At 45.9% G+C, this 72,089-nt stretch overlaps 2 protein-coding genes and 1 long non-coding RNA gene across 3 annotated transcripts; 1 reads left to right on the forward strand and 2 right to left on the reverse strand.

Moving 5' to 3' along the window:
* Positions 1 to 1,342: 1,342 nt before the first annotated feature.
* Positions 1,343 to 6,195, reverse strand: LOC139054631 (uncharacterized). The gene is made up of 3 exons (XR_011511375.1): positions 6,110 to 6,195; positions 4,383 to 4,456; positions 1,343 to 1,357 (listed from the first exon to the last, which is right to left on the reverse strand). It is a non-coding gene; the product is annotated as an uncharacterized lncRNA (long non-coding RNA).
* Positions 6,196 to 7,666: 1,471 nt separating this feature from the next.
* On the reverse strand, positions 7,667 to 16,585 carry LOC139054633 (uncharacterized). Its single transcript, XM_070531957.1, has 6 exons — positions 16,567 to 16,585; positions 16,259 to 16,453; positions 14,549 to 14,642; positions 13,468 to 13,629; positions 12,050 to 12,117; positions 7,667 to 7,718 (listed from the first exon to the last, which is right to left on the reverse strand). Exons 1-5 carry the CDS (start codon positions 16,578 to 16,580, stop codon positions 12,109 to 12,111), a joined length of 474 nt encoding a protein of 157 aa, XP_070388058.1. The 5' UTR covers positions 16,581 to 16,585; the 3' UTR covers positions 7,667 to 7,718; positions 12,050 to 12,108.
* Positions 16,586 to 56,396: 39,811 nt separating this feature from the next.
* Positions 56,397 to 57,389, forward strand: LOC139050276 (E3 SUMO-protein ligase ZBED1-like). The gene has a single exon (XM_070526668.1). The coding sequence runs from the start codon at positions 56,397 to 56,399 to the stop codon at positions 57,387 to 57,389; it is 993 nt and encodes a 330-aa protein (XP_070382769.1).
* Positions 57,390 to 72,089: the final 14,700 nt, after the last annotated feature.

The following is a 72,089-nucleotide window of genomic DNA, read 5'->3' on the forward strand; positions in this document are numbered from 1 at the left end:
CCATTTGACCAAACATTCTTGAAGCCTGTTCATACTGAATCAAATTCGAATGGTGCATAACATAGGAGCCAGTACGTTAAAATTCGCTCACAGTATATCTGCTACTGTTGCTTTTGTGTATCAAGCTCAGCACCTTTACAACATAAAACACATGAGCTGTGCACTACTAGTCACTTTGATGCGCTGGCCACTGTATCTTAAACAAATGCACATTGCAGAAAAAAGCCGGCACACATTTTTAAAATAAACTGTGGCAAACAGCACAAAAAGAACTAGGAAAACAATTGTGTGCAAGGCAACAATATTACAAAACACAAGCAATAACTTAAGCTTGACGACCACATTATGATTGAAGTATTACAGTATTGAGGCAGTTTAACGTCCACTGTCTTTTTGCAAACCCTACTTGCCGAGAAGGCCCCGGTTTTCACTTCGCAGCTGAACCACTTCATATGCAGCAACAGCTGGCTGGTGAATTTAAAGTGAGGCACGGCATAAACATGACCACTTCAGGAGAAGATGCCATTGGCAACACAGAGGATGCAGAAACATGGCGAAATGGTCAGCTGAGGCACATCTTGATGGACTGCGCACCCAACAATATCTTTAACACGAATGAGTCTGCGCTCTTCAAGCTGCTACTAGACAGAATGCCTGCATTCAATGACGAGACATGCACTGGCGGTAAGCATGCCAATGACAGGATTTCAGTTGCATTCGAAGTGAATCATTTCTTGTGATTGGGAAGTCAGCCATGCCAAGATATTTGAAAAGCACCCAACTGCCGTCTAGACTTGTCTACTGCAGCAATACAAAAGCATGGACTGCAAAGCTTTTTGAGGCGTACATGCGCCTCACTGACCACTATGTTGCAGCGAAGAACAGAATTGCAGTTATCCTAAATGCATCGGCGCACACCACACTAGATAACTTTGCAGCTGCGAAGTTAGCATTTCTGCTTCCTAACACATCAGATTGCCCAGCCCTTGGACCAAAGCATCATTTGGGCTGTGAAACTACACAAGAATCGGCTGCAAAGAAGTTTATTAGGCCATGAGTGTGGCCACTGGTTAGTAGCCTATGGCTCTTCCAGGGAGTCTGCATGGCCTCTGAAAAAATTGATTAGTTGAAGAGCTTTGACGCGCGGCTTTGTGTGCGTTAAGTTCAGAAATGCATGTTCTATGAATGTTAACATTTTGTGCGCCTTTCGTGGGTATTCCACATGAAACACCCAAAAGGATGCAAAGAGGCAGGCTACTCCCAAAAGCAGCGAGGAGACTTGAAACACTAGTTGCTTGTCGATGTGCAGTGCAAATCCTTCATCCTGCACCAGACAAGGGGTCAGCGGGGCTTCTTCCTAAGGTTAAAAAAAGGAATGCTATTGTGTAATGTCTTTTAGAGTCAATAACGCTGAACCAACTACAAAAAAAAACATTTTCGCTTTAGACCCACACGCGAGTAGTGGGTGTTTAAGAGAAAGCCGGACATGTACAGTGACTATTGTTATCCTGATAAAAAAGGCTTTCTTTCGTTTGATTTTACTGCCCAAGTGCTGAGGACAAAATTAGTTTTCAAGAAACATTTGGCTTCACAAAGAAAATATAAGCACCTAATGAGTTAAAGTACTTGTTGCAGATCTTTCTGAATTCACATTTTGGTTGGCTCCCGAAGCAAAGGATGGTGGGTACTGCCCTAAGAATACTTAGCAATAGACTACAGGTCAAAAGCCTCGATTCCGTTTTGTGCCGTAAAGGAACCTGCTACAAGCACATACAGACCGCATGTGTCGCAATGGTGGAACCATTTATTCAGCCACATTTCTCAATTTCCAATTCCATAACTAAAATAATGCAACTTGTTTTTTAAGGTTGCTTTAGTAAAGCCAATAAACTTATTTTAGGAAAGTCAGACTGCTTTTTTGAAGAGTATTTTATCATAAAGGTCATTTACTGATCTGGCCAAACTTGAGCACCTCTCGTGGGACATTTAGTGCTGTTGAGGGAAGAGATACTTGCTCGAAATTCAAACTTTCATGGCAACAGGTTGGCAAAATTTTGAAACCGCGCACTACATAAATTCAAATAAGAATAAAGAAAAATCTCTAATATGCAACACTTCGTTCTTGCTTTTGATATTGTAGCAGTGATACTCTGCGGTAATCAGTTGCAATTGAGGCAACTGACATGTAGTCTGTCGCTAAATATTCTTAGAGCTATAGCTACAATACTTTTCTATTAGTACTTAACCAAATGTGGATTCGTAAAAATTTGCACAAGGCAGTTCTGGCTCACCAGGCAGTTCTATACTTTTGCATAGAAAACAATGGTCTCATTGTACATGACACTCAGACAACTGATTACAACTTTTTCATTAAGATTAAGATAGCCACCTCCATGCCCCCGACAAACATGCGGTACTTGAAGGGGCACTAGAGGCAAATACTAAGTAAATGTAGATTGTCAAAATATAATTCCAGAAACCTCACTGCACTTGTTTCGTGCCAAGAAAAGATAAAATCATGTTTGAAGGGTTCGGATGCCTTTGGCGCAATTCATATAACCAGCCCGCAAGTGGCGACTTTGCATACGCAGTCACCGCCCTTTACTGCCATCGGTGAGTAAAACTGTGCCCAACAGACATCACGGTTTTCTGCAGAAAGCGCAAGCACGCAGCCAAGAAGAAACAGAGCAAAGAGAGAGTGTTGGATTCGCTGCTGCAGCTGCTGTTGGTCAAGTGGTGTGGATGTGGCTTTTTCTGCTACTCGCAGTACGCCAGTTTCTTGAGCCAGCAAAACCAGCTCAGCACTACACGATAACTACTGGAATGTGAAAATACAGGCGATAGAGTGGAGAAAATGAAACCCTTCAACCACCCGCGTGGTTGTCAGGGCTTCCTTTTTCTAAATATGAAATAGAACAGGACATCTTTTTCATCTTACCTTGCAATACAATTATCTATTACAAGTGGTTGATAACTAGTGACAGTTATAATGAGTGCCGTTGTCATCAGGCTAGTACTTGAATGTCCTGGGGGAGTCTGATCGTCTCTTGCCCTTACGTAAATTTCTCGATTACTAAAGCTTCGTTCAAGATAATAGTGAGGCCTTAAATGTTCTTGAGCTCTAATTTATCATTTCAGCTTGACTTAATATTTGCCTTTAGTGTCCTTTAAAAGCATGATGCCTATTGGCAAAAGTATCCTGTGGCAGTTAGAGGAAATAAACAAAAGCATTAGGTTTTGGGCGAGTTGGTTGTACATGGTTCTTATTAGCGTTTTGCACGCACAAAGACGGGACGTCAAACAAAAAAGGGACACACAATATGCGCAAACTCAACTGGCTTTTATTGTGACAGCAACATATATAAACGCTTCCACAATCAGAAAAAAAATGAGATGGCAAGAAAACAAACAAAACCAGGTTTGCTGCAAAACTGCATAGCCACATGTGCCGGCGAAACCAAACGTTGTCACTGTCATACATTTTCACCGCCCAGAAACCTCACTTCCTTATCCCTTAATGCTATAGATGGGGCACTAACACAACTCTGATCATGCCAAAGAATTTCTCTGGCTTCAACTATCTCCCTGGTTAAGCAATTTATGTGAGAAAATAATATTGTGCATCTGTTAAAGATAGGATAACACCCATTGCATAACTTGCAGTGTTCTGCCATGTGGCCTTCAATGCCTTCCTTTACCTTGCGGTGATGTTCTGCTAGCCTCTCGTTTATGCATCGGCTGGTTTGACCGATATAACGCCCGATATAACACCGCACGAGTTCGTTGCATGCAAAGAAAGTGTAGTATGTTGGGTTCCCTTGACGTGCGGCAAGTGTTATATCGGTCAAACCAGCCGATACGTAAACGAGGCTAGCAGAACATCACCGCAAGGTAAAGCAAGGCATCGAAGGCCACATGGCAGAACACTGCAAGTCATGAAATGGGTGTTATCCTATCTTTAAGAGATGCATGATATTATTTTCTCACATATATCGCTTATATCATATATATCACATATATTGCTTCTGGGCGGTGAAAAGGTATGACAGTGATGTTTGGTTTCACTAGTGGCTATGCAGTTTTGCACATAGTTTTGCTTGTTTTCTTGCCATCCCGTTTTTTTCTTTCCGATTGTGGAAGCGTATATATATGTCGCTGTCACAATAAAAACCAGCTGAAGTTTGCGCATATTGTCCCTTCTTCGTTCGACGTCCCGTCCTTGCGTGCAAGTCTAATAAGAAATAAACAATCTGCTTTTAATTCCTGTGTACTCATTTTAATAGCCAAATGTAGCACACTGAAACACAAAGTGAACAGAAAGCCAATCAGAATGATAAATGCAACAGAAGCATCTTGATAGTCAGAATGCTACAGGCACTCACCTGCGTAATGATGCTATCTATGGGCTCCTTGCAGCGCTTTGCTACAAACTGCAGAACTGCCAGAACAGCATCCTCTGTTAAAAAAGAAATCAGATATTGTAGAATGCTTAGGAAACCTTTCACACCAAACAGCTTACAGCTTTTATATAGTGCCTCAGAGCCCTGCATGGGTAATTCATCTACTGTGATAAACACTTGAGGTACACATAACTAGTGAAATAACTTGTGCTTTAATCTTCCAATGGATGATTACCACCAGTAGCAATGACTGTGGGTCTAGTTTCGTCTGCTTGCTGCTCAATGAAACGGGAAGAAATGGTATGTGCTGAAAACTCGCGCGCTTGCTCCACCCTTAGAATTATGGCATATTTTAACATTTCTTTTAGATGCTTTCCCTCATGTTTCATGGTTTCGTAACATACTGCCAAATATTCCACATATCGAAACATACATACATCCTATTTTTTAACTGTAGAGAAAACTATGGTTACAACACTTCAGAATAAGATCACAAAGAATTCAGAACATCACATTAGACAACCACTAAACCACTCATCTCAAAAATGTTGAAGTGGCAGCAGTGTTCACAATGAACATACAACCAGAATTTTTTCAAAGGTTACGTATTAGCAAAGTTACAGGCCTTTGCTACCCTCCTCACTGCACTCTGTTCTCTCTGCATATTCCCACCAACTCCATGCAGGGCAGCGAAAAGTAAGGGTTGTGACAACACCCTGCGTGCATTACAGCATGCAAAGGAGGGAGGAGAAAATCCGGGAGAAGAGCACAAGGTTTTTTTAAACATTTTTGGGTTCTTCGCAGAGCATAGCATTGCTACATTCACAAAGATGGTCATTACAGAATGACTTATGCGATGTGCATGTTTATACAATGTGCAAAAAAAAGCCAGAGGTGACTTAAGAGCCCTTTAACTAGCTCATTTAGGTTAACTCAGCTCTTCGTTGGAGAACTGAGAAAGCACATAATAATTGCCCATTACTGGCTTAGGTAAGCCGCACAAATATAGTTGAGTAAGGTATACAAAAAACAACTTGCTTTATAACTCTTGACAAGTACAAGTAAAAAGAAATTCAAGGTTTCAATTCAACCAGCATTGCCGACTTTCTGATACCTGATACCAACCCCACCACCACCGCAGTTGCCATCACCCCACAAAAAACAATTCCTGAACTCCCTTTAAGGGCAACACCGGCGATTTTTCTATGTCCACTGATTTTAATGAAATTTGGAATATGTGTTCTCTTTTGCCCTCTGAGTATCTGTACCAAACTATACGGCTGAAGATGAATTTTAAAGATTGGCTGCATTCTTGACTCGCGACTTTCTACTGGCCACTGTGTTTGTGACATCAGAGACAATACCGTCACTGTGGCTGGAATCCTCACTTAAATTGCCACTGCCTAGTTTGGAAACTCTGTAAGAGCTCCCTGTGTCAGGAGAAATGATCCGCTTGGCTTCTTTGGCGTTAGCACCACATGTACTGCATGTTTACATTATGGTGGTGTAGGATCTATTGTCACACGAAGCAGCTACCTATTTCGGTATCTCATTTATTGGTTATTTAAAATTAGTGGTGGACTTCTAAGCAAACTAAATCACCCTACGGGTGACAGAACTGCCAATGCCATTTGAATATGACAATGTTACAATATGGTTGAAAAAATGCGAGTTGCCCTTTAAGAGCGTCATCATAGAAACATATTTACCGGATCCCACTTCGGAAAATGCCACAATCTCTTCTGGCTCTCCAAAGCTCAGAATAGTGTAACCAAGCTGCTTGCAGCCATTCTCCATTGCCTGCATCACGTTTTTTTGGAAAAGTAGGTCAAACTCCACGAGAAGCTGGAAAGAAAAGAAAGAATGTTCAAGAATTCTTTGATCTACTAGCAAACTAATGCAATAGCGAGAACCAATTGTACAAGGACAGCCAAGGCAGCAGATGTCAAACACCTCTTAGAGCAGGCATCACATAGTAGTACATAAGCTTAGGAGCAAGCAACCAGCCAATAAACCTTCGTACGGCATCAGCATACTGTCGAATTTAAAATTGCTTGTTAGTTACTACATAAGAAAACAGTCAACAAACCAAGAAAGCCAGGTAAATTATGGTTGATTCAAACGTAGAAGCGATAAGAAAAAGGGAACTGAAAGTGGACAAATAAACAAGTAGCAAATCGTCTTTTAGTCCACTTTTTTTTGTAACTGCCTTATGAGTGGTATGTTTAAATAAGAAATAATTATTCACGCATAGTTCATCTATATTCATTGAGTGTTTTCTTTTCTAGCAGTAACTCACAATCAAGCACCTTGGGTCACTTCATTCTTCTCACTCATTGCATAGAAGAGTTCTCGACAGGCAGAATTAATGCCAAAGAAGGGCTTATCACCACATTATGTGCGCGGTGAACCAAAAAAAGTAAATGGTAGAATAGTCACTACTGTAGTCTTGAAGAAACGCACACATAACTTGGCTCCCTACTGTACCTGTTGTCCTTCGCTCCTTTCATTTGCCTTTTTGTTATACTTCCACATTTCAATCAAGCAATTAGTTTCCACTATGCTTTCTCTGCCTTCCCTGTTTTCTTCTTACACAACCAACAGCAATAAAGGCACCTTTCAATTAAGTCAACCGGTGATTTGTAAGACATCTAAAACATTGCCTCTCCATATAAATTATGCCCATTGGGCGAATGGCAGTACCTTGAAGCTGTATGAACATGTATAAATCATTGGTATGTGACTGTACCACATCTTTGAAGACAAATGTGACTGGTGGAACACTGTATTAAAATTTTTTTAACCTTGTTTATAGTACTATGCTGATGCATATATTCTACACACTTCATATGCTGAGCATCTTATGGTTGTGCTCTTGTGATTACTTTATCATTACAAAAGAGTTTGCTAAGCTTACTCATCCCAAAATACAACTCAGTTTTGTTATCCTATGTTATTTTGTCACTGCAATACACACACTTGTTTGCTTTGTCCTGAAAGAAAAATGCCAGAATTACTGACTGAAACACTTAAGCCGCTGCCTTAACCTAAAGCTAAGAACCCAGTAAAACAAAAACAAAAAAGATTACAAAAGCTCTTGCTAAAGCATACCGATGCCTCAGTTGCCAGAAAGGGGAACAGCAACAGAGCATCTGACAGCGTAAGGCTGCGAAGTTGATCGTGCCTCTCTCTTGCTGTTGCAAGCAGCCTCGGCCTTACTGCCTCTTCATCTTGGCAGCCAGCATTGTATTGTAGCCATTCATTGTGCAGCCTCAATGACTCGGCAGTTTCCCCATATGCTACAAGATGACTGCAATCCTGAAACACAAAGAAAATCAAGCCCTTTTTACAAGTTGTGAATGCGAAAGCACTAATGTCCAACTGAACGCCACTGAGTAGTCCTTCGAATTTGAACTATTGATGGGCAAGCGAGCGTGTTTATATGGTGTTTTCATTTGGCTTTACCGAGATGCAGTAACTGAAATGATGCAGCAAAACCACAAGAATGGAGAGGTAAATATTTCTGAAGAGCACGCCTGCAGCATTACCGAGAGGGTGGCAGGTCTTCTTGTGAAACTTAATAAGAGGTACAAAATGAAGATTGTACAGGTCTACGCCCCTACATCCAGTCATGATGACCAGGAAGTCGAAAGCTTCTATGAAGACGTGGAATCGGCGATGGGTAGAGTGAAAACTAAATACACTATACTAATGGGCGACTTTAATGCTAAGGTAGGCAAGAAGCAGGCTGGTGACAAGGCAGTGGGGGAATATGGCATAGGCACTAGGAATAGCAGGGGAGAGTTATTAGTAGAGTTTGCGAAACAGAATAATATGAGGATAATGAACACCTTCTTCCGCAAGCGGGATAGCCGAAAGTGGACGTGGAGGAGCCCGAACGGCGAGACTAGAAATGAAATAGACTTCATACTCTGCGCTAACCCTGGCATCATACAAGATGTGGACGTGCTCGGCAAGGTGCGCTGCAGTGACCACAGGATGGTAAGAACTCGAATTAGCCTAGACCTGAGGAGGGAACGAAAGAAACTGCTACATAACAAGCCGATTAATGAGTTAGCAGTAAAGAAACTGGTACATAACAAGCCGATTAATGAGTTAGCGGTAAGAGGGAAAATAGAGGAATTCCAGATCAAGCTACAGAACAGGTATTCGGCTTTAACTCAGGAAGAGGACCTTAGTGTTGAAGCAATGAACGACAATCTTGTGGGCATCGTTAAAGAGTGTGCAATGGAAGTCGGTGGTAACTCCGTTAGGCAGGATACCAGCAAACTATCGCAGGAGACGAAAGATCTGATCAAGAAACGCCAATGTATGAAAGCATCTAACCCTACAGCTAGAATAGAACTGGCAGAACTTTCGAAGTTAATCAACAAGCGTAAGACAGCTGACATAAGGAAGTATAATATAGATAGAATTGAACATGCTCTCAGGAATGGAGGAAGCCTAAAAACAGTGAAGAAGAAACTAGGAATTGGCAAGAATCAGATGTATGCGTTAAGAGACAAAGCCGGCAATATCATCACTAATATGGATGAAATAGTTCAAGTGGCTGAGAAGTTCTATAGAGATTTATACAGTACCAGTGGCACACACGACGATAATGGAAGAGACAATAGTCTAGACGAATTCAAAATCCCAAAGGTAACGCCGGAAGAAGTAAAGAAAGCCTTGGGAGATATGCAAAGGGGGAAGGCAGCTGGGGAGGATCAGGTAACAGCATATTTGTTGAAGGATGGTGGACATATTGTTCTAGAGAAACTGGCCACCCTGTATACGCAATGCCTCATGACCTCGAGCGTACCAGAATCTTGGAAGAACGCTAACATGATCCTAATCCATAAGAAAGGGGATGCCAAAGACTTGAAAAATTATAGATTGATCAGCTTACTGTCAGTTGCCTACAAACTATTTACTAAAGTAATCGCAAATAGAATCAGGGACACCTTAGACTTCTGTCAAGCAAACGACCAGGCAGGATTCCGTAAAGGCTACTCAACAATAGACCATATTCACACTATCAATCAGGTGATAGAGAAATGTGCAGAATATAACCGACCCTTATATACAGCTTTCATTGATTACGAGAAAGCGTTTGATTCTGTCGAAACCTCAGCAGTCATGTAGGGATTACGGAACCAGGGTGTAGACGAGCCATATGTAAACATACTGAAAGATATCTATAGCGGCTCCACAGCCACCATAGTCCTCCATAAAGAAAGCAACAAAATCCCAATAAAGAAAGGCGTCAGGCAGGGAGATACAATCTCTCCAATGCTATTCACAGCGTGTTTCCAGGAGGTATTCAGAGACCTGGATAGGGAAGAATTGGGATAAAATTTAATGGAGAATACCTTAGTAATTTGCGATTCGCTGATGATATTGCCTTGCTTAGTAACTCAGGGGACCAATTGAACTGCCTGCTCACTGACCCTGAGAGGCAAAGCAGAAGAGTGGGTCTAAAAGTTAATCTGCAGAAAACTAAAGTAATGTTTAACAGTCTCGGAAGAGAACAGCAATTTACAATAGGCAGCGAGGCACTGGAAGTCGTAAGGGAATACATCTGCTTAAGGCAGGTAGTGACGGCGGATCCGGATCATGAGACAGAAATAATCAGAAGAATAAGAATGGGCTGGGGTGCATTTGGCAGGCATTCTCAGATCATGAACAGCAGGTTGCCATTATCCCTCATGAGAAAAGTATATAATAGCTGTGTCTTACCAGTACACACCTATGGGGCAGAAACCTGGAGGCTTACGAAAAGGGTTCTACTCAAATTGAGGACGACGCAACGAGCTATGGAAAGAAGAATGATAGGTGTAACGTTAAGGGATAAGAAAAGAGCAGATTGGGTGAGGGAACAAACGCGAGTTAATGACATCTTAGTTGAAATCAAGAAAAAGAAATGGGCATGGGCAGGACATGTAATGAGGAGGGAAGATAACCGATGGTCATTAAGGGTTACGGACTGGATCCCAAGGGACGGGAAGCGTAGCAGGGGGCGGCAGAAAGTTAGGTGGGCGGATGAGATTAAGAAGTTTGCAGGGACAGCATGGCCACAATTAGTACATGACCGGGGTTGTTGGAGAAGTATGGGAGAGGCCTTTGCCCTGCAGTGGGCGTAACCAGGCTGATGATGATATACGTGTAATCTTGGCTTGCTTAACCCTTGTAATGGCCCCTTCCCCTTTCTTTCTGACTGCTCCTCCATCCCTTTGGGTCTTTTTCATGTATGTTACAGCAGACATTGCATGCTACAGCTTACTTTGTCGTCACTTTCTCCCAATTCAGAACTTTGAAAAAGTTCCCTAATTCCAATACCTGTCAAAGTGCAGATTCCACACTGGCTTGGCATGGCTTCCCTCAGCTCATGTCAATTTTTTTTCTTTGCATATAGGTTCAGCAAACAATTCATGCCACATAGCTGGTTCTTCGTTGTCCCTTTATCTGATTATTCAACAGTTTATATGTTGATTCTTTAGCCTGTCAATGTGCAAATGGACCTGCTATATTCACTCACCCTGGCTTCCCTGCCGAGACACAGCACCAGAACACAGGCCACAGGCACGTGCCCCACCTACTGTCAGAAGTTTAACTTACAAATTTTGTGTGTTTAAATTAACTCTCTACAGATGGAACAGTGGGTATGCTGTTTTGAATACAAGCTAAGCAATCAATAATGGTGCATATGCTGCATTTATCAGTGCCCCGCAGCCTCTGCTTTAGTGTCGTACTGCGATATGGCATAAGTGTTTTAAACCCAAGCCCGAGTGATGTGTATGCCAATGGTAAATCTGATGAAAATTCTATTTAGGTTTAATTATTGCTTCCATATGTTACATGGACTAAGAAGCAACGTGCAGCAATACAGAAGGAACCCGAATGCTTTTCAATAGATGCAGCTAATAGTTGCTAATCTTTCACTCAAAAGTCAAAGAACAGCATCTGACTAGAGATGCATGAAATCTGTTTTGGTCATCATGTGAACCAAACTTACACTAAAACAAATGGCTCATTTGTTCCATGAGAAATAGGTCATGGAACAAATGGAAGCCATCATAAGACCTGACATACAACTTTTTAAGAGATGCCAATGGTCACCATAGCATATACATTATTCATGGCTTTCTTTTGCACACAGAACAGGATAACGCACTATGCTTTTGCATATAACATAACTGATCGCAGTAGATAACCTTGGGGAAATGTGAATGACAATGAACATGATTGATTTTTTTTTAATTTGCATGCACAAACTCACTTTCGAAGTTTCCGTTTTTTCAAATTTTGCCACTAACATAGAGAATAACTGCATGTAAGACAAAATACACTTGGCTGCCTGTTTAGCATGTAGCAAAGTATGCACAGGCTGAATTCGTAAAGAAGCTTACTGTTATGAGACATACTGAAGGATAACCAAAAATGTCCTTTCTTGCCCCTCTCGTTGAAAAGCTAGGTTCACCCTTTCTTGTTCATGCTATAGGCTTGTGCAAACAACTAAATTTATTTTATTTCATTGAACAACGTTCTGCAAATAAAGTATAAATTATGAAATCATAAATATATTTTTTTCCCTCTCTAAGTTGGAACATTACGCGATTTGTAAGCTGCGTTTTCTTTGTGTCAGTTACAATTTTCAGGATTCCCGTGTGAAAGGTCTTTCAGTTCGGTCAGCAAAAGGGGTCACTTGCTAAACCACCTGCAACATAAAGATGTTGCACTATTACTGCTTAGATCTTTGCAATTGCACTTCCTTTACTTTGGTATCATTGTGTAGAGGAGAGAAGCCATTACTCTATCATGCATGTGTTCCGTGCAAGCCCCCTCCCTCATTTCCCTGTGACCTCCGGTTTTATACACTGCCTGGAAATACTGGCTGCATGATACTACAGTCACCGACTGATTTCTCGGACTTGCAGTCCAAAAATTCGGACACGCTCGATTATTCGGTCTGCTTCGCGGCACGGCCATTCTCCCCATAGACCATAATCTATAATTACTATACAACTGCCGAAAGTTCGAACACCTTGCAACCTCTCGTCTGATTTTTCGGACACTCCTTGAGCCAAGTCGATTGAGAGCACCATGCACAGACTCTGACCAGTGCATGGTTCGACTTGCTGAATGCCATATTTGTTTTGAACGGAGCTTCCTTGCTGCCCCATGAAGTGGCTACTGCAAATCCCCGCTCATCATCATCGTTTCTGCCTGCTTCTATAGAGTGGCTACAGCAGTTCCGGTCTCAGCTTAGTAAGCCATGTCAAGATAATTTAGCAGCTGATTTGTTTCTTCTTTGTGCACGACGGTGAGAATAGGTTACGTTTTTCGTTTGTCCAACTGGTGTCAGCATGGTGGTGTTTGCTTTGTATGCTGTGTAGAAGTGATGATCCAACGCGGCATAGGGAAACATCACATTAAGTGTCTAATGGTGCCGACAGTGCCCGCGCAGACTGCGCTGGGGAATGCCGGCAAGCGGGTGCCGGGAGGCCTAGGACTTGTCGCCTTCAGATGTGCTCCCTACTGACACCGAAAATCTCCTGCCCAGACCTGCGCAATAGTTGCATTGCGATTCTGGACACCGTCTCATTTGGCAGTTTCACAGGTGCTAACACTGCTGTAGTGACGTGTGCAGAGCTCGACGACGGCAAGATCATTCGTCAGGTTTCTGCTACACCACCGGACGACTCCGAGTACAAGCAGTGACTGTGCTTTCAGCTGCCTATAGTGAATGTACGACCCTCTCAGAGATTTAAGCATATTTGATTGCGTGTACATGGAACAGCGTGCAATGGCACATTCACAATTTCTTCAAGCCTACTGCCAAGCCTGAATAAGTGCGTGGAAATGAAACTTCTTTTTTCCTTAATGTGCTTTTTCGGACATTTCCGCAGTCCCCGTGAGGTCCGAATAAACGGTCGGCGACTGTATACTGTCCTAGGTCTGTCACTTTCAGTTTTTCAAGCAATTTACAGCTCCACAAAATGGCAGTGCACTTGCTCGACCATAGTACTGTTGGAAAATGTCGGAAAGCTTTTCAGCTGCAACTCACAAAAAGGCGGCATAACTTCTTGTTTGTAGCTTCACCAGAAGCCACCTGCTGTTTCCGCTTGACCAGGAAGTGCCTTTTTTTTGCCAACATTTCTTCGGAGCAATTCTCTGCCTTCTTACGCATGTTCTTGAATTTGTTTCTTAATGCCATGACCCACGAGTCCTGTGAAGAATTGGAAACATATCACTACTGTTAAAAGTACTTAGAAGTTTATTGGTATTGCCTGTATACACATAGAAGTATGACCATAATTGCAGTTTGTTTTATGCATCGAACATAATTGCTTATTAACAGAAGGTCCGGCCATAAAGTTTGCAACATCCACGCCATAAACTTGGAATAGGCATAACAACATAAAAGTTAGCGTACGTCTAGTTCCGGCGGAATATATGTATATATATATAATGCTGCAGAACACCCCTAGGGCATCAAAACAATGATGGCAGCATGCATCATAAAGCTGGTAGAAGCCCCAACAGTGATCCACTTCTTGCATTTAAACGGACCTAATGCCATGAAAACATGCTAACCTGGCTGCAGTGTACAATAACAATGCTGCAGCCAATTACGTGAAATGGTGCAAGCAATTTCAATGCAGTCAAACAGGCCACAACGGCAAAAAATGAAGTGGCCAACTGTTGCTACTTGATGAATCATAAGTTGATGCCGTATCGCTTGCTGATAGGCAGATAGCTGCTGAACAAATGGTGCAACAGTTTAATTTGATGCTGGGCTCAGAATAAACTCCCAGATGAGTCCCGTCACTTATTTCTTTTCCTTCATGACCATACTCCATGACAAACTATGAACACTGTTTGTAAAAGCTTATCTGTAGCAAAGGAGAAGTTTTGGATGAACTGAAATATGCACGTCATTATTAGCACAAAGTAAAACACCAGAAAACATAAAGTTTATCCCTTTGATCATCTCTACACGACCACGAGAATCAACAGCCATAATATAACATGGCAGCTCAGAAGTGCAGATACATGGTGCAGTCGAATTGTCCATATGAGGTAGAAATGATATTTCTTTCTTAGAAATGTAAATATGGCAACAGTATGGGATGTATGAAACTTACCAGGCCATTTCCGCTGCCAACTCTGTCAGCAAGGTGTGGGTATGCACTGACAAGCCTCTCAGCAGCTACGCGGTACAACTGTCTAGAAGGGTACCTGTACATCAGGTGAAATAATCATACAATTAATAAATGAGCAATTTTGTATTCTTTTTCCCAAGAAAAACCAGCGCAAAATATTTGCCAGTTTTAATTAAATGCTAATCTTAAGTATAATAAATGCAAAATACACATGGAAGTGATCTCAAAGACTAAAAACATTTTTCGTCTTTGTACTTCTGTCTACACACGAGTTTTGGGGAGCTGCGTCTGCTGTGCACTGTGGGAGATCACACCAGAGCTATGCAGCAGCATGGCATAGATACTACAGCCACCACAGGGTGCTGCAATGTGTCCTCTCACCAGTGCAATGCTCTGACAACTGTGTTCTGATTAGCCTCTGTGAATGACATAGCTTAAGCACAAGTGCCCATCTCGCATTGAGAGTGCGTCATGCACGGCTGAACCAAAAGTAGCATCACAAAAAATATTTTTAAATTCCCAAATTTTGCGCGAGGCCTTGTTAGCCCCCTGTGTAGCTTCTGGCATGCTAGTGGACATGAAAGGAGAGAGAAAACTGCATCAGTGCAACAATACCTCTAACTCTACTTATGCTTGAAGTACACAACAAATTTTGAGGCACAAGATTTGCTAGGCAACATACTTTACAGCAGTGGGCAGGACATGTAATGAGGGAAGATAACCGATGGTCATTAAGGGTTACGGACTGGATTCCAAGGGAAGGGAAGCGTAGCAGGGGGCAGCAGAAAATGAGGTGGGCGGATGAGATTAAGAAGTTTGCAGGCACAACATGGCCACAATTAGTACATGACCGGGGTAGTTGGAGAAGTATGGGTGAGGCCTTTGCCCTGCAGTGGGCGTAACCAGGCTGATGATACTTTACAGTGACATCATTCTACAATTAGTTAGAAAAGTGTTTTAGGGCCCCTTGAGCACCAATTCGGAATTTTTTCCACTCTGAAATCTGCACTTGATGCTGCAATTAGTAGTTACAAGCACTTTAAAAAACTGAGTGCCAATTGGTGTTGACACATTCTGGACCAGGTGAAGTGGGTGCCATCGCAGCATTGTCATGTTGCTACATCAGTGCCCCCCTCCTCTTTGTGGCCTGCTGGTTGCCAGTGTCCACTCAGGATGTAGCAGGGGTCATAGGGTGATGTTATCTCGTAAAGGAGGGCAGTTACCTCAAGGAGGGCAAGCAAGCTAGAACATTTCCCAGACTTAAGACCGAATACTGGGCTCATCATAACAGAAGCAAGGTTTGGGTACGGGCTAGCTGGTATTCCATGGTATCAATCGTCACTTACAGCGCATACATAGACGAGGGACAAAAACGAGGGACAGGGCTTGTCTACGTCATCCTTTTTGTCCCTCGTCTATGTATGCGCTGCACGTGACAATTGATATCATCATAACAGTGTTAAATGGTGCACTAATACTTTTAGATAGATTCTGCTTGCTTTGGAAGCATTTCTGTGTCCTGGCACTACAGCAAGCAGAAAAAGTTATCACACAGGTAGTGTATTCTGTGCAACTATATCACGACCAACATCTTATGGCAACGCTGAACACTTATGATGAAAGGTTGAGTCATTGAGTAGTCAAAATACCGAATTAAAGCTGAAAGCAATAGAAGCATAATGGAGCGCTCACCAAGCTATCTTGAAGCAAGCTGCAAACAGTTTGTTGATAATGGCACGTCGCACTGCACAATTAATTGGGACCTTTCTACGAAGCACTTCCTCGTAATGGTCAAAAGAGGGTAGTACAAAATCTAAGTAGTCCTTCTCCTTCTCCAACGGCACAGACTGTACATGCTGCACCTCCTCTGCACATTCTGTAACAGCACTGCAAGGCAATATACAGATTGCTTTATATAGCTAAGTAACCAAAAAAATAGTAATAAGAAACACTAACATCCCAAAATGTGTGGTTTTTCCCTTTCGGTACTAATAATTTACCTAGACTGAGTCATTTCCGTGTTGCTTCCATCTCGAACAGCAAACGCAGGGCCTGCACGCTGCGAGATGCACATATATTTAACTTTTCAAACGGAAAACATGAGGCAGTGCAATGTAGCTTAATGAATGAATTGTCAAGACAGTAAAGTAACTGTTTTAACTGTGCACACCCCCACCACTTCCAAGTCAAGGTCTTCATAGTGGGCGTTCTTACACATATACCCATTAAACATACTTCCACTTCGAACCTATATTTACAGCTCAAGTGAGCTATTTATAGAACAAGGCTGAGCTTATATAGCAAGGACATGTAGAATATTGCGAGCTACGCACATAGTCAATATAGGGAAACGCATTAGGCAAGTCTGGAGGCACTGTGACTGCTCTTGTTTGTTCACGCTACATGTAAGTATTCATAAGGTGAATGCTCTGTTAATACTGCAGTTAAAACAGAATACTACAATTTTCTGATAACCTATTATTTCTCATTACTATATTATACTATATTATTTCAATTAACATGCCTTAATTGCAAACCATTGAAACTGCTATGATGTATAATTTCCTTTCCATTCTTGGACTTTTCATGCGGTTTGCTAACACTATTTATTTTTATTTTAACAATCTTTTTCACTGGACGCCTGCACATCGGTGTAACAGCCAGATAACAGTCCTGAAATTTCTGTAATTTTTTTCAATATCCTTATACTGTAATCATGCTATGAAGCCTGGATTACTTCAGTAAAAGTAAATTCATGTTACACATTCATGCAACCAGTCGCAAGTATGCATGGCTTAAGACACGAAACTGTCTGCAAGTGAAAGGATCGTAAGCAGATATGCTGGTTCCATTTAAAAGAAACTATGCAGATCCCACGTACAGTGGGAATCGAAGTCATGCGATGCATTTTGTAGGTAGCTGGCTATAGCGTCAACCCTGCGGTGGTGTGCCTCCACCAGCTCTTTGACTCTCTCAATTACTTGACGCTCATTGTGGAGTTCAGACAAGCTGGGGGTCAGAAAGAACGTGGGCTTGCCTCGTTGCTCAATCATGGCAAACACATCCCCTTTTCTCTGCACCAAGTAGTACCTCTGTGGTACACGATCCTAGAGCTGCTCAAGTAAACTTCTAAAGAGCGCAATGTACAAGTTCATGCGTTTGCGGACGAAGCTTCAGTTTTCCAAGAGCTTCTTTGTGTGCAGGAGCTGATAGCGTGCATGAGGGGGAAAACTTGCTATCAATTTGCTGTTCGTGCAAAGGCAGCCACCATCCGCTGTTCTGCAGCCGACATACCAGTATCTTGCGCAGGTCGTCTGGTTCAGCACAGGTAGTAAATGAGAATCAGATGCGAGAGTCGGATAATGCAGCTCGACTGACAGTAATGTTGTGACCACACGGCAGCGAGACCGTGAGCACATAGTCAGCAGCTCAAGTTGGTTGACACCACCAGCCCCACCGAAATAGAAGCTAGATAGGTAGATAGACACGCTCAATGCTGCCAAAGTTCGCAAAGAATGCTTCACATTGAAAAAAAAAGAATGATGTACGACAGAAACCCTATGTAGTGAAACCCACTCATCATTCTGCATTACCAATTTACGAGGCAGGTTAACGGCATCGCTCTTACTCTTCAGTGTTTCTAGCATGGGGGCAATGTGTTTTAGGGTTGCTCAGAAAAAAAAAATTGCTTATTAAATTTTCCTGCACCTTCGGAAGCAACTGCTGGAGGTATAAATACTTCTGAGGACGAGTTTATTGTTGCATCATAAAAATCTCTGTCCTTAAAAATCACCTGTCAGTCCTTTGAAAAATTAATTGTGCCTAAACAGCTTTCTGTTTTGCAAAACTGCAATGTAGAAAGCCTGGCATTTTTCAATGCCTGATACAGCTTTAAGGTGTCCAGGCAGCAAGCGAGGCAGAAAGCTGAGTGAAGAGGGCACAGGATTCTTTGAAGTATTTCTTTGGCTATTTGCGAAACATAGCTATTAGAAGAGAACTGCAAATTGAGACAAATACACAGAGAAAGGCAAGACAAGTGCCATGTTTTGCATGTCCTCTGTGTATGCGCACCACTTTGCACCCTTCATCTAATGGATACAAAATGCTGGCAAACAAGACATTGTCATCTACTAAAAAATGTGATTTTCTATACAACCTCAACATGTTTATTTTTTAACATTCTTACATGTACCTTACAAACAACTGCTGATATGTGTGCAAGCTTTATCAGTTTTAGTGTGCTGCAATCCCTGCTGCCTCTTACTAGTGCACTCTAGCCTTCTTTAATGGTTCTCCATCCTAGGTTGCTGGCTGCTCTCCTGAAAGTTATGTACCAACTATCAAACCATTAAACAATTATGACCCTTTTCACTTGATGCCAACTACGTCAACCTGTAACCGTACTCACATTCATTTCAGGGGCTATCCTCCGTGCCAATCTTATTTTGGCCTTGTTTTGGATGTTGCTGTGCATATCCAAGTCAACGTAATCTTCAAGCTCCTCGTCGTACATCTGGACCTGGCAGATAAATTTAACATTATAATGAAGAAACGAGCCTTCCGAGGTGAATGGTCCATGTTCACAAACAGTCTAATATGATCAAGGGGGAATGTATACAATGCCGCAGCGAAAATTCAAGAGCTCCAAAATTAGACACATGTGCAAGATCAAATGTGGGACAAAGTTATCTGTATAAAGTTTGTGCTGTTAACTTGTGCTAGAAATCATGCAACCAAAGCCCACCCAACAGCACAATAATTTGGATAATGCTGGAGTTGAAATTCAAGTAAAGAATGCTCTGTTTACACACTCGTAAACACATTCCTATATTGCTGCAAGCTTATGAAAGAGCAAAATGAAAATACGTAATGCGAAAGTATGCTAGTGTAAAAACTATCCTAAGCCGCAACAAGACTTCGCGCGCCTGAGTAATAAGTTACTAAGCGTAATTACGCACATAACTGCGCAGGTTACTCCTTATAGTTGTCATTCAAAATAAGAGGAATATTGTAAGAAACGCCGCAAGTTAGAAAAGCTCAAGGAATGAAGGAGAATAAAATGAAGTCCGCATAAATCAGGTGTTCCGCTTTACACTACAAAAAGCTTAACTTTGAAAGATAATTTCGCTTTGGCAGCACATACTGTCTTCCATTGAGTATATCAGATATACCGTGGTGCTTTGAAATAGTCAGCCCTAGAAATAATTCAACTGGGACACAACGACCCGCAAAGCGCGCCAACAGTTTGCCAGTAAGCGCGAACCGCGCTTGTGAGTAGCGCGCCTTCACGACGAACTTCTCCGTCAGTTTGGAGCCGCAAGTAATTCAACAAAAAGCCTCTTAAAGCTACAATTTCGAGTTGGATTATATAGCAAACGGGTCAGGAATTAACGTTTCGCGGGCCACACTGGAAAAGCGCGCCAACACAGTTATGCCAACATTGCAGCAATTTTAACAGAACCGGCGTCTAGCAATACACAAAAGTTAAATTAAGATTACTTCCATGATCTGTCAGCGCAACGAACTATACAGGCAAAGTTCTTGCGGTGATAGATCAGGAACATATTCCAACTCGCCCAGTTCCCGCTACTTGTATAGTACATTAAAATTACTTACCAGAGTGGTGTCATTGATGTCGGTCAGAGAGCGTAAAGCAAACAGCAATTCGGCGTAGGCGCCGTTTGGCAGCGAAATCTTCTTTCTTTGGCCATCCTCCAGGATAACGAGGCAAACTGTGCCTGCCATAACTGTACGACCGCACTGAAAAGTGCGCGAGGAAGTGGCGGGCACCAGCGCGAACCGAAAAAGGCGCCTAAAGTTCCTATATATAACGCAAAAAATATCAAGGGACTTGGCATATAGGCGCCAAACCGCGAAATGACGCTACCACAGCGCCGCCTGCGAGAAGTATCGCAATCCGAAACTGGTGTTTTGGTTTCGATTGTCGTTTTTATAATTTCGAGTGTCGTCTGCCTTTGAACTTATGGGTCAAGTTATTTGTTGAAATTGTCGATGATGGCCTCTTTCCGCAATTCTTCCCTTTGTTAGTTCGGGCCAAACTCTGATTCCGCATGTTTAAATGCATGTAAAACGCAGAAATGCTTTTCTGCGATAACCACCGGGTCGATCTTAATGAAATTTGTTAAATTTGAGAGAAAAAAGTTAGAAAATAGTGACTATTGGAAGCAAAATTGTAATGTAGGGCCTGATATTTATTTGTTTTTATTTTCAAAAATTGGTCAACTTGAAAATTTTACAAATGTAATTATTCACTTAAGCAATTAATGATCCCGCCAAGTAATCAACGAACCGGTCATTTGATTCGTTAATTATTATTTAATTCGTTGATTAGTGTCAATGATTGGTTAATTAAGTAATTAATTAAACTTAACTTTGTTAACCGGGCGGCCAGTTGAGCTGACGTTAATTCTTGCTGCGTTCAGTTCAGACAAAAAAGCACGACGTACATGATGTAGAATCTATTGGTACAGCAGCGTATCGAAATTTCCGTTGTTACAGCACGCAGTAACGATCGACGGCATCGTATATCGATGTGATTCTGTGCTGCGTGATTGCCGAGTTCTCGCACGTAAATGTGAGGGATGGAGGGTAAGTTAGATGCAGTGGTTCATAAACATTTCATTGGTTTCTTGTGGGGCTCTCTGCACGGGCAGTGCAGCACCTGTCGGTCGGCATATTAGAAAGAGGGGGGGGGGGTCGTCTTGATCTTTTTTTTTATACTACAAATAACATTCTTGTTTGTCATTCTCTTTATCCGACTCTTGGCGTTGAAATGACTCCAAGATAGTGTTTTTTTTATATGTATATCAACTTCCACATCTGCAAATGGCATCCGACTATTAAAAAGCAAGAATTGCTCGAACGAATTGGAAATTTCCATTCGGAACTAATTAGATATTTTCAATTCTGCTTTAGGAAGGCCATTGGAAAAATCCAACAAGAACAATTGGACCATTTTTTTTTAACACAGTCGAACCCAATTGGCCTCTGAATTGGACTCTTTGGGACCATCATGGAAATAAAGTTGGAAAAGAAATGAAACCCAGATTGGCCCTCACATCAACATAATACCGATATACTCGAAACTCATTTCGAGAAGCATGCTCATGCATGAACACACACTGTGACAATTCTCTTCGCTGACAACCAATATTCACCATTTCACTATATGAGAGAGATGTGAGGTGCTATATATGTAAGCAATAATTAATTGACAAAGTGATGCCAGTGGTTCATGAGAAATAGGTAAAATTTCAAGAGAGATATTTATCTTGATAGAAAGCTGAATTGTTCTATCCAATGATCACACCAAAATACAAAGATCTTCTACTTGAAAACTAACATTATAATTCTGCTAATATTAGTATAAACTACTTTGCTGTTTCACAATATTACACATCAATTGTGTCCACTTGGGACCAATTGTCATACCATGCAACCTCCAGTGATGTCTAACTGGAACCAACTGAACTTTTCATGATGCTCAATTTGAACTAATTGGACTTTGCATGAAGCCAAATTGGAGCTTGGCCCTCCTATGATGTCTAATTGGAACCAGTTGGATCCCATTCAAAAATCCAACAGGCCTCAACAACAGGCCTTCTTTATTGGGATTGCTGCAGCTGCTGCCTGTTCATTTTATGGCTTTTGTAGTTACGTAAGAGGGGAAGTTACGCTTATTCAGTAATCTTGTGTTGCAGCCAGTACATCACGCATGGACACATATGCTTGCAACTGGTGCCACCAGAGGACCCACTCCTTGTCATCTCTTTTTCGTCATTTCTGCACCTGGCATGGCACGGAGGACAACTGGAAGTGTGACTTGGAAGGCTGTGAAAAAACTTATAGGCTTTATAGCTCCTTCCGTAAACATGTCAGCCGTCACCACAATCATCTGTTCCTCCAGACAACCACAGCTGATGCATCCTTGGCACCCCGCGCTGACAACCTCGAAGAAACACTACAAACTTATCCCACCCAGCCTGTTGGGCAAGCAGCTGAACAGGCGTGCTTGGATGTTGATATTTTTAACACCAGTGGTCAGCGTGTTGATGTTGGCACTCCTGACAGCAGTGTTCAGTGTCCTATGGTTCTGTCTTCGTTGTTACTAAAGTGGAAAGAAGGCAGGCAGTTACCCGAGAGTACCTTGAATGAAGTTACGAATGATATGATAAACTTCATTTCAGAATTTAGAGCAGACTTCAATGCAACCACTATTACAAAACTTGAGCAGCTCAGAACAAAAACAGGCCGAGAAAACTGGTGGAAAACTTCACATACGTTTGTTCCTCCACAAACAGTATACCTTGAAGATCAAGGTACTTCTGACAGCTATGAATACATTCCAATTTTGGAAACATTAAAGGCTGTCTCAAGTGCCCATGACATTTTCCAAACAAATCGCAAACCTTCTTCAACTCTTCTACAGGATGTGTCTGATGGCATGTACTTCAAGGAGCACTGCTTGTTCAAGAATGCCAGCAATCAGAAACTTTTTGCTCTACAGCTGTACTTTGATGAATTTGAAGTCTGCAATCCCATTGGAAGCAAGCGTGGAAAACACAAAGTCTTGGCTGGATATCTAACAATTCTAAACTTGCCACCCCGATTTCGCTCGAAAGTTGACAGCAAGCACCTTGTTCTTCTTGTGAAAAATTTCACTGTAGCCAGATTCACATTGCACAGAATTGTCCAACCATTACTTGAGGACATACAGCAGCTAGAATCCTAAGGAGTTGCGATTGATGGAGAACTCGTTAAAGGCTCTCTTCTTTATGTCTGTGGAGATAACTTGTCTAGCCATCAAATTGGCGGTTTCCGAGAATGCTTTTCATCGGGGCCAATCTGCCGTTTCTGCTTGGCAAAGAAATAGGACATCAGTGAGAAATGGAATGAAGAAGAGTTTATCATTCGAACACAGAAAATGCATACTCAACATATTAATCTGTTGAAGACTGATTCAAGCCTCAGCAATGTTTATGGCATCAGTGGTGAAAGCTGTCTAAGTTCACTTCAGTCATTTGATGTGACGAAAGGCCTTCCGCCTGATGTTATGCATGACCTGTTCGAAGGAGTCATTCCGTTTGCCATGAAACACATCTTGCGCCACATTATGTCATGCCGTGTGTTCACTCTTGATCAGCTAAATGAGAGGCTTAGCTCATTTCCCTTGCAAGGAGGGGAGAAAAAATCACGACTACCTCCTCTGTCCTATCACTCAGTGTTTGGCACATCAGCCATAAAAGGTTCTGCTGCTGAAAAGCTTTGTTTTTTTCGTTTCTTTTCACTGCTTGTGGGCGATGTAGTTGCAAAGGGAAATGCTGCATATGATGTGTACCTTGCATTGCGTGCAATTGTTGACATTGTACTTGCACCACAACTGTGCTGTGGTGCAGCTGCGCAATTGCAAGTCCTCATTGATGATTTTTACATTGCATTTAGAGAAACCTTTCCAAATGTAAAAATCATTCCGAAAATGCACTATATGATCCATTACCCCAGGCTTATTCTTTTGTATGGTCCTCTGTGCAAGTTGTCCTGTATGCGTTTTGAGGCAAAACATCAATTTTTCAAAACAGTTGCAAGGAAAACTCGTAACTTTAAGAACATTTGTGGAACCCTGAGCCGCCGACATCAGATGCAGTTCATGTACTCATTAACCCAACCACTAGAATCTGTGGCTACTACAGGTAGTGCAAGAATGGACATAAACTCACTACCAGACCTTTTGAAGGACAGACTGCATGAGCTTGACATGCATATGGCAGATGTGAACAGTTTGACTTCTGTCAAAGTGTGTGAAAGAAAAATCAATGTGGGTTGTATACTGCCACTCTTTGTACCAGATGATGACCTTCCACACTTTGCCCAGGTTGTGTTGATTGTGTCCTGTGACCAGAAATATTTTCTTTTCAGTTCAATTTTTGAAACAAAGTATTTTGACGACCACATGCATGCTTTTGTCGTGGAAAACACGGCTCACAATGTCATAGTTGAAGACACTGCACATGTGTTTTTAGACCCACTGTACCTTTACAAGGTGAGGAACACAAACTATGTCAACCCTCGCTATGCTTTCTTCACTAGTGCAGACTGACGACTTCTAACAAGAGAATAAAATAGGCAGCTCAGGTCTTGTAACCAAGTACCAGTGACAAACGAACATACAGAGCGGTGTTGCAAGTGGCTTGAACTAGCGAAGAACACTCCTCTTTGCCACATGTTCTTTTAATTCCAAATATTTTGTTGGGCCAACCAGCTTGGATTCAGATGTCACCTAATTTGGTTTGTAGTAAATCACACAACGCATAAACAAATGCAATTAGTTCAATTCAAGCAGAATGACGAAGTATACTTATTACAAAGATGACTACGCATATTGGACGACCTTAAATCAGTTTAGTTATGCTATATTTTTCAAGCGGACAATATGAAAACAACAAAGTTAGTGTCAACTATACCCAGCCAGACTTCAAAGAGATGTGATAGGGGTAAGTGCCCTGAAAGTGCGCATTACAGATGAAGTTCACATTGAGAATATACATATAAGCTTTACACAGCTGTGAGCAACTGTGCATGTTTTAAAGTATTTTCTTATGTTAGACTTTTGTGGTGACTTGTGCAGTTGATGAAATGGTGCTTCTACTCATTAATCTCATTAATGCATTGAAATGGATGTACAATGCATTGTATTGCATTTTACAGCAAAAAAGGTGCCAAATAAAAGGCATTACTGAAGTGCAACATGAGCATATTTGGTTGCTTTCATTTGTCAACTATGTTCTGTAATTGCAGTGCTTTTACTCAGCAGGATGCATTGAAGAACTAATTCATGCGTATTCATAACAATGCTTAGTGCAAACAGGAAGACACAAAGAGAAAGGACAATTGGCAATACTGTCAACCAACATCTTCAGTACATCACACTTCTATACTTATTTCTAAAAGTTTTTATAAGCTTCCTTAATCTTTGTAAGTAGGTATAGAAGTGTGCTAGACATAAAAATACATTCCAGACATAAAAAGCATGAGTGGAGAAACTGCCATTACATCGCAAAGATCAAGGGAGTGATATCAAACAGAAGTTTCTAGTAAACAAAATGCAATGTTGTGCAGAACAACAGCAGCAATAAATCATAGTTTTAACTGGCACCTTTATTATGTCACGGTTCTAGTTACAGGAACCCAGACATAAGAAGCGCAAGCATATTCTGATCAAAGTAATCTACAAAAAACGCTACAGGCAATTATTGGGCAGGAGTACCCTGGATCCATATCGATGTACCTTTGAGTCGAGCTTGCCAGGTGCACATCTTGCAATGCCCTGTTAGGTGCCAGGTCGTTTGTGTCAGTAAAGACTGCTCAGATGCTCCTCCAGGTGCTCATTAATGCAGCGGCCAGTCTGGCCAAAGTATATGTTGCGACATGATGACGGAATTTTATAGGCTACTCGAACAGCACAGTCTACAAACTCGGCATGTTACTTTTTGCAGTGCAGTTTCTTAATCCTTCGTGACACACTGCTACAGAACCTCGACAGCTTGAGAGGTGAAGAGAAATTAAGTGCTACATGGTGCCTGATTGCCATGTTCTTCCACTTATAAACTATCCAATAATGGTGCTGTTTCTCAGCACATTTATGTCCTATTCTTTGTGTTTATTAGAATATACCATATAGGGATTTCAAGCGGTGGTTTGTTACCATGGGCATATACCAGCTGTAAAAGCCAAATTTCACAGTGCAGCTGTTTACAAGAGTCCCACAAAGGTTTTCGTATGGTGGCATGCAGTCACATTGCCAATATCAACTTGTAAGTGCAACACAACATGGTGTGGAACTCTCAATTTGCTTTGGAATGGAATGATCAATTGCTATGAAGAAAAGTTACCATGCGTATAGCTCATTCAAAAAGAAAACAAATTATTTGCTCATATATTTAACTAGTATTTCATAATTTTTGTTCTTTGCATTGTGTAATTTTGGCTTTGTAGTGGATGACACCAAGAAGTTTGTAATAAGAAAGCAAGAAGCTGTTAATGCAATGCAGGCTACATGACTAACAACTAGGCACAGCCTCTTTCATTGAAACCTAAATTGAGACTGTCATTAACAAAAGCCAGCCGAGACTGCACTTATAGGCGGAAGCAATTGCTCTTGCATTGGAGCATAGTTGTGGCTGGCTTTTCTTAATGATGGCTTTTATGCAGGCTGTGTTTGAGTGAGCCCGTGGCTGACCATTGTTAGTGGCTGCTCCCATTCAAGAACTGCTGTGTTGCTGTAATGCAGGCTGCATGGAAGCCATCACTAACAACAACAAGCCACAGCCTCTCTCTATCGCAACCTGAATTGAGACTGTCATTAACAAAAGCCAGCCAACACTACACTTACAGGTTGAAGCAACTGCTCTAGCATTCGAGCATAGTTGTGGCTGGCTTTTCCTAATGATGGCTTTTACGCAGGCTGTGTTTGAGTGAGCCCGTGGCTGACCATTGTTAGTGGCTGCTCCCATTCAAAAAGTGCTGTGTTGCTGTAACGCAGGCTGCATGGAAGCCATCACTAACAACAACGAGCCACAGCCTCTCTCTATCGCAACCTTAATTGAGACTGTCCTTAACAAAAGCCAGTCAAGACTGCACTTATAGGTGGAAGCAACTGCTCTTTTATTCGAGCATAGTTGTGGCTGGCTGTACTTAATGATGGCTTTCACGCAAGCTGTGTGTGAGTGAGCCCATGGCTGAACCTTCCTAATGACGGCTCCCATGCAAGAAGTGCTGTGTTGCTGTAATGCAGGCTGCATGGAAGCCATCACTAACAACAAGCCACAGCTTCTCTCTATCACAACCTGAATTGAGACTGTCATTAACAAAAGCCAGCCAAGACTGCACTTATAGGTGGAAGCAACTGCTCTTGCATTCGAGCATAGTTGTGGCTGGCTTTTCTTAATGATGGCTTTTACGCAGGCTGTGTTTGAGTGAGCCCGTGGCTGACCATTGTTAGTGGCTGCTCCCATTTAAGAAGTGCTGTTTTGCTGTAATGCAGGCTGCGTGGAAGCCATCACTAACAACAACGATCCACAGCCTCTCTCTATCACAACCTGAATTGAGACTATCATTAACAAAAGCCAGCCAAGACTGCACTTATAGGCAGATGCAACTGCTCTTGCATTTGAGCATAGTTGTGGCTGGCTTTTCTTAATGATGGCTTTTACGCAGGCTGTGTTTGAGTGAGCCCGTGGCTGACCATTGTTAGTGGCTGCTCCCATTCAAGAAGTGCTGTGTTGCTGTAATGCAGGCTGCATGGAAGCCATCCCTAACAACAACAAGCCACAGCCTCTCTCTATCACAGCCTGAATTGAGACTGTCATTAACAAAAGCCAGCCAAGACTGCACTTATAGGTGGAAGCAACTGCTCCTGCATTCGAGCATAGTTGTGGCTGGCTTTTCTTAATGATGGCTTTCACGCAAGCTGTGTGTGAGTGAGCCCATGGCTGACCGTTGTTAGTGGCAGCTGCTACATTCTGAAAGTAGTAGGACTCGGTTTTTTTTTATTCATGAGAATAGTACAAACGATTAGAATTTTTAAAAGTAGCACGCTTCCGCGTCTACACACTGCTGCCAACGAGTTTTCCTGTTTTCGTACGCCTTGAGGTACGCCTGGACCGGAATGCTGTTTAGCTTCATTGCGACAGCCTGTTGAACCGCCTCTATCGATTCGTGATGCTTCACTTTGAGCGTCGATATTATTCTCGGGAATAGAAGAAAAGACTGGCGGGGCCAAGTATAGGCTGTAGGGCCGCTGAGGCAGCGTTGCCACCTTGTGCTGGGCAAGATCACTACGTGGAAAGCTGTGTGTGTCTTGGCGCGTTGTCTTGGTGCCGCCGCCAATTGCTGGCGATGGCTGGGCGGGCACGAACAATGCTTTTTCGCAGTCTTTTGAGGACTTCCACGCAAAAAAAACTGCATTAACTGTTGGTCCGGGGTGGTACTAACTCTTTGTGGATGACTGCATGCATGTCGATCAAAAAGGCAAATGAGCATGGACTTTTGCTTGGATTTGCTCATGCATGCTTTCTTGGGGCGTGGGGAAGAAGGGGTGTGCCATTCTGAGCTCTGCCGCTTGCTCTCCGGGGCGTAATCAAACACCGAGGTCACATCACCAGTCACTACATTGTCCAAAAAGTCGGGGTCCTTATTCACATGGTGAAAAAGATCCTGGCAGATCGCTCTCCAGTTGCCTTTTGCTCCTCTGACAACACGATCGCCGCATGAAATTCGTGAACACTTTCCTCACTGTCTCGATCTCATAATCTTGGGTTTGAGGAACACTCAAGTCATCAGCAATCATTGTGATACTCATCCTACGATCACTGTTCAGTAAATTTTGCACTCGCGACACATTTTCGTTGGTCTTGCTGGTCGAAGTGCGTCCGGAGCGGTCGTCGTCTTCCATTCTTTCCCTACCTTCTCAGGACAGCTTGTGCCACTGAAAAACGCCTGATCTAGCCATGACAGCATCACCACAGGCCTCCCTAATCATGTTGTGAGACCCTTCGCCCATTTTACCAAGCTTTACACAAAACTTGATCGCGTATCGCTGCTCCAGTAAAGGCTCCATGATTCTCGATCCGTAACGAGGCGTTTCGACAGGGGTTCACAGTACAAGCGACCTGCAACGGCCGAGACCCGACTGCCGATTTTTCCCAGCGTTCCCAATATCCCCCTTCACCGATCCTGCGCGCACAGACCGCCTCTCGTCCGCCCGTTCGCGAAGGAAAAAGCCGGTCCTACTACTTTCAGAACAGATCCTGTATGCAAAGTGTGCTGTGTTGCTGTAATGCAGGCTGCATGGAAGCCATCACTAGCAACAACAAGCCACAGGCTCTCTCTATCACAACCTGAATTGAGACTGTCATTAACAAAAGCCAGCCAAGACTGCACTTATAGGCGGAAGCAACTGCTCTTGCATTCGAGCATAGTTGTGGCTGGCTTTTCTTAATGATGGCTTTTACGCAGGCTGTGTTTGAGTGAGCCCGTGGCTGACCGTTGTTAGTGGCTGCTCCCATTCAAGAAGTGCTGTTTTGCTGTAATGCAGGCTGCGTGGAAGCCATCACTAACAACAACGAGCCACAGCCTCTCCCTATCACAACCTGAATTGAGACTGTCATTAACAAAAGCCAGCCAAGACTGCACTTATAGGCAGATGCAACTGCTCTTGCATTCGAGCATAGTTGTGGCTGGCTTTTCCTAATGATGGCTTTTATGCAGGCTGTGTTTGAGTGAGCCCGTGGCTGACCGTTGTTAGTGGCTGCTCCCATTCAAGAAGTGCTGGGTTGCTGTAACGCAGGCTGCATGGAAGCCATCACTAACAACAACGAGCCACAGCCTCTCTCTATCGCAACCTTAATTGAGACTGTCAATAACAAAAGCCAGTCAAGACTGCACTTATAGGCGGAAGCAACTGCTCTTGCATTCGAGCATAGTTGTGGCTGGCTGTAGTTAATGATGGCTTTCACGCAAGCAGTGTGTGAGTGAGCCCATGGCTGAACCTTCCTAATGACGGCTGCCATGCAAGAAGTGCTGTGTTGCTGTAATGCAGGCTGCATGGAAGCCATCACTAACAACAAGCCACAGCCTCTCTCTATCACAACCTGAATTGAGACTGTCATTAACAAAAGCCAGCCAAGACTGCACTTATAGGTGGAAGCAACTGCTCTTGCATTCGAGCATAGTTGTGGCTGGCTTTTCTTAATGATGGCTTTTACGCAGGCTGTGTTTGAGTGAGCCCGTGGCTGACCGTTGTTAGTGGCTGCTCCCATTCAAGAAGAGCTGCTTTGCTGTAATGCAGGCTGCATGGAAGCCATCACTAACAACAACAAGCCACAGCCTCTCTCTATCGCAACCTGAATTGAGACTGTCATTAACAAAAGCCAGCCAACACTACACTTACAGGTTGAAGCAACTGCTCTAGCATTCGAGCATAGTTGTGGCTGGCTTTTCCTAATGATGGCTTTTACGCAGGCTGTGTTTGAGTGAGCCCGTGGCTGACCATTGTTAGTGGCTGCTCCCATTCAAAAAGTGCTGTGTTGCTGTAACGCAGGCTGCATGGAAGCCATCACTAACAACAACGAGCCACAGCCTCTCTCTATCGCAACCTTAATTGAGACTGTCCTTAACAAAAGCCAGTCAAGACTGCACTTATAGGTGGAAGCAACTGCTCTTTTATTCGAGCATAGTTGTGGCTGGCTGTACTTAATGATGGCTTTCACGCAAGCTGTGTGTGAGTGAGCCCATGGCTGAACCTTCCTAATGACGGCTCCCATGCAAGAAGTGCTGTGTTGCTGTAATGCAGGCTGCATGGAAGCCATCACTAACAACAAGCCACAGCTTCTCTCTATCACAACCTCAATTGAGACTGTCATTAACAAAAGCCAGCCAAGACTGCACTTATAGGTGGAAGCAACTGCTCTTGAATTCGAGCATAGTTGTGGCTGGCTTTTCTTAATGATGGCTTTTACGCAGGCTGTGTTTGAGTGAGCCCGTGGCTGACCATTGTTAGTGGCTGCTCCCATTTAAGAAGTGCTGTTTTGCTGTAATGCAGGCTGCGTGGAAGCCATCACTAACAACAACGATCCACAGCCTCTCTCTATCACAACCTGAATTGAGACTATCATTAACAAAAGCCAGCCAAGACTGCACTTATAGGCAGATGCAACTGCTCTTGCATTTGAGCATAGTTGTGGCTGGCTTTTCTTAATGATGGCTTTTACGCAGGCTGTGTTTGAGTGAGCCCGTGGCTGACCATTGTTAGTGGCTGCTCCCATTCAAGAAGTGCTGTGTTGCTGTAATGCAGGCTGCATGGAAGCCATCCCTAACAACAACAAGCCACAGCCTCTCTCTATCACAGCCTGAATTGAGACTGTCATTAACAAAAGCCAGCCAAGACTGCACTTATAGGTGGAAGCAACTGCTCCTGCATTCGAGCATAGTTGTGGCTGGCTTTTCTTAATGATGGCTTTCACGCAAGCTGTGTGTGAGTGAGCCCATGGCTGACCGTTGTTAGTGGCAGCTGCTACATTCTGAAAGTAGTAGGACTCGGTTTTTTTTATTCATGAGAATAGTACAAACGATTAGAATTTTTAAAAGTAGCACGCTTCCGCGTCTACACACTGCTGCCAACGAGTTTTCCTGTTTTCGTACGCCTTGAGGTACGCCTGGACCGGAATGCTGTTTAGCTTCATTGCGACAGCCTGTTGAACCGCCTCTATCGATTCGTGATGCTTCACTTTGAGCGTCGATATTATTCTCGGGAATAGAAGAAAAGACTGGCGGGGCCAAGTATAGGCTGTAGGGCCGCTGAGGCAGCGTTGCCACCTTGTGCTGGGCAAGATCACTACGTGGAAAGCTGTGTGTGTCTTGGCGCGTTGTCTTGGTGCCGCCGCCAATTGCTGGCGATGGCTGGGCGGGCACGAACAATGCTTTTTCGCAGTCTTTTGAGGACTTCCACGCAAAAAAAACTGCATTAACTGTTGGTCCGGGGTGGTACTAACTCTTTGTGGATGACTGCATGCATGTCGATCAAAAAGGCAAATGAGCATGGACTTTTGCTTGGATTTGCTCATGCATGCTTTCTTGGGGCGTGGGGAAGAAGGGGTGTGCCATTCTGAGCTCTGCCGCTTGCTCTCCGGGGCGTAATCAAACACCGAGGTCACATCACCAGTCACTACATTGTCCAAAAAGTCGGGGTCCTTATTCACATGGTGAAAAAGATCCTGGCAGATCGCTCTCCAGTTGCCTTTTGCTCCTCTGACAACACGATCGCCGCATGAAATTCGTGAACACTTTCCTCACTGTCTCGATCTCATAATCTTGGGTTTGAGGAACACTCAAGTCATCAGCAATCATTGTGATACTCATCCTACGATCACTGTTCAGTAAATTTTGCACTCGCGACACATTTTCGCTGGTCTTGCTGGTCGAAGTGCGTCCGGAGCGGTCGTCGTCTTCCATTCTTTCCCTACCTTCTCAGGACAGCTTGTGCCACTGAAAAACGCCTGATCTAGCCATGACAGCATCACCACAGGCCTCCCTAATCATGTTGTGAGACCCTTCGCCCATTTTACCAAGCTTTACACAAAACTTGATCGCGTATCGCTGCTCCAGTAAAGGCTCCATGATTCTCGATCCGTAACGAGGCGTTTCGACAGGGGTTCACAGTACAAGCGACCTGCAACGGCCGAGACCCGACTGCCGATTTTTCCCAGCGTTCCCAATATCCCCCTTCACCGATCCTGCGCGCACAGACCGCCTCTCGTCCGCCCGTTCGCGAAGGAAAAAGCCGGTCCTACTACTTTCAGAACAGATCCTGTATGCAAAGTGTGCTGTGTTGCTGTAATGCAGGCTGCATGGAAGCCATCACTAGCAACAACAAGCCACAGGCTCTCTCTATCACAACCTGAATTGAGACTGTCATTAACAAAAGCCAGCCAAGACTGCACTTATAGGCGGAAGCAACTGCTCTTGCATTCGAGCATAGTTGTGGCTGGCTTTTCTTAATGATGGCTTTTACGCAGGCTGTGTTTGAGTGAGCCCGTGGCTGACCGTTGTTAGTGGCTGCTCCCATTCAAGAAGTGCTGTTTTGCTGTAATGCAGGCTGCGTGGAAGCCATCACTAACAACAACGAGCCACAGCCTCTCCCTATCACAACCTGAATTGAGACTGTCATTAACAAAAGCCAGCCAAGACTGCACTTATAGGCAGATGCAACTGCTCTTGCATTCGAGCATAGTTGTGGCTGGCTTTTCCTAATGATGGCTTTTATGCAGGCTGTGTTTGAGTGAGCCCGTGGCTGAACCTTCCTAATGACGGCTCCCATGCAAGAAGTGCTGTGTTGCTGTAATGCAGGCTGCATGGAAGCCATCACTAACAACAAGCCACAGCCTCTCTCTATCACAACCTGAATTGAGACTGTCATTAACAAAAGCCAGCCAAGACTGCACTTATAGGTGGAAGCAACTGCTCTTGCATTCGAGCATAGTTGTCGCTGGCTTTTCTTAATGATGGCTTTTACGCAGGCTGTGTTTGAGTGAGCCCGTGGCTGACCATTGTTAGTGGCTGCTCCCATTCAAGAAGTGCTGTTTTGCTGTAATGCAGGCTGTGTGGAAGCCACCATTCAAGAAGTGCTGTTTTGCTGTAATGCAGGCTGCGTGGAAGCCATCACTAACAACAACGAGCCACAGCCTCTCTCTATCACAACCTGAATTGAGACTGTCATTAACAAAAGCCAGCCAAGACTGCACTTATAGGCAGATGCAACTGCTCTTGCATTTGAACGTAGTTGTGGCTGGCTTTTCCTAATGATGGCTTTTACGCAGGCTGTGTTTGAGTGAGCCCGTGGCTGACCATTGTTAGTGGCTGCTCCATGCAAGAAGTGCTGTGTTGCTGTAATGCAGGCTGCATGGAAGCCATCACTAACAACAACAAGCCACAGCCTCTCTCTATCACAACCTGAATTGAGACTGTCATTAACAAAAGCCAGCCAAGACTGCACTTATACGCGGAAGCAACTGCTCTTGCATTTGAGCATAGTTGTGGCTGGCTTTTCTTAATGATGGCTTTTACGCAGGCTGTGTTTGAGTGAGCCCGTGGCTGACCATTGTTAGTGGCTGCTCCCATTCAAGAAGTGCTGTGTTGCTGTAACGCAGGCTGCATGGGAGCTATCACTAACAACAATGACCCACAGCCTCTTTCTATCACAACCTGAATTGAGAGTGTCATTAACAAAAGCCAGCCAAGACTGCACTCATAGGCGGAAGCAAGCAACTCCTATTGCATTCGAGGATAATTAATTTGTGGCTGGTTGTTCTTAATGATGGCTTTCACGCAGGCTGTGTTCGAGTGAGCCCATGGCTGACCGTTGTTAGTGACAGCTCCTACATTCTGAAAGTAGTAGGACTCAGTTTTTTTTATTCATGAGAATAGTACAAACGATTAGAATTTTTAAATGTAGCACGCTTCCGCGTCTACACACTGCTGCCAACGAGTTTTCCTGTTTTCATACGCCTTGAGGTACGCCTGGACCGGAATGCTGTTTAGCTTCATCGCGACAGCATGTTGAACCGCCTCTATCGATTCGTGATGCTTCACTTTGAGCGTCGATATTATTCTCGGGAATAGAAGAAAAGACTGGCGGGGCCAAGTAGAGGCTGTAGGGCCGCTGAGGCAGCGTTGCCACCTTGTGCTGGGCAAGATACTCCACTACGTGGAAAGCTGTGTGTGTCTTGGCGCGTTGTCTTGGTGCAGACGCCAATTGTTGGCGATGGCTGGGCGGGCACGAACAATGCTTTTTCGCAGTCTTTTGAAAACTTCCACGCAAAAAAAAAACTGCATTAACTGTTGGTTCGGGGTGGTACTAACTCTTTGTGGATGACTGCATGCATGTCGATCAAAAAGGCAAATGAGCATGGACTTTTGCTTGGATTTGCTCATGCATGCTTTCTTGGGGCGTGGGGAAGAAGGGGTGTGCCATTCTGAGCTCTGCCGCTTGCTCTCCGGGGCGTAATCAAACACCGAGGTCACATCACCAGTCACTACATTGTCCAAATGTCGGGGTCCTTATTCACATGGTGAAAAAGATCCTGGCAGATCGCTCTCCAGTTGCCTTTTGCTCCTCTGACAACACGATCGCGGCATGAAATTCGTGTACACTTTCCTCACTGTCTCGATCTCATAATCTTGGGTTTGAGGAACGCTCAAGTCATCAGCAATCATTGTGATACTCATCCTACGATCACTGTTCAGTAAATTTTGCACTCGCGACACATTTTCATTGGTCTTGATGGTCGAAGTGCGTCCGGAGTGGTCGTAGTCTTCCATTCTTTCCCTACCTTCTCAGAACAGCTTGTGCCACTGAAAAACGCCTGGCTGTGTTCGCAGGCTGTATTCGCACGCAGGCTGTGTTCATGTGAGCCCGTGGCTGACCGTTGTTAGTGACAGCTCCTATGCAAGATGTGCTGTGTTGCTCTAACACAGGCGGCATGGGAGCCATCACTAACATCAAGGAGCCACAGCCTCTCTCTATCCCTGCCTGCATTGAGACTGTCATTAACAAAAGCCAGACAGGACTGCACTTATAGGCGGATGCAACTGCTCTTGCATTGGAGCATAGTTGTGGTTGGGTGTTTTTAATGATGGATTTCATGCAGGCTGTGTTCGAGTGAGCCCATGGCTGACCATTGTTTGTGACAGTTCCCACGCAAGATGTGTTTCTTGCAAAGCAGCTACTAATAACGTATGCTGCAATGTTACTCTACAAAAAGACCTGCTTATAGTGACTGGTGATTACTTGCATATAGGTACACTTTATACAGTTTCCGTGGGGAGAAGTTTATTGATGTTTGACATATTATACCGAAAAAACGTAGTATATTATTAGAATATGTAAAATGCGAATGTATTTCTGCAATCTTGGCAACAAATATTATGGCGCTTATGATTTACATGCGTGCACAATGAATAGCAGTCATCAATTAAAACAGTTAGTAGTACATCTTTGTTATTTAGGCGAACGTCGAGTACTCTGAAATACGCGATCTAGCTTGCAAGCTGTGTAGGCGCAACGGCGACCCCAGTTAGCCTTGTTTTCGAATGCGCGACAAAGTTCGCATATTAGAAATTCAAGTTTAGCGCACCGCCGCATTTTCGCCGCGCCCACATTCAGAATGCGGTGAATAACGTGCCTTAGGGTAACGTGAAAAGCTATCGTCGCTCCGACATTGACGGCACTATAGACACTGCAACTGTCACGGCAAACTTCATACCACTTGACCACGAACGCATATGTTTGAGGATTATTGCGCGAAACAAGTTTCTCAAAATATTTGTTGAACAAGTCACTCTATTTATACAATGTAGTACATTCTTTATTCGGCAACACGTAGGTCAAGAAAGGGAAGAAAAGGAAAGCATATCGGCCATGCGAGTACATGTACTGATACGATAGTCCAAAAGTTATCACTCATTTGCTCTCATCATGTTGTTGCGCAGGCTCACGAAGGTAGCAATCGTAGTTACCTGCACACGAACGAATCCTTATATGCGAGTCACGGCCACGGCATCTGCCAGATGCGCTTCGTTCTACAAAAGACTGCACTACACACCACTCATCGCCACGTCTTTTCGCCACAATATCCACTTCCATGTAGAAATTCACTTGCACATACTCCAGCTGGCTTCACACTTGGTTGAAAATTTGATACCGAGTGCCTTAACAAGCCTGTAATTCGACGATAATAATAACAAATGGACTAAGTCGCTCAGCAAGCTGACCCGCATGTTGACAGTGCAGACTGCAGTCGGCTGGGGATGATTCTCTCCGCTCATTGGTCCACGCATTGGTTCGCACGCTGGCACGTGACAGAAATTATCTGTTCAAGGTGGTCCGGGCAATGTAATTACGGATAACGGCCGTCGGACGTAGAGCCTGACACCGGTTCTTCACCGAGTTTACAATTGCCGCTTACGTGCAACACCTGGGTGGAAGACCGCCACAGAGGGTTGAATGGGCATATTTTTAAGCTCCCATTATAAACTGCGTGCGGTCCCTTCCTTAGAAACGCCCGTTTCACCATTACGATACTCCGATTCCTGGGGACCCGAGAAAAATGAAGGTTTCAGCCCATTTTACTACCTTTCGTGGAGGTACGCATTTTGGGCTCGGGAGGTAAAAGGGGATGTCAGCTGCTAAAACGCCCATATGGGCTAATTTGTGTTTACAGTGTATAGTAAATCGTTGGCGTGATTTTCACTCGCAAGCGGTCAGCCCAGCCCGAAGCCACTAGTCTGGCAATGTGTTTTCTCATCGCTACTGACGGTGTCGGGAAAACTAATTGCATTGTCACTTATGAGTGACATAAATCTGCAGACGTTGAGTGTGTTGACGAATATAGGTGCTTCATTACGAGCTGCGTACGGATCGCAAGGGCCGTCGGCCTCGGATCCGACGCGGCAGCGAGCTAGGCCTATACCGTTTCCGAGCTATGGCCAGCTCGCCTGGCTTGCTTGTTCGCTACCATTCGCGTCAATGAGCGGCCAGAAGCGGCCCGAGTTCGAGCGCGGCGCTGGATGGTTAGAATGGACCCCGCTGAAGAGCAGCCAGATTTGCTCGTTTCATTATGAGAGTGCCTGGTATAAACAAAACCCGCCGAGCTTAGAGCAGTCCGATGATCTTCCACGAAGACTACGTACCCATAAGCGTGATGCTGTGGTGGCTTTTACTCCGCCTTCTGTCCTGCCCCGGAATATGCTTCATGCTCAAAGCGCTCTCGACGAATGGTTCACACTACTTGTAGTGGTGCGCACGCATATTGATAGTGGTCTCTGGCCGCACTTTCCGAGTCGCTGGTTTGTTGTGGATCCCATCAAAAGTGGTTGGCCACGTCTACTACGGCGGTGACTCCCGCCTGCAGTAAATATTTGCCGATGTAAGACGAAAACGAGGACGACGATGATGGCGAGGACATCACACAGCACGTGCTGGCTTAGAAGACGAACTATAGCAATGCGAAGCTCGCGCGCCGGCGAGCGCGCGGCGTGCGTACTTCAGAGTTTTGCGCGCTCACGTACACAGCTGCGTTTACAATCCTTTTTTGGCTCACTTTATTGTTCTCTGAAACCGAAACTGGGACTGGTCACTCATGCGTGGGCGACGAGATGTGCGGCGATGTTCCACTCCACAGATGATGCGTTCCAGGCGCTCACACAAAGAGTTGAGCGGAGATTGCACTGCGGAAGAGCAGGGAAGAGTTTGCAGAGTGGTTGTATTGTCACCCGGAGACAGTGACGTGGCTGCGATGGTTGGGGTGGCTACTTCTATGACTTTGTCGGCCAAAGCAGCAAGTCCGGTAAGGTCCATGGTAGAGGCTGTCGCCAGAACCATCTGCACGTTAGCCGGGAGTCGTTGCAAAAAGAATTCGCGCAACAGCGTGTCGTCGATGGATCTGGCGTTGTTTCCGAGCAGCTGACTCATTCGGCGAAAAGTTGACTAGGGCGTCGGCGCCGAGTTCTTCAGCGGACAGAAGCTGCTGAATGCGAGAACGCTGTGAAGCGGCTGCGTGCTGTAGCAGTGCTGCCTTGAGATCGTCACAGGCGGCGGCAGACAATGGGGAGCTCAACAAATCTGCTACCTCGTCAATGGCGGCGGGTGAGAAGAGCGCTGCGACGGCGTAATGGAACTTCGAGGCTTGAGAGCGGATACCAGTGACTTGAAATTGCGCTTCGGCCTGAAGAAACCACGCCGAAGGATGCTGGTCCCAGTACTGTGGGAGACGGACAGCGATGACGGAACAGTAGTGCTCACCGCGTTCCTCGGAAGGGTTCTGGCCTTGAGCTCTCGTAGTGTTGGTTTGGTCCATGGTCGTCTCTACCAGAGGAGCGTATTGCAGTATCACGTCCGCGTCACCAAACTGTGGCGACGAGCGACCACGCTGACTGGTGAAGTCTCGGGCTCTCGCAGGAGAGGAAGAACCGACACTCGATCTCTTAGTGTAGCATTCTTTTTAATAATCTCTTTCGGAACGTTAGCCCGTGCCGGAGCGTGCCAGCCGCTTGAGCCTCGTGTAGACGCGAGCATCTACGTCATCTCTCGTGCGACGCCGATGCTGCTGCGGCTACAACATAACCTAATATCGGACACCAAGTCAGACCGGACCGCCTCAGCACGCTGGCGACAACATCGTCAGTGACGCTTTTTGTTGCTTCACTTGAGTTTCTCTGGGAAACTATGATGCTGCATGTGCAAGTAGCAATCTGCGAGGTTCCGTCGCTGTGTGTGTTCACGCATGAAACCTGACGAAGATTTCGGCTAATATATAAAATTAAGTGACATTGGCAGAGGAAGCAGGCATATACTCCTACACTGGGCAACCATGCTGTCGAGCCCTAAATGCCTGGCCCGAAAGCTAATTTCCTTCTCTGGTGAACACTTCCAAAAAAGGAATTAATTCGTTAGGCGAAGAGGTGCAGCGCCTGGAGTAATTGCCATTGCGAACGTGTTGTCTGCAGCCGTACGGTATGAACGCGTTAGTGTGACGCGATAAAAAGCGCGTTTGTCGAAATGTTTCATGCTGCGTTTTCTTCCCCGGCTGATGTATATATACAAGGCTACTTTAGCTAGCCGTGGCAATTCAGGATCAACACATGGTGTCCCTTGTATGGTGCATTGTTAGTTTGGATGCAGTAGCACATGATGGTGGGAAGGCACCACGTATTTAAGGTGTTCTGTGGCACCGTTTGATAACCGTTCGGCCTATTGATTAAGCTTGTAGCCGTGGAAAGGTCTGCGCGATATCGTCTTCCATCTGGATGCCGGGCGGGTTTGATATACCTGAAGATGGAGCAAACAATGAAACCGAAAGTAAGACGCGAACGATTTAGTCTTATTTAAAAATGGAGATCGCTCACGGATACGGACAGGTTGAGTAACTGGGCCGCAATATTACAGCGGCAGCCTTTCCGGTGATATCTCTTTTCGGGCTATTCGCGTGGGAACGACGTTCCGCACACGTTATCAACAAGGCCAGCCGACAGGCAATGGTGGGGCCTACGAGTGGCATAGAATAGCGCGGATGGCACTGCTCTGCGAATTTGCGTAACACTGAGTGTCCTTCTGCGTGCAGATGACGAGGGGTACTGGTATAGCTACACTAACGCTCGCGCGCTGTCTCGCGCTGCACGCGAAGTTAATGATATTTTTTGCTGGTGGTTGTGCGAACACTGTTCAGGGGCGGGGTGGTTATAGGCATGGGAGTTCTCATTCATAACACATTCTTTGCGCTTTTGCGAAATGCTGCAATAGCTCCCGTCTCACCTCGTTTTGGGCCTCTTAATACATATATACGAGCTATGGAAGAAGAATGATGGGTGTAACGTTAAGGGATAAGAAAAGAACACAGTGGGTGAGGGAACAAACACGAGTTAATGACATCTTAGTTGAAATTAAGAAAAATAAATGGGCATGGGCAGGATATGTAATGAGGACGGAAGGTAACCGATGGTCATTAAGGGTTACGGACAGGCTTCCAAGGGAAGGGAAGCGTAGCAGGGGGTGGCAGAAAGTTAGGTGGGCGGATGAGATCAAGAAGTGTGCATAGACAACATGGCCACAATTAGTACGTGACCAGGGTAGTTGGAGAAGTATGGGAGAGGCCTTTGCCCTGCAGTGGGCGTAACCAGGCTGATGATGATGAGGATGAATAAAGATATACGGAACATCCCGGCCACGCCGTTTGTGATAGCGTCGACGACGGCTAAATTTCGCTTGGAGAGTCCATGCAATTGCTATCGCCGTAAAAGGAAACGTTTCACCATGGTGAGACCATGGCCAGAATCAACTCATAGCCGGATGCTTAACAGATAGAGTCCCATCCCCCGACATACATAGAAACAATAATGGTATATTGATACATGCATATTGCGTGTTTCTTGTAGCCGATGCACTCGGGTGCCCCGACGGAGACTACGAACGCTCTTTGGCTCTCGAGCTGTCGGCTTAACTAGCCAGCGCTGCAGTTACCCCTTGTAAATATACTCTGTAAATAGTCGGCAGTCTTAATCCTTCGTTCGTGTAACATATTGGTGGAGAGTGCCGTTCCCCGTCGTCGCCACGGAGCTCCGCAGCGGCCGCAGCGGCCGCACTGTCCTGCTTTCCACCGTAGCTCCCGATGACGACACCTCGTCTTCACCTACTTTTGCGACCCCGACAACTACATACGTTACGGTTACCAATCCCGCCGATCCTTGTATATTCTCCGGCCAAGAGATAATGTCGACGTTGAGGACCTGCTCAGGCTGTATGAGCGTGTTAGCAGAAACAATCACTGGGACCCTACCATTATGCTAGCGAATGTCCTATTCTACTTGGGGGAACTCCTCGTATCTGGTTCCGGACACACGAGGACGAGATCTCTAGCTGGGATGCTTTCAAAGAGAAGCTCAGCAACCTCTTTGGAAATCCCACCGGTCGGCAGCGGGCTGCTAAAAAAGAGCTTGCTACCAGAGTTCAGTCTTTTACAGAATCGTATGTCTCGTATTTACAAGACGTGCTCACTCTTTGCCAGTGTGTCGACGAGAAATCGGCCGAGGTTGATTAAGTCGGCCACGCACTCAAAGGCATCGCGGACGACGCTTTAAACTTGTTGTTTTTCATTATTGTGCCAACCATCGCCGTCATTGTCAAGGAATGCCGCCGCTTTTAGCTTGCCAAAAGCGGCCGCGCCATTCCACTGTTTAGCCGGCTCCCTAACATGGCTGTGACGTCTTCTTGCGTCGACCTTGCCGCTTCACCATCCTTAAATGAGCACGTCACACGTATTGTTCACCGCGAGCTCGAGGACACAAGTCCTGCGCCATTCCATCAATGCCCACTTATCCCGACCATTGACCAACCAGCCCCATCGATCTCTCACATTCCGGCAGTTGTGCGGCAAGAATATCCAAACCTAGGTTTTCCTGCTGCCTGCTCTGTCTCCCGACCTGACGTTCGACCGATGCCGACTGCTACGCCTCATGGTAATCCGCATTTCCCTCCCAGATACCGTAACCTTACCGAGTAGAGAACTCCTGATGACAAACCCATTTGCTTCTTTTGCCTCCCCACTGGCCACGTCGCTCGCCACTGCCGCACCTACTGGACATTGCCGTATTCGAGCTCCTTTTCCCCGTCTCCTCACCCATAGGCCGACTTGCGTGGTTACTCGCCTCGCCGCATGCCTCCTACCTATGACGTATCCGTCGATGTCAGACGTCCTGCTCGCTCGCCGTCACCTCAACGCCGTCGGTCCCCGTCACACCAGCCACGCCGCTATTCGTCGCCGACTACTTGTGGACGCTCCCGGACGGAAAACTAGACCAAGAAGCTCCTGGGGCTAGTGCTGCATTATCTTTGTCGTGTCGAAATCCTCCATTGACCCTCCCAACGAACCAGAACTCACTTGATGTTCACGTCGACGGTGTCCATTTGACGGCGTTAATAGATAATTGAGCCCAGGCGTCCATCACCCAGAGCTCCGTCGTCAACTGAGGAAGGTTCTCACGCATCCTACTACTCGAGCCGTACGCGTGGCCGATGGCAGCACTGTTGACGTCACGGGAATGTGTGCTTCCCGTATCAGTATCGCCGAATGCCACCTTCCTGTTCTTTTTACAGTGCTGACAAATTGTCCCCATGACCTAATGCTCGGACTCGACTTTCTTATGGCGCATGCAGCTTTGATCGACTGTGCTGCCGGTACCCTTTGCTGCCAACTTCCTCTACTCGCGCATATTCATGCCAAACTGTCGAACAATTTTACTACGACCGCCTTCCTCCGCCTGGCGCCTAAATCTTTGACTTTCGTCGATTTGTTATAATCTTTTCCTGTGCCCGATGGTGATTACGTCGCCACACCTGTTCCTGATGTCCTTTTGATGCGCAATATCACTGTGCGCCGCTCCATCGTCCCCGTTGGCAATAACCGACCATGCCTCCCCGTCATCTATTTTGGCCTGACAAAGGAAGTTATACCCAAAGGTATATCGGTTTCAACGCTCTGTGCTGTTGGACATGACCACACCACGGCGTTTTCCGTAGACGTTTGCTCCGATTCGGCACCATGCCCACAGGATGCTACTTGCCCTGACGCACCATTTCGGCCCACTATTCCTGCGGACGTATTGCTTGCACAAGCAGCAGTCTGTGTCGCCTTTTGGTTTCCTAGCACGACATCTACGACCTCAGAAATCACCAATTGGGCCACACATCAATAGTTCAGCATCACATAAATACTGGGGATGTCAGTCCTATTCATCGCCGGTAATATCGAGTTTTTGCTTCAGAGCGCAAGGTTCTTCAAGATGAAGTGAACAAGATGCTTGCCGAAAGCATTGTTGAACCTTCGTCGAGCCCTTGGGCATCGCCCGTGGCGCTTGTTAGAAAGCAAGATGGGACTTGGCGTTTCTGCGTAGATTATCGTCATCCAAACAGCATTACCAAGAAAGACGTCTACCCCTTGCCTCGCATTGTCGACACCCTCGATTGTCTCCACTGTGCCAACTACTCTTCATCAATTGACCTGCGATCTGGCTAGTGGCAGATTTCCGTGGATAAAAAAGACCAACAGAAGGGCACGTACGTCACTCCTGATGGTCCATATCAATTCAAACTTATGCCATTCGGTCTATACAACGCCCCAGCAACGTTTGAACGTATGATGGACTCTTTGCTTCAAAGGTTCAATTGGTCAACATGCCTCTGATACCTAAACGACATTCTCGTACTTTCGCCTACATTTGAGAGCCACCTTGAGCGCTTATCAGCTGTTCTTGACATATTCCGTGAGGCTGGGCTCCAACTAAATTCCTGGAAGTGTCACTTCGGTCGTCAGCAGATTACAGTGCTGGGCCACCTCGCCGACGATTCCGGTATTCAACGACACCCGGACAAAATTCATGCTATCACGTCTTTTCGTGTACCTGAGTCTGTCAGAGACGTCCCAAGTTTTGTAGGACTCTGCTCTTACTTCCGACGCTTCGTTAAAGACTTCCCCACGATTGCCCGACCTCTTACTGATCTTCTGATGAAGGATGTGCCGTTTATGTGGGGCCCCGCTCAAGCTGCCGTGTTTGCCCACCTCATCAACATTCTCACCACACCACCTATACTAGCCCACTTTGACTCGTCCTTCCCTACATAGGTGCGTACCGATGCCAGTGGTCACGGTATCGGAGCCGTCTTAGCCCAGCGATAATAGGGTCAAGATGATGATGATGAAAAACGTTTATTTTCTCTATTTTGCAGTGATTTTTGCGGCATCAGATGGAGTCTTCCATCTTCTCTCCAGGGTCGGTTCCCCTAGTCCAGGGCTCCGCTGAGGGTAGCTGCCCTGCGTGCACGCCTTACTAGTCCTTGTTGGACTTTCAGGGTGTCGCTGGATAGCATCCTCTCCCACTGTTCCGCACTCGGGTTTTTTATTATGGCTAGCCCTTCTGTTTTCTGGCAAGCCCATGTGGTATGATATAGGGTTGGTTTGTCTCCACACCATGGGCACTTGCTCTCGTACTGCGTGGGGTAGATCTTGCTGAGCATGTTTAGGCACGGGAATGTTCCCGTTTGTAGCTGTCGCCATGCTACGGCGTCTTCTCTGTTTAGTTGTTTGTGAGGGGGTGGGTATTTTCGTCTGATGCCTCTGTAGTAATTGAGTATCTCTGAATAGCTTTGGGCTACCGGCTCGGGTTCCTCAGTGGGGTCGGGAATGTTGGATGCTCGGTTTGTTGCGTGCCCTCGAGCTATCCTATCGGCCTCCTGATTTCCCGTAATGTCGGTATGTCCCGGCACCCAAACTATCGTGTGTTTGGCCTGGTTGTTGACGGTTTTGCCACTTGAGCGGAGGATGCGGAGCGCGCTGTGGCTGATTCTGCCGTTTAGGTAGTTGCGGCATGCTGCTTGTGAATCTGTGAGTATGGTTAAGGACCTGTTCCATCGGTAGCCCTCCGCTGCCGCTAGAGCCACGGCTGCCTCTTCGGCCTCAACTACCGTACAGTTCCGAATTGATGCGCTGGTGATTTCTTTTAAGTCCGAGTTGATCACCGTTGCGACTTTGCTTTTCTTGTGGTTTTTGTCCTGAGTGTAGATAGCGGCGTCTACGTACACTGTGTCATGTCTAGTTGCCAGTGTTCTTTGTACATACTCTGCCCTTGCTTGTCTTCGTGCCATGTGTAGGTTCGGGTCCATATTGCTGGGTATCGGTGCTACTTTGATGGTGTTTCTGTATTCGTCCGGTATCGTCTCCGTGCTTTGTGTCTCCTTTATGGTAGCTTCACCACCGTATCTACTCAGGAGTCTTCTGCCCGTTGCCGATAGCCTTAGTCTTTGCATTTGCGCGATTATCTGCGCTTCTTGGAGCTCCTCGAGACTGTTGTGTAGCCCCAGGGCCAGGAGTTTGTCGGTCGATGTTGACTGCGGTAGGTGGAGCGCCGTCTTGAGGGCTTTCCTCAGGATTGCGTCCGCTTGTTGCATTTCGTGCTTCGTACAGTGGTAGTACGGGAGGCTATACGTCACTCTACTGACCACCAGGCTTCTGACCAGTTTGAGTGTGTCTGCTTCCTTCATGCCGTGTCTTTTCCGTGAGACCCGCGTTATCATGCGGGCCACTTGGTTGGCTGCAGTTTTAAGTAGTGTTAGGGTGTGGGTACATCGTTGGTTCGATTGTATCCACATTCCTAATATCCTGATGAGCGTCTTCTCCGGGATTGGCTGTCCCTCGAGGTGGATGTTCAACTTCATGTTTACTTCCTCTGGGACGGTGCGATTCTTCTTGCCTCGCCATACTCTTAGGAGCTCGGACTTCTCCGTTGAGCAGGCTAGGCCTCTTGCCTTGACATATTTCTCTACGCATGTCGCAGCTTCTTGTAATCTTTCTTCCTTTTCCCTGAGTGAGCCTTTGGTGACCCATACAGTGATATCGTCGGCGTATATGGCGTGGCGTACGCCGTCGATTTGGTCTAGTTGTTGGGCCAGTCCAATCATAGCAACATTGAACAGGATGGGTGAGATGACCGATCCCTGCGGTGTGCCTTTGTTTGGGGTGGTGAACTTTTCGGATCTCAGCTCGCCCAGGCCAATTGTTGCTGTTCTGTTGGACAAAAATGCCTTGACGTAGCTGTGTATTTTCATGCCGCAATTTAGGTCAAGATCGCGTTATTGCGTACGCTAGCTACTCCTCACAGCAGCGGAGCGCAACTATTTATTTACAGATCGTGAATGCCTGGCTCTCATCTGCGTGGTTTCCAAATTCCGCCAGTACTTGTATGGCAAGCACTTCTCTGCAATCACGGACCACCACGCGCTCTGCTGGCTTTCCTCACTCAACAGTCTTCCCGGCTGGCTTGGTCGCTGGGCTCTGCGGCTGCAGGAATTTTTCTATGCAGTAGTGTATAAATCAGACCGATTACATCAAGACGCAGACTGTTTATCACGCTACACAGTGGACGAACCAGCCGCCGACCCTGACCCCGATACCGACGCTTGCGTTTTTTCCGTTTCTCAGCCGCTACACGCTGCCGATGAGCAGTGCCATGATGCCATTTTGCGCGGCATTATTGATGGCTTCGAATCTTCACCTTCTAATTCGTCCCTTCACCAGTTTGTTCTCCGGGATGGCGTATTATACCACAAAAATGTACGCCCCGACTGGCCTGCCCTACTACTGGTAATTCCTTAGCACCTCCGGGCAGATGTTGTCCAAGAACTTCATGATTTACCAATGGCAGATCCCCTTGGCGTCTCCCGCACCTACGACCGTATTCGCCCACGCTCCTTCCGGCCCGGCCTTGGGCGCTGCGTCCGGAAATACGTTGTGCCGTGTGAAAAATGCCATTGCCGAAAAACACCATTCACGCTCCCTGCCGGTTGCCTTCAACCACTCGACATTCCTTCGGAGCCGTTCTTTCACATTTGCCTTGGACTTACTTGGCCCTTTCCCTCTATCTACGACTGGCAACAAGTGGGTCACTGTGACTAATTCTCCATGTGAGTAGAATCAGTAGAATTTCCTCTCTGGTTCTAATTGAACGCGTATTATTCAATTTATAGCAACTATCCTAGAATGAAGGGCAGAGTAAATTAGAATTGCCGGCCCCTATGCAGTTATGAAACCAACACTGTTTCAGTTATTACGAGTGCTATAGGCGGCGTTTGCTCGTAGCAAACGTTGGGTGGCATCCCAGAAATTGCAGCGGAATGTTCCTGGGAGAGTGCCATGAGAATTGTCCTATGGATGATGGCTTCGCTAAAACAAGTTAACCAAGAATGATTGGCCCAGATGTATAGCAGAATATTTGCACCTGTAATCTCATTCTTTGAGTCTTTGCCTTTGAACTTTCGTAATAGAGTGGCGCTTCCGTACGTGTATTAGAGCTCCCAGCTTATCCGTTTCAGTCACGATGTCTCCATATGGAGACTTGTCTTTCTTCGTTCCCTTATTCATCAAAATGCGAAGGAGTCGCACTGCACCCTGTTACGAGTGAAACTCGAGACACAAATAAAAGTAATCAGCGACATCTGATATGGAGTGGCGAAACAACACAGAACAAGAAGATGTTTCATGGTGGATGTGTCCACGTTTTACGGCGGCTCTGTAAGGTCTTTGTTCAAATTTCTCTTTTACCGCTACTTCAGGCATTGAGACTAGTAAAAAAATTGCTGCCTCTCCCGAAATCGAGAGTAGATTTAAGCATGAAATGGCAATCGATAAAGTAGATTGGTTGGAGATGATACTAGCCACCCCCTTAAAATTGGTGTAGCGTATGTTCGTAACGCCTCCCACCCTCCCACACACCCCACTGCACCAAGCCATACTGTGCAACAATTCATATGGACGTTGCCCAGGTAGAAGAATACCGGCCGAAGGCAGCACGACAGGCCGCGATAGACACCAGGGAGACAGAGCGCTCTGTCGAGCTAGAATAAAATGAATTCTGAAGTTTTACGCACCAAAATCATCATTTGATGATGAAACACGCCGTAGTGAGGGACTCCGTATTAATGTTGACCACCAAGAGAGCTTTAACGTGCGCCCAATGCACGGGACACAGGCGTTTTGGCATTTCGCCTGCATCAAAATGCCGTGGATCGGGTGACATCGCACTTAGCAGCGCAACGCCGCAACCGGTGATCCACCGCGGCGGGCACAAGTTCCTGAAGGAGGCGCCACGCAATGCCACCTCTTGGGGCGACGCAAAGCGCGCAGCGGAACTTACGGACCACGGGCATTGAAAAGACCGCCGGCAACCCTGTCTCAGCGCCAAAAGATGACAATGGAGTATATAGGGTACTGTATCTGCCTTTTTAACGTCGGTATTGGAAATGACAAACAAAACTTTAGCGTACTAGAAGTTGCAGCTTGAGTAATATTGTGAACAAGCATTAGTAAGAACTCGGAAGCAATATTCTTGTTACTTGTTTGGGCAGTAACTAGCATATGTAATCTGGTCCTGTGCAAAGGGTTTGGGAGCCACAGGTCGTATTTTCTGAATTTTTTGACTGGTTGCCCGGATCTTCGCGTTTGAGTGCTCGGATAACGACTCTGGCTTTTGCCTCAAGGTCACTTGAAGGTCGCGGACAATGAGAGCTAAAAGTATTTTATGTGTAAAACTCTGTTTTACGTAAAGAACGAGCCACGTTTTATGAAAAAGAGTTGCTTTATACTCATGGTTCTGTTACTGAATAGTGTTGACCTTGTTTTCATCCGCATCACCGTGACTTACTATTTCTTTGAAATAATATTTTTTCTGAGCTCTCTTTATTGTCGAGTGGCGGCAATGTTTAAATGTGGAATAAACACTGGCGTACGCACTGCTTCATCCTGATGATGGTCGACACTCTCGTTTCCGGACCATCGAGCAAATGACGTCGCTCTGGCAATTATCTCGCGCTCTAGAGTGGTTGTCTAGATGTCAGTAACTCCTAGATTGATGCCCGATCAAGAGAATTTTGTTTGGGCAAAGCAGAATGGTAGAACCAGTCAGGACAGTTGTTTTTGTATTTGAGAGTTTTGCCTGCATTGAAATTTCACGTTTATTATTTTAGCGCCTTTGATCAATACATCATTTTATGCAACCGTCCTTGCACTAAACGTGTTGTGATAATTTTTGTGCCAAGTACGATGTAAAGAACCACAAGCCTCAGCAAGTCCAGTCACCGCTTCCACAGCGGTGCAAGTACGAGTAGTGGGGGGGAGGGGGTGCAAACCAGAGTTCACTGCCGGAAACGTGGCGTTTTCTTGTGGATCGCAGCTGAGATGGACAATTTATTCAATATTACAACCCGCGAAGCCACTTGTGGACGGCTCGCACATCCTTGAATAAAAAATTTCCCGCCTTTCTGTAAACTGCCAAAGCGCACTTACGAAAAAAAAGTTGTATTTAGTCACGATATCCCCATATGAAGACGCAACCTATATCGCAAAATATTTGATTGAAAAAATCTTTATTTGCAGGGTATTCCTAGAACTCGTGGGTGGGCCGCCTAGACCGGTAGTCCACTGGTTATTGCTGCTGCGCTGGCCCTCCCCACCAGCCAGTGCTGAGGGTCAGGATCATCGCTGAGCAGAATAGCCTCCCACTGCTCTTGTGAGGGATTTGGAATGGGGTCAACTATGGGATTAAATTGGCCAGCCCACACCATGTACTAGAGGTTAGCTACCTCTCCACAGTGTGGGCATAGCGCGGAGTATAGTGTAGGGTACCACTGGTGTAACTTAGCTGGCGTTGGGTATGTATTAGTGCAGCAACATCAAACCGGTTTTGCGGAAAAACCGGTTATCCGGTTATTCGATTCACCTGTTATTCGAATTTGAAAACCGGATAACCGGAGTGACCGGTTATTCGGTTGGGTATCCGGTTATTAGTAACCGGATACTCGGATAGCCGGATATTCGAATACCCTCGTATTTGTGCATCTGTACGTCTGCACAAATTACCTTTTTCTCTCTCCTGTTATTCTTTTGTGGTTATTTTTGCAGCCGCTCGCGCGAGCCTGATTTCCTGTCTCGTTCCTCACCTTTCGTTCTTTAAATTTATCTTTCCGAATTGCTGTGCGCTCTAATATAGTACCACATGTTGTGCCCTGGAACTTATTCCAAGCGCCAGCTATATTATTCTAAGCGTAAATCAATTTAATCACAGCGGCATAAAATATATTCTACGCGCCAGGTATTTTAATCCTGTCGCCAGTGAATTAATCCAAAGATGCTTTTGCGGAAGTGTTACATCAGTTCAAAATAATAGCGAAATCTTGTAATTTTGCGCCGACCAAGCAAAACTGAAGGGCTTTCTTGTACAGCATTCTCGTCGGACTAATGAAATGCCTTTCCCGCGCGATATATAATCGAAATATCGCAGAGATATGGACATTAAATTACTGCCGTTAACAGGCTCAAGCAAAACGTACGTCTTTGATGGCTTTGCTGACATGCATTGAAACAAAGGGGCATCCAGCAACAAACTGGCGATACCTAAGTTGATAAAAACAGCTGAAAAGAGTGTCACGTGCCCTCTCATCATTTTGTTTTGTTTTTTACAAGGCCCGTTGACAAGGATATCAAACTGAACGAGCTTCTACAAAGTTTGCGATTATAACCAAGTAACGCATCTGAGATGACATGGAAGAGGGTGTTACAGGATCTCACGTAATATTCACCGGCATATTACTGATTGTCATTCCTACTGACATGGATATCAAACGATCGGGCTTCGAAGCAGCTCTGTGATAGTACTCGCGAAGGGTGCGATAGACCACGTGGTGAAGGATGTCACGTGACCTTGCGTAACTTTGGGAAGCCCACATGCAATTCACAAACACAGTGAGATGATTGTCAAATGAACGGCAACCGCGAATGCTATGCGATGCTACGCACGTAGCGAACGTCAAATCACGTGATAGACGCTGTCCTGTGACCTCACGTATATTCGCTGGCCCTTACGTGATTCCCAATCACACTGATGTGGATATAAAACGATCGGGCTTCGAACAAGGTTAACGATGGCACGCTCCTCGCATACGTAATACCTTGTGAAAAATAGTCACGTGACATCAGGTGACTTTAGCCAGGCTATGGGCAATTACCAACCACGCCGACATGGATATCAAATGAATGGGAATCACGAAAGCTATGCGGTGATACCCACGTAGCGAAATTCAAATCACGTGGTAAAGGGTATCACGTGACCTCACGTACCTTTTGCAAGCCCGTGCATCGTCCCCAACCATACTGACATGGATATTAAACGATCGGGCTTCGAACAAGGTTTGCGATGGTACGCACTTCGCGTACTTCAGACCACGTGAAAAAGAGTCACGTGACATCACGTAACTTTAGCCAGACCATGGGCAATTGCCAACCATGCCGACATGGATGTCAATCGAACAAGGAAATCAAAAGCTATGCGCTGGTGTACATGTAGCTAACGTCAAATCACGTGGTAAAGGGTGTCACGTGACCTCACCTATCTTTCGCCGGATAATGCGTGATTCCCAGCCATACTGACATGGATGTCAAACCATCGGGCTTTGAACAAGGCCTGCTATGGTACGCACTTCGCGTACTTCAGACCACGTGGAAAAGAGTCACGTGACATCACGTAACTTTAGCCAACCTATGACCAATTGCCAACCATACCAACATGGATATCAAACAAACGAGGAAATCAAAAGCTACGCACTGGTGTACACGTAGTTAGCGTCAAATCACGTGGTAAAGGGTGCCACGTGACCTCACCTATCTTTCGTCGGTCAATGCGTGATTCCCAGCCATACTTACATGGATGTCAAACGATCGGCCTTCGAATAAGGTTTCCGATGGTACGCATTTCGTGTACCTCAGACCACGTGGAAAAGAGTCACGTGACATCACGTAACTTTAGCCAGACCATGAGTAATTGCCATCCATGCCGACATGGATATCGAACGAACGGGGAAATCAAAAGCTATGCGATGGTGTACACGTAGCTAACGTCAAATCACGCGGTAAAGGGTGTCACGTGACCTCACCTACCTTTCGCTAGCCCATGCAGGATTCCCAACCATACTGAGATGGATATCAAACGATCGGTCTTTGAACAAGGTCTGCGATGGTATGTATTTTGCGCACTTCAGACCACGTGGACGAGAGTCACGTGACATCATGTAAGTTTAGCCAGAACAAGGGTAATTACCAACCATGCCGACATGGATATCAAACGTGCGGGATTCGCAAAAACTATGCGACGGTACTCAAGAGCCGAACGTCAAATCACGTGGGAAAGAGCGTCACGTGACCTCACGTATCCTTCGCCAGCCCATGCGCACTTCCCAACAATACTGACATGGATATCAAACCATCGGGCTTCGAACAAGGTCTGCGACTGTGGGCATATCGCGCACTGCAGACCACGTGGAGGAGAATTACCGGATATCATGTAACTTTACTGAGACCATGAGTAATTATGTGCCAACCATGCTGACATGGATATCGAACGAACGGGAATCACAAAAGCTATGCGGTGGCACCTAATTGCTTGCAAATATCCGTTAAACCAGCTATCCGGTTTGACGGATATCGGGAAGCGAATCTGGTTTCGAAAACCGTTTATCCGGTAATCCGGATTTCAAGACACCGATAATCAGGACAACGGGTTTCGGGTGGAAGCAATCAATTTAGGTTGCAACTTTTTTCAAACAACAAAAGAACAAAAAGATTGCTTTTGGAACTCGAGAGTGGCGCGAAGCTGCTTTATTTTCTTCTCTTTCCGTCGTCTGCTTCCATCGGGCGTAAAAGAGAGGCTTCTCAATCTGGCTTCTTGTTAACGAATCTCTTTAGCAAGTGGTGCACTAAATTGGATTGAACCATCTATAACATCTTGGAGAAGAGGAGGAAGAGCGCTGGTGAAATAGCACTGCGTCTTTATGGTGGCAAAGGAGTAGATGTGCCGACCGAGCGTAGTGCACAGCTTCTCCGTATCATGACGAAAAAATGGCGCTGCAGTCAGTGGAATGGCTCTCCTGCACGCGCCGTCGTCCGTACGTAGGGAAGAGCGTCTGTACGAAGGAAATTCAAATGCCTGTTTGAAGATATCGCTGATATGCTTAAAATACCATTATGTCAAGCGCAAGCAAAGCTTTATGGGTACTTATGATATTTTCAGAAAACACGACGAGCTGAAACATTTTTTTCAGCTTCTATGCAAAAACCTTACAGCTTTAGAGGCTTTGAGCGAGTGCGGAGTTATTTTTGAGCCTTAGATTGTGAAGTACTGAGATATTTTTTGTAGGTTTCCTGCAGCCAACTTTCGCTATATCAAATAAATAAGGTTCAGCGTGCAGAATGACATGAGATAGCTATGAGAGACACCGTCGCGGGGCATTGCGGAGTACCCTGATTGTAGTTAGCATCGGCGTCAACCTAAGTACACGAGCGTTTTGTATTCCGACCCGTTCAAGACGGGACCACTATGGTAGATAAATGAATCCACTACCTCATGGCCAGCAACACAGCCTTAACCACTGAACCATCACGGCGGGTAAGAACTCCGGTTGGAGCAAGGATATTCCACTTGGTTCTGAATTTACAACTCCCGTTGTTATTAAGCCTTGCTGTCGTCCCCCTTTTTTTAAGCGCAGTAATATATCCTTATATTTGTTTACGCCGTAGCTCGCAATATTTCAGGAACAAGTGAACTTACCTTTCCTCCCGAGTTATGGGGTGCAGCCTTCAATTCCTTGCACAGAAATTCACACGCTTCTTATCGAGCTATAATTATTGAGCGTGATGTAAAACAACTATTTCGTTAAAATAGAAAATGCAGCAGCCGTGGAACCTTCAAGTGCCAGATCCAGTGACCGAGCATGATGCAATATGTAGGCGACGAGTTGCCCCACAAGCGCCGGGACAGAAATTTCGACGTCACAATCTGCAAAGGGTTCATTCGCAGCTTGGTGCTCTGATCTCTCCGACGGTTTGTGATCATAATGACGCGATGTAATCACAGTCCCGAATTATGTTCACCCTTAAATACTAGGGTATCATATTATAGATATGTATCGGAAGCACCATATTATTGCATCTTTGATAAACTTATCGCAGTCGACAACATGGGTAAAATGGCGCTTGAAGAACTGTTCCTAAAAGTGTCCTTCACCCACAAGCAGTGTCCTCTGCTGCGTTAGGCCCCCATGATTTATAGTTCAGAGCAAAGAAATAAAGTTGTATGTTGATCTTTTCTGAAGTAGAAATACCGCCACTCTTTGGTGCGGGCTCCGCTTATTCGCCATCGGATATGAGCTTCCGCTAGCAATGCCACTCGCCTTTTGGTCGTAGAAGCTTCAACATATTTTAGCAACCTGCAAACACGAAATAACAGAGACCCGTATCTCCTCATTTGAACAAATTGAAGGCCACAGATGAGTTTTTCACTCTGCGTGCTTCATTTATTGCGCGCCGTCTGCCAGAAGTACCAGACGACATGCGCCGCTGAGAACCGTTGCACTGAGCGAAGCGCCACTTTTGCTTCATGATGCGGAGAAGTGGTGAACTATGCTCCAGACGGACCGGTTCGGACACTCACACCTACTCTTCTAGCTACCATAGTGGTGTGCTGGAGCGCTTCATCACTAGTGATGGGCAGGTTGCGGAGTTGGGTATGGCAACATGCCGAAAGATCTTCGGACGGCAGCACGGCAAAGTGTGGCGTTTGTAATGAGCAGTTTCGCGTTAATATGTCAACCTCATCTCTCGCTATGCACCTTCGGAATGAACATGGACTTCTAAAGAAGCCAGCAAACCGCAACTCGTAAGTAGAACGTTCTATTCGAATACCTGTTGAAATGTGTCGTTTCGATGGATTACTTGCTTTTCGCAGCAGGCCTTGGAGAGATATAAATGTTCTCCAATGCATTCACCTAATTTAATCCATGGCCATCAAAATTGTAATTAAAGAAGTTTGTCGTACTTGCGAAGACTGAGTCTACCCAGCTCATCAGATATACCAGAAATTCTGTTTTGCGCGCCTGACTCTCTTGAACATATAATGGCCATTATTCGACACGAATGTCACCATTACCCCTTCATAGAATACTTCGAGAATACTTCATAGGTACTCGAGTTTTTGTACCAAACGTGATCACTGTGCCTTTTTTATCTAAAGCATTCGTCACTCTCAAACAAATTAATAGCAAGAAAACGTTTCGAATCGACGCTGTTCTCTGGATGATATATCTTTAGGAGGACGTACTTCAGAGCAGTTTTCTTGCCATGAATTTGTTTCTGAATGAGGAATGCTTCAGATACCTGCTCTAACTGATAGCTTTGTTGGCGAAACAGATTCTATAGCTTCCATGCGAAACATATTTTTTTCGCACTTGCTATTAGGCTCAGCACGCAAAGTTAAACTATAACAAATAATTTCGCCTCAAGTATTCCCCCAAATTGACCGGGGTTGTTGGAGAAGTATGGGAGAGGTCTTTGCCCTGCAGTGGGCGTAACTAGGCTGATGATGATGATGATTCCCCCAAATGCCTCCAAATTGCCTCCTTTTGATGGTCGCCTTAGAAACTCAGTTTGTTGATGATTCTTACACATGATTACCAAACTTTAATTTGAGCTAGACTTAGTAGACCTTTAAAGGTCTACTAAGTCTAGTCACTACTAAGTCACTAAATAAATTTATTTAGTGAAAAATTACTCAATAAAATTCTTTGGACTCTTAATTATATTACTGTCCTAATCAGTGGCGTGGGGAGGACTTTACCGATTTATATTTACTTTTTTTCAGGCTGCCACCAACTTCGCGTGTCAGCGATATTGATGAAGTTTCTGGTGATGATCCGGCTGATGGTAATGAAACTATCAGTTCTGCTACTGATCCTGGGCCGTCTGCGGCGCCTAAGCCTCGAAAACGACGGAAGATGTGCACTGAAACACAGGAGGAGATTGACCAGGCGCTAGCAAAAATGGTCGCGGTTAACCAGTTGCCTTTGGCATTCGCAGCCAGTGCCGGATTTAGGCATTTTATGGGAGTAGTGGAGCGAAGTTATAGGCCACCTTCAGTTGCTAAGCTGAAAAATCGAATAAAACTTCTGCATAATCAGTTGAGAGACAAGATAATGTCTCAAATCGACGCAGCCACAACTGTTGCCCTCACCACAGACTGTTGGACGTCGAGGGCGCAGGATTCATATATTACAGTGACTGCGCACACTCTGAACAGCGAGTGGAAGTCGCAAGCATTCACTTTAGCAACGGAGGAGATGCAAGAACGCCACACAGGAGAAAACATCACGCAGCGAATGCAAGAAGTAATTTCGGCATGGAAGTTGGACGGCAAGGTAACGGCTGTTGTCACTGATAATGCATCTAATGGCATTAATGCTGTGAATGCGCTGCAAGGTATATTAGAGCCAAATGACGTTACCTGTTCAGCGCACAGTCTCCACCTGAGCATCAAAAAAGCTCTGTCTAACAAGGAGATCGATGGCCTCTGCCAGAAGAGCGGAAGGTTGGTTGCTCACTTTAGGCATTCGACCGTCGCCAGCGATGAGTTGAGTAGGCGGCAGGAGCTACTCGGCTTACCCACAGAGCGCCTCATGCAAAGCTGTCCGACAAGATGGAGCTCGACTTACCAGATGCTTACAAAGCTTATCAAGCATCGGTCTGCTATACAAAGTGTTCTTGCTGACCGAACAATTGTCACAGCAAAAAAAGCGCAGAACCTAGAGATCAGTCAGCATGAATGGAATGTAATCAGTGAGCTTTGTGAGGTCCTTGAGCCTCTTCATCTTGCAACCACCATTCTCTGCAGCGACACGGTGTCTCCTGTCTCCATGGTTCGGCCAGTGGTGAAAGCAGTAGTGAAGAAACTAGAGCTTCAGAGCACGGGTGACTTGGAAGTCGAGAATTTCAAAGAAGTAGTTCGGATGGAGATATCTCGGCGATTTTCCTTGGACTGGGACGCCCAGCAGAGGTCGGTGTCTGCACGCCAGAGAGCTTCTTTTCTCGATCCAAGGTACAAATGCCTCCACTATGAGAAGCCAGATGCCAGAGAGGCCATCCGTAGCAATGTTAGAGAAATGTTAAATCTCTTGTCGCCTTCGGCTGATGAAAGCGGGATGGGTACTGCCCATACCGAAGCAACTGCACTCGACATACTGTTTAATGAACAGCCGCGCGTCAGTGACCCGTCCGCTCAATTTGACGCATACCTCTCCGAGCCCCAGCTGGGGCACAACATGGGACGCACTTAAATGGTGGAAGGACAATGAACCCAAATTTCCCCTATTGGCGGAACTTGCCAAGAAATATATGTGCATCCCAGCCTCATCCGCAAGTTCAGAGCGCGTTTTTTCGACTGCCGGAAATATTATCACTGCCAAAAGAAGCTGCCTTCTACCGGAAAATGTGAGCTCTCTTGTGTTCTTGTACCAAAATAGGGCGTACATGGATATGTAAAAATGACAGAAGTCGAATAAATAAATCTTGTATATTACCCACGATGTCTTATGTTTGCCAGTACATTTCACCCTTTAAATATTTGTCTGTGGAAAGAACGAAGCCATATAACCAAACCAGGCGCCTTGCATTTTTCTTCTAGCTAAGTTTTCTGTGCGCTCTACGATCTTTTCGAGTGAACGTAACATTTATGTTTCACATTATTCTTGAAGGAGGTATGCAAATGCACATCTAATGTTTCTTGGATGCTCCAAGGAGAATTTCCTACACCTCAAGCGATTTCGTTCGCAGCCAAATTTTTGTGATGAAAGAGAAGCAGTCATCATTCCTTCCTGATGTCTGACGTTGTAATTTGTTGGGTCAATTTCGGGAACAAAATATCCGCTTATATAGCAAGGTAAAAACAGTACTGAGTATATCCTGCAGAAAGTAAGCACAGTTAAATGCAAATTTTCTTTACGTAATAAGCGCACTCCCAAGTCATCTTGTGCCTGAGGGTCCGTTTCCCAAATTTACATGTATCCTTTTTGTTTATTTTGACATTCCGAGGCCGTATTCCTTACCGGTTCGCTTTGGAACGGCTTCGTTGTGGCTGTTACGTGTGGGTTACGTCTCATGTAGGAAGAGTGGAATGTCGTGGCGCGAGGGAGACCAATGAACTAGCGGCCTTTTGCCACAAGGTCGCGTCATCATGTTTGTTTGTGCTTCGGGGAAGATATAGCAATTGAAGGATGTAGCTATTTCGATAAAAAATGGCTGTGGCTTAGGTAAGGTTAAGCCCAGGATGCGAAGCATACTAGCCTTTATTTTAGTTGTTGAACCACTGTTTAGCCTGGTGAACTGCTGTTGCTTGGCTATATTTCGTTCGGCTAGACGAAGAAACAACTTATGCATTACTGCTTCGCCTTGAAGAGTGGAACGCGACAGCGTTCCCGTCGACCCGCCAAGGGGTGTAAGACAATGGGCTACAGGGCAGCGACTACGCGCCCCGCATTGGACGCGGTGAGCGTCGAGCAAAGCAGCGTTCGGCGCGGCAACGAAATGTGCGCCTGAGCAAGAGACGCACGCCTTAGAAACAGCTCGTTCCTAAGGCAACACCGCATTCACTAGAGGCGCTTTTGTACCGCTTTGAAGCATCGTACTCGTGGCTCAGTGGTAGCGTCTCCGTCCCACACTCCGGAGACCCTGGTTCGATTCCCACCCAGCCCGTCTTGCAAGAGTTGAGCCAAAGCCACTTCTCCTCTGTCGTGACGTCACGGTGTCACGTGGTTTCAAGGCGACACCACCGCGCCTGAGGAGCTGGGTTGAGCTCTCGTAATATGCTTCGCATAAAAGAATATTGGTTTCTGCACAACATTCGCACAGTTATTTCCAGTGAGCTTTCGATGCGGCCAGCCGGTGGCTCAATTTTATCTGCGGTATTTTATTTTTATTTATAGGTGGCGCGCCATACGTTAAGCAATCAAAGCGTTTATCTGAGTGTAGGCCGCGGCTGTAATAGGATTTAGTTTCGCCAGAGTTGAACTTCCTAGGGCGGACGATTGCGAAGAGAGCTCCGTTCACACATCCCACAAATGCGATTTTTGCCGCGGTCAAGGAAGCGTCCTTGACTGCAGGTTTCCCTTGCGCCGTACAGGGAAATTTCACACCCCTTTTTGTTTGCACTGAACTGTAATGGCCCTAGCAACGACGGTAATGACACCACGTGACGTTTCAGTGGTTGCCAAGTCACTGCGGCGTCACTGGAAACGAAGACGCCGATAATGCCGCTCGGGCAGCTCTTGAAGACGCACAAGAAGAGACCATACCGCTTTGGTTCCTTGTGTTCCTTCATTGTGTCCTTGGTTCGTATTTAGGTTAGTTTGCGCAGTAAAAAGTTATAGAAAAGTTATGCAGTTGTCTTTTTTTCAATACCAAGGGAAACATAATGCACAAAAGGAAGCGCAAGGAAAGCCACGGGCCCATTTTTGAGCCGTCTGATAAACAACACAATCTTATAGAAGCTGAAAGAATCAGCTGTGCATGTGGCACGAGGATACAAGCAATAGAACTGAGAATTTGAATGAAAACCTATTAGCGACTCCAAATATTCATGCCCGAATATTATAATATCCGGCTAGTCAATTAGTCAAACCGGTTGTCCTGATTATCGGTGTCTTGAAATCCGGATAATCGGATAAGCGGTTTTCGAGACCAGATTCACTTCCCTATATCCGTCAAACCAGATAGCCGGTTTAACGGACATTTGCAAGCAATTAGGTACCGTCGCATACCGTTTGCGAATGCCGCTCGTTTGATATCCATGTCGGCATGGTTGTCAATTATGAATATTCTGGGTAAACTTACATGACGCCAAGTGACTCTCCTCCACATGGTTTGAAGTGCGCGAAATAGGTACCATCGCAGACCTTGTTCAAAGACCGATCGTTTGATATCCATGTCAGTATGGTTGGGAATCATGCATAGGCTAGCGAAAGATACGTGATGTCACGTGACACCCTTTACCACGTGATTTGACGTTAGCTACGTGTACACCATCGCATAGCTTTTGGTTTCGCCGTTCGATCGATGTCCATGTCGGCACGGTTGGCAATTACCCATGGTCTGGCTAAAGTTACGTGATGTCACGTGACACTTTTCCCCGTGGTCTGAAGTCGGTGAAGTGCGTACCATCGCAGGACTTGTTCAGAGCGCGATCGCTTGATGTCCTTGTCATTTTGGTTGGGAATCATGCATGCGGTAGCGAAAGATATGTGATGTCACGTGACATCCTTTACCACGTGATTTGACGTTAGCTACGTGTACACCATCGCATAGCTTTTTATTTCCCCGTTAGTTCGATATCCATGTCGGCGTGGTTGGTAATTACCCATGGGCTGGCTAAAGTTACGTGATGTCACGTGACTCTTTTCTACGTGGTCTGAGGTACGCGAGATGCGTACCATCGGAAACCTTATTCGAAGGCCGATCGTTTGACATCCATGTCATTATGGCTGGGAACCATGCACGGGCTTGCGAAAAGTGCGTGAGGTCACGTGACACCCTTTACCGCGTGATTGGACGTTCGCTACGTGTACACCATCGCATAGCTTTTGATTTCCCCGTTCGTTCGATATCCATGTCGGTATGGTTGGCAATTGGTCATGGGCTGGCTAAAGTTACGTGATGTCATGTGACTCTTTTCCACGTGATCGGAAGTGCCCGAAATGCGTACCATCATGGAACTTGTTCAAAGACCGATAGTTTAATATCCATGTCAGTATGGTTGGGGACCATGCGCGGACTTGCGAAAGGTACGTGAGGTCACGTGACACCCTTTACCACGTGATTTGAATTTCGCTACGTGGGTATCACCGCATAGCTTTCGTGATTCCCATTCATTTGATATCCATGTCGGCGTGGTTGGTAATTGCCCATAGCCTGGCTAAAGTCACCTGATGTCACGTGACTATTTTTCACAAGGTATTACGTATGCGAGGAGCGTGCCACCGTTAACCTTGTTCGAAGCCCGATCGTTTTATATCCACATCAGTGTGATTGGGAATCACGTAAGGGCCAGCGAATATACGTGAGGTCACAGGACAGCGTCTATCACGTGATTTGACGTTCGCTACGTGCCGACCATCGCATAACTATTGCGGTTCCCGTTCGTTTCAAACTCATCTCACTGTGCTTGTAAATCACATGTGGCCTTGCGAAAGTTATGCAAGGCCACTTGACGTCCTTCGCCACGAGGTGTAGCGTACCCTTCGCCGGTACTATCACAGAGATCCTTCGAAGCCCGATCGTTTGATATCCATGTCAATATAGTTGAGAATCAGCAATATGCTGGCGAACGTTACGTCAGATCCCGTAACACCCTCTTCCACGCAATCTCAGATGCGTTACGAGGCTATAATCGCAGAGCTTGTTCGAAGCTCGTTCAATTTGATATCCATGGTAACGGGCCTTGTAAAAAACAAGACAAAATGATGAGATGTCGCGTGACGCTCTTTTCAGCCTGTTTTTATGAGCTTACGAATCGCCAGTTTCTTGCTGGATGCCCCTTTGTTTCAAAGCATGTCACCAAATCCATCTATAGCTACGTTCTGCGTGACCCTGTTAACAGAAGCAATGTCCATATCAATGCAATATTTAGATTATATTTCACGCGGGAAAGGCATTTCTACAGTCCCATGAAAATGCTCCGCAAGAAAGCTATTCAGTTATGTTTGGTCAGCGCATTATAATTATAATTCTAACATTATAACATTATAATTATAACATTTCGTTCTTATTTTGAACATTCTAGAACACCTCCGCAAATGCATCTCCGGATTAAATATTTGGCTCCGAGAATAAATGTATGGCAGCTGAATTAAATTCACTGGCGCTTGGACGAGAATAGCTGACGCTTGGATTAATTTGAGCAGGAAAGTCTAGTAGATTCGAATATCCGAATATCCGGCTAACCGGTTATTTAAACCGGATAATTTCAATATCCGTTTCTTAAAATCCGGATAACCGGATAACCGGCTTTCGAGACCGGATTCACTTGCCTCCGGTTAAACCGGATATCCGGTTTGACGTAAATTTGCAAGCACTAGTATGTATTAGTCTGTAGTCTCCTAAGAGTGTTCTCTTCAAACTTATTTAGAGATTTATGTGGTGTTGGGTACTCCTTCCTGGCTGTTCTGTATGGTTCGAGATTGTCAGCATACACTGCTAAAGCAGTTAGGTCGCAGCACCCTTCACGGTCATCAGGGGGAGACGCCCGGTATAGAAGAGCTCGGGCATGCCTGTGAGCGGTTTCGTTTCCTCCTGGTTGTTCCAGGTGACCCAGAAACCAGATGACTGAGGCTTGGCTGGGTGGATGCTTAGTCAGCAATGACAACACTGACCTGTGAATTAATCCATTATTGAAGTAGCGACAGGCGTTCTGGGAGTCGGTGAGCACATCGGCGTTGGGGTTAGATGCTATAGCTAATGCAATAGCAGCTTCCTCTGCGTAAATGGGGATGGATGTTTTCATCGAGGCGCAATTCACCATCGATCCTGAAGGTATTGAAACCACAATAGTCATCACTCCATTCTTTGGCCCTGTGGCGTCCACATAAAGGAGGTTAGGTTGCTCATCCCATTTCTTCTGCAGGGCTTCCGCTCTTGCTTTTCTCCTTTCGATGTTATATGCGGGGTGCATGTTCCACGGAATGATGACGGAATTGATGCGTCTCCTCACATCACGTGGTACCTCTTCCCTTTGGCCTAGTATAGGGCAGAATAATATGGATCTTTTCGAGCAGATCTATACCTGGTTTTGTAAGTGCGAGCCTATTGAGTTGTGAGAGGCATTGCGCTTCCCACATCTCTTTGAGGGTATTATGTACTCCTAGAGCAATGAGCTTTGCCGTTGGCGTGGAGTTTGGTAGCGCCAGTGCCGTCTTGTTGGCCTTCCGGATCAGTCCCTCTAACTAATCAATTTCCGTCTTGGAGAGGTTAAGGAATGCCGTCCTGTACATTACCCGAGAACTCACGAAAGCCTGCCCTAAGCGGACGGCGTCCCTTTCCTTCATGCCATGGTGCTTATTTCTGATATGATGTATCATCCGGAGGATTTGCTCGGTGGATATTGTAAGCATCTTCATAGTGGTGGTGTTCTGTCGCCGCTGCGGGATATACTGCCCTAGGATCTTGATCTCCGTGGGTTTCGGTACTGAGTGGTTGTCTAAATACACCGTGATGTTTTGTGCGAGGGGTGTCCTCGGGTTCTGCAGGATGAGCAACTCAGACTTTTCCGGCGCACACTGGAGGCCTCTTTCCCTGGCGTACTGCTCCACCATGTCCGCTGCTGCTTGAAGACGCTCCTCGATCTCGGCGTCACTCCCCGAGTTGCACCAGACAGTGATATCATCCGCATACAATGTGTGTTTGATACCCGGGATTTCGGAGAGAAGGCCTGGGAGATATTTCATAGTCAAATTGAACAAAAGGGGTGACAGTACCGCCCCTTGCAGAGTTACTCTCGGGCCTAGACGGGTGAGATCTGATTTTATTCCACCGAAGTCTATAGTGGCTTGCCTTGCTGATAAGAAGTTTTTGACATAGTTGTAGGTTCTGGCGCCACAGTCGGTGTCGGCAAGGCTTTGCAGAATATTTTTATGCAGAACAATATCAAACGGTCCTTTCAAATCAAGTGCCAGGATGGCCCTTGTCTGTGACTTGGGAGGTGTCTCAAAGAAGTCCATGTACAGGTACAAGAGGGCGTCCTGGGTCGGTAGGTGAGGGCGAAAGCCGAATTGTGTGTTAGGTAGGAGGTTGTTCTCTTCTAAGTATCTACTGAGTCTCGTGTTGATGACCCTCTCTATGAGCTTGCCCAAACCCGAGGTCAGCGATATCGGTCTAAGATTATCCAGTTTAAGGGGTTTGTTCGGCTTCGGAATGATCCAAACCTCGGCCGTCTTCCAGGATATTGGTAGCGTTCCTGTAGCCCAGTGCTGCTCGTTGAAGCATTCCACCAGCGAGGTGATGGTCTCATCGCTGAGGTTGAATAAGAGCTTTGCTGCTATTTGATCTGGACCTGGAGCTGCATTTTTTCTCATGGCCACAATTTCTGCTTTGATTTCTTCTTTCGTGAGTGGGATGTCCAGCTTCGCATTCGGCAGCTCAGAATACTCCGGTTGTTCCACGACTGGGGCCGTGCACGGATACCTGGTCTTCAGCTTTTCCATCAACTGTGTGTCCGTACCCGGGATGGTGTGTACAATCTTCGTTAACCTGTCTTTACTCTCCGACTTGCTGCTGCTGGGGTCGATTAGGACACGCAGGGGCTTTCAAGTGTTTGACACACCTGGCTTCCCCTGAATACCACCGCAGAGCGTATTCCAGTTCTGCCTGGCCAAGGATATGGCGTAGGATTCTGCCTTTTCGTTTATCTCTTCTACTCTTTTCCTGCGTTTGAGGTTAAGCCTTTGTCTTCGCCATCTCTTTGTCAATGAGTGTCTTGCTTCCCATAAATGTAGAAGGTGCGGATTGGTACCGCTGGGCAATCTTCTGTCGTGCAGACCTCTTTCGCAAAGGTTTTTAAAGTTTGCACCTCACCGTTAACCCATTCCTATAGGTTTCTAATAGGGTTTGCAGTGGATGCCCGGGCCTGTCTCCACCTGTCCCAGTTCGTAATTCTTGCGATACCTATTTTGCGTTTGCACGCGTCTGTGCTTATCTCCAGAGAGAGGATGAAGTGATCGCTTCCCAGGTGCTGTTCGGTATTCTTCCAAATCGCGCTGTTTATGTTTTTGGTAACGTCAGGTCCGGACACGTATCTCTACTAGCACTGTTTCCCAGCCTCGTAGGGTAAGTGGGATCCGTAAGGATCGATAGCCCTTCTTGCGTCACTACTTCTTCCAGTTTTCTGCCTTTTGGTGTCGCCGCCGTGTAGCCCCATGAAGGGTGAGTGCGTTGAAGTCGCCCCCAATCACGCAGGGGGCATGGCCCGCTAAGCTCAGAAATTTCTTCATGAGGGAATCCAATCTTGCGTGCCTGTCTTTGGGAGGGCTGTAAACATTGAATACACAGGTGCTTGTCGCTCCTCTTTGGAGAGGAAGAATAGTAATATAGCAGTGCGCAATATCCGGCTCGAAAGGGTCGGGCAGTAGGGCAGTGTATAGTTTGTGCACTAACGTGGAAGTTGACTGGTCTCGCTGATAAGTCAGATAGTGTTGGAGTTTGATAGGTATTAGGTGGGGTCCTTGAATTAGGATAGCTGCCGGTAGGTCAGATTCCTGAGATAGTAGGCGATTAAGAGCCGCCTGCTTTCTCCTGTAGCCCCTGCAGTTCCACTGCCAGGTCTTTATTCTAGGTTTGGCTGGCATGGTGAGTTCATATCGGAGGGCCCGTCCCACTTGCATTGTACGAGCGAATTTGGACTTACGTCTTTTATCCGTATGTTCCATTCCGAAGTGCAGAAATTGCCGTCTCCGTGTATCGTCTGTTGTTTGCAATCTGCTCTCGAATTTCTTGGAATTGGGCGTTCACGTAAATTGAAAAGGCTCGAAACTCGTCCTTGAAGGATCGCAGTTCATAGATAATTTGTTAGTAGACCTCGCCTAAGGCAGGCTGGGAGCTGGGTACCTGCTTTGTTTGGTTTTGAGGAGTCGGCTGAGTTACCGGCGTTATTGCATTAGTAGTGGCTCGCTTAAGCTCTTGGTTTTGGGTTGTAAAAGCGCTGACTTGTTTTTTAAGACTTTCTATTTCTTTTTTGAGTGCTGCCAACTGCGTGTTATTCTGTGTGGAGGACGAGGGGAGGGAAGGCCACTCTGCAAAGCTTACCTTCGAATCTGAGAGCTGACCCAAGGACGTCTTCTTCAGCGCCCCGGTGGTCTTCGTGAGGTTCTCCTTCCCTTGTTCTTTACACTCCTCCACGTGACTGGTGTTCTGGTCAGAGCCGGATGCCCGGCGTCTCGAGCTCGAACGGCCGTGAGAAGTGGAACGAGAGTGGGAGACTGATGACGACGCTGCTCGCCATCGCTGTTCAGGCTGCCTCTTCTGCCTCGGCCTGCTCCTGCGTTCTTCATCTTCAAGTTCCGTTATTGATGCCTTGTTTGATGACGTGGCACTAGCGTTCTTGTTCAGTGGTCTCTGGAGTTTCTCCTTGCAGTCCCTTGAATACTTGTGTGGACCCTTGCACAGCGCGCAAACAGGTGCGCACTCGTGCGTCGCATCTGGACTCTGCGTTCCACAGTTCTGGCAAGCAGCCCCCTTGGGTTTCGGGCAGGCGTCTGCTCGGTGACCTGGCATTCCACAGTTGATGCAAGCCACCCTAGTTTTCCTGTAGATGTAGCAGCGTTGCGCTGACCGCCCGCAGTTGACCGTGAATGTAACTTTCTGGCTGGCGAAGACGATGGCTGCTGACGTAATCTTGCCCAGACGGCGCGCTCCCAGGATTGTATGGCTGGGTGAGGAGACGTCTTGGAAGATAGAGTAATCACCCACCTCAGGCTTGATATTATGTATTACACCCCTGCAAACATCCTCTGGCAAGGCAACGTAGGCGGTGACTGTTATACTCTTGCCGTCGAGGTGCAGACTATTAGGCTTGGCGAGGCGGAACGCGTCTTCTTCACAGTGAGTACATACCATTTTAATGTTCCGCTGGCTAACAACGCGCAGAGTGGGCTTTTCTTGTAGAGGTGTGTCGAGGGCCGCTTGTATCCCTAATTCGATATCGTAGGAGCGTGGAGCCGCAGATTGCAGATCCACCGTGGTTTTAGGTCGGATGATGACCTTGTATGGAAAATTCTTTAAACTCGGTAGACGCGGAGATCTCGGTGCGGGAGGCTCTCGGCGTTCTCTCTGCTCGGGCTCTTGCTTGGGAGCTGTCGATTTAGCTTGCGCCGCTCTTTCGTTGTTGTGCCGGGACCATATGTTCCAGCCATGGCTGTTGTCTTCCTTCGGGAGATCCTGCGGGGGCATCAGCTGCTGCTGGGATGTTGGTACATGCCTGAAGTCCATCTCCGTCGGGTCGTAGCCTCTTAGGGAATTCATAGTTGTCGATGTAGTCATGAGTGAAGTGGGAGCACTCACTGGCGAACGTCGTTAGACCCAGCGTTGCGCGAACGCCATGCCGCGCATCCGCGGGCGCACCTGTGGCTCTGCTGCGGTGAGGCACCCAAACCACTCAGCCGTTAGGGTTAGCGCTCTTCGCGCGACGCTGAGAAGTCAGACAGGCTTTACCACCGAGAATATAGCACTCACAGTTTCACTGGTGGTACCAGGATGCCAGGAGTTGTAGGGAGCCCGTGGATGGTAAATATACGAGGATCGAATATTGTAAACCGCCGCTATCGAAGATTGTCAACGGAGCCCATGTATCGAAAGTCCACTCTTGACGAACGCTTGCAGCGCCCCCCCCCCCATTATTGCATAATAAATGTCCTAAAGAGGTGCAGTTTTTTCTGCGTACTTTGGGCTCCTTAAACATCTATTCCAGCCAGTTAATTGTTTTTTATTTGCAGAATATTTCAATTCATTACTGAACGAGTTATTGGTCGCAGTTTGTGTCTTGTACACTCTGCTTTTATTTAGAGCCATGCTCCTTTTTCATTATTTATGACCGTCCATCACATTCCGAGATACGGAGCAGTTGAAACATTCAGGCGTTAGAGAAACCCCGCCTCTAACGTTTGCAGGACGTCATCCTATTTCTCCGGCAATATGCTGACTGGCTTTCTTTTTTCTCCATGATATCTGCTATCAAGCTGACAGAAAGAATAAGTGTGTACCTACCCACTAAATATATATATATATATATATATATATATATATATATGTATATATATTATTGCTAATAATTCATTTATTCTTCATTATCATAGCGTATCAGTCTACAGTATAACGCTAGATAGCGGTATTGAATCTCCACTTGCGGCCAGACCCAGCGGCCTCTCTTCAAGGGCATGGCTGCGCCCACTCATCAGTGTCTGAGTTTTGGTTTCGCACTGATATGGTGATTCGTTGAGATAAAAAGGGCGAAGGGAAGCGCAATTTTCTTAAACTAACGCTGATGCAGCATACTCAGACAGGCAACTTCAATATATTTGTTCCGAACCACTTTTTAAGTGCAATAGTTGAAAAGCGAATCACGTGACTTTAGTATATTGGCCCTATAAATATCCTGCTTTATCCTACCTCTGATGTCCGCGGCTACATACATCATGGTTCAGAAGAAACAAAACGATAATTGGTGAGGAAGTGGAGGGGGTCTGCAATGAATGACGGTGACTGTTTTCTACTAGGAAAACTTATTTGTGTTAAAACCAATACGGCTCAAGCCGGTATCATATAACATCAGTTAAATTGCCGATCCCTACCAAGCAAAGAAGACTAACCTAAAGCCGATGAGAATGACATGAATAAGCTCTAAAGCACCACATTTATATATAAGAGAAGAAATCCAAGTTTTCCTGCAAGCTGAGAAGAGCATATTTTGCCCGACTACAGGCAAGCAAAGGAGCAAATTCAGGCTTCCAATATAAAAGTTATCAAGAAGATCTGAAGGTTCTGAAGAAGACGGAAAATTGTTGTCTACAGTGAAGTTAAGTTCAAGCAACCGAAATCGTTGTATACATAATTTGTTCGTGCTCTGGTTTAACGAAATGTAGCAACAAGTTTGAATATGTCGAAAACAGGGACCATGTTGGAGAACGTATGACGACAGTTTCGTTAAACTGTGTTGCTTTTGCACTGTTGTTTAAGAATGGAATGTAATAGCAGGTTTAAATATGCGCAAAAGGAGCCGCAGTTTTGACAGAAAGCTGTTGCATCGATGGCGACAGGAATTTAGTAGACAGGTATATAAGTAAGAGTAGTGGTTATATTGGCTCTATGAACCTGTAAGCATTCGCTTGCAAACAAATTCGACAAACATGGTGTCACACGCGCGCAAGCTAACGTGAGCGCATGTCAACTTGCGATAAAATCACTGCATTGAGGAAGCGCGGCAGCAGCAGTGGGCGAATCGACGTTCGTGCTGCCCCTCGATTCGCGCGAAATAAGCGGCGAAAAGACAGCGTTCACGAAGCACTCGGTGCACTCTGTCCCAATCGCAGATCGCCTTCGAGATGGAGCCCGCGCGGCGGCGTCCTGCGCAGCAGCTGCTGGAATAGGACTCCCCCCTCTCTCCCTCGCCTCCCCGCTGACTTGCGTGGGGAACATCACGGTGACGGAGACAGCAGAAATTCGCATGGAATTTCCACATGATTGTTTTTCAATAAAAGAGAGAAATGATACTGGTCATATGCGGGCATATTCTTAAAGTTCGTGGTTTATTGCAGGATTCAAAATGCTAGCAGAACTTGTGAAAAGAAACAGCTGCACTGGAATTTTTCTAACCCTTCACGGTGGCGCGCCGTGGTTGCCTAGTGGCTAAGGTGTTGGGCTACTAAGCATGAGGTCCCGGGATCAGACCCCGGCCACGGCGGCTGCATTTCTATCTGGGCTAAATTCGAAAAACACGTATGTAATATAATAATATCCACCTTAAAGATCACTATTTACTCCAAATTATGCCGGAGAACCCTACTACGGCGTGGCTCATAATCATATAATGATTTTGGGCACGTACACCCAACAATATTAATCGTGCACAGTGGCTCAAGCGTGCGTTTTTCCACTTTTGCAGTGGAGATGCTGCTGCGGAATAAAACGCACGCCTCGAGCTCAGCATACTGCTTGTAGGTAACGCCACCGCTCCAGCAAGCGCATCGTGAAGTGTAAAAGCGTCACTAGCTGCTTACTTTGTAGGTTTTTTTTATTGGGCATGCTTGTGACGGGTTTGGAGTTGGAATTAGGAAACACTACTGTCGTCCCCTGGCAGTAATGTACCGGGTCTTTTTTATTGTGATAGCAGTTATACGGACACTCCAGGCATATTTCTGCCGTCGCCGTGAGGTTCCGTATCAAGGGCAATAAAATCGTCTTCGCGCACCGCGTGCTGCGCGTCCAGGTGGACTGGTGCGAGGGTGGGCCGGCGAACGCGGCTAAATCTCGCAAGCGTGAGTGACGAAGGTGGGCCGGAAGCGCGCCCTCTCCAGTTGCGCACGAGGGACGGGGGTGATACGAAGGAGTGGGGGGTGCGTGCTTCTCCGGCGGCTGCTGACTACGGGGCGGCGGGCAAAGTATCTTGAAAGCGATCTGCGGCAAAAGCGCGCGCCCGCGTGGCCCTCATCTCCAAAGCAATCTCAGATGTTTGCAGATTGCGCGTAGGGCAGGTAGCTTCGTATGCGTTGTGCTTTCGACTTTTCGTTCGCGTTGAAGCGAGAGATGTACGCCGGTCAATTCGATCGCTGCTGCTGCCGTGATTTCTCCCTCCAGCATTCTGAAAGCGAGTTGCCGCGCTCATCGAGCCAGATGTGTTCTTGTTTACCCATGCGCGCATGACACCGTGCTTGTAAATTTAGGCAAAACACGTTCAGTCGCGCTTACAAGACAGAGCAAGCGCGATTACCTGATATCATTTTTGACTGAGTCAATAAGCGAATGTTTGCAACATAAAAAAAAGTATGGGATTTTACGTGTCAAAACCACTATCTTATTATGAGGAATGCCGTAGTGGGATACTCCGCAAATTTGGACCACCTGGCGTTCTTTAATGCGCACCTAAATCAAAGTATACGGGTGTTTTCGCATTTTGCCCCCATCGAAATACGGCAGCCGTGACGTGTTTACAAGTTAACACAGCCGTTTAGACTACTGTCGTTACTTCGTATAGTTTTGAAAGCATATTTAGCGCCAGCAAATAAGGATAAAGGGAGACGACACCACAATGCGCTAAGTACAACAACTTTATTTTCACGACACGACCACCTGTAAGAGAAGACAAACTGTAAGAGAAGTGTCATAGCAATCGTCCGCTCGGAAAAATGTGCTTACCTGCCCCCAAACCATGCCAAGAAATAATCTTTCATTATCTGTCATATTCACAAACATTCCCAGTTACCTTACCTAATCGTGAATTCGTGTCTAGCTGCATGATGTTTTCAAACAGCAACATACTTATATTAACCGAAACGCGGCTTATCCCTGGTGTCACTGATACAGAAGTACTTGCTGAGTTGGCAGGTTTTCAAGTTTTATAAATGACCGCAGATACACTCGAGGGGGTGGTGTATTGATTGTTGTGGGCCCTAATTTATCCGGCACACCAATTGACATTGCCTCTGATCTAGAAATGTTATGGCACATTTTTCGCTCATCGGTGCTATCCGTTTTACTTGGTGTTTGCTACAGGGCTCCACATACTTCCCGTTACCTTTCAAGTGCGCTGAACAATATTCTCACTGATCTCGGTACTGCACATCGAAATTCACATATATTGCTATTCGGAGATTTCAATTATCCCAGTATCGACTGGCAGAAACTTGCTCCCTCAGGTGCTAATCACAGATCATTGAAGGATTTTACAGAAGTGTGGTATCAGTTATCAGTTCAGCACATGCCTATGACGTAGGACCGTCAATGCTATTAAAGCAGAGGCGCTCTCGAATAAAGCACATTCGTTCCTGCCCTGAGGCGCTGATCTCGACACGCATGGCGGCTTCACGGCCCCCATTACCCGCCATGTTGACTCTCTGATTGGCTGTGGAGAGCTCACGTGCCTTGAAATTTGTGCCGGGAAACGGAAGTGTTGCGAAATGTCATTTTGCGTTTTCATCGAGATGACGAAACGTGACGTGGAGCTGCAAATTTTATGGACTAATACATTATTTTGGTCCTTGGCAGCTATATTGCGACGTTAGCGCTTCAAAAAGACAGTGAGTGGTAGCGTACAGAAGCCAGTGCAATGCACCTGCAATTTCGCGAATGTGTGGCGGCGATCCAAGATAGCCGCCATGCCAGCTTGCTGATTGGCTGAACGAATCTCCCGTGACGAGCATCACAGGAAGGGCTGTTTTGTAAACGTCATTTTGACGATGCCTGATGTTGCGCTGGGCCGACATTGCTCAGCTTTTCCGCCATATTTT

Source organism: Dermacentor albipictus, chromosome 1 (assembly GCF_038994185.2).
Source record: "Dermacentor albipictus isolate Rhodes 1998 colony chromosome 1, USDA_Dalb.pri_finalv2, whole genome shotgun sequence".
In the NCBI taxonomy this organism is placed as follows: Eukaryota; Metazoa; Arthropoda; class Arachnida; order Ixodida; family Ixodidae; genus Dermacentor; species Dermacentor albipictus.

What these genes read in the sequence shown, in the direction of transcription:
- LOC139054633 (XM_070531957.1), bottom strand. An exon ending in GCTTGCTTCAAGATAGCTTG is followed by an intron (nt 14,643 to 16,258) that starts GTGAGCGCTCCA and finishes CCTGATGTACAG; the next exon opens with GTACCCTTCTAGACAGTTGT. An exon ending in TTGGCAGCGGAAATGGCCTG is followed by an intron (nt 13,630 to 14,548) that starts GTAAGTTTCATA and finishes AATTCTTCACAG; the next exon opens with GACTCGTGGGTCATGGCATT.
- LOC139050276 (XM_070526668.1), top strand. Translation starts at nt 56,397, where the DNA reads ATGCAAGAACGCCACACAGGAGAAAACATCACGCAGCGAATGCAAGAA.